At 40.8% G+C, this 66966-nt stretch overlaps 1 protein-coding gene and 1 long non-coding RNA gene across 2 annotated transcripts; one reads left to right on the top strand and one right to left on the bottom strand.

Annotated features, from left to right (window-relative positions):
* Positions 1–8990: 8990 nt before the first annotated feature.
* LOC122333046 lies at positions 8991–42151 on the top strand. The gene is made up of 3 exons (XR_006248574.1): positions 8991–9001; positions 11874–11973; positions 42046–42151. It is a non-coding gene; the product is annotated as an uncharacterized LOC122333046 (long non-coding RNA).
* Positions 42152–43091: 940 nt separating this feature from the next.
* Positions 43092–47449, bottom strand: LOC122333045 (nuclear factor 7, brain-like). The gene is given in 7 exon segments (XM_043230545.1): positions 43092–43833; positions 45741–45862; positions 45944–45966; positions 46049–46279; positions 46478–46573; positions 46792–47151; positions 47153–47449. Coding segments are annotated over 7 exon segments (1356 nt in total). The 5' UTR covers positions 47189–47449; the 3' UTR covers positions 43092–43345.
* Positions 47450–66966: the final 19517 nt, after the last annotated feature.

The raw sequence follows: 66966 nt of genomic DNA, 5'->3' as shown, positions 1-66966 counted from the left end.
TTTGTTTTCTTCTAAAAAGGGGATGAAAAATAATCAGATCTTGCTATTTTTAATGCTTTTCTGTATGACAGCATACTCTCCCGCCAGGCAATACGTAAATACTTCTAATTTGGTTTTTCTCCACCTGCGCCCATTTTCCGGCTGCTCTCTTTAGGGTGCGTGTGTTGTCATTATACCATGGAGTCAGATTGTTTTCTTTTATCTTTTTTAAGTGCAAAGGAGCAACTGTATCTAAAGTGCTAGAAAAAAGAGAGTGCATAGTTTCTGTTACATCATCAAGTTTTTGCATCGTATTGGATGAACTAAGGAATTGAGATAAGTCAGGAAGGTTATTTAGAAAGCTTTCTTTTGTGGTGGAAGTGATGGTTCTACCATACTTGTAATAAGGTGCAGAGTTTACAGGTTTAACTATACAGAGTTCACACAAGACTAGATAGTGATCTGAAATGTCATCACTTTGCTGCAGTACTTCAACCATTTTAACATCTATTCCATGTGACAGTATTAGATCTAGAGTATGATTTTGACAATGAGTAGGTCCAGAGACGTGTTGTCTAACCCCAATGGAGTTTAAAAATGTCTAAGAAAGCTGATCCTAATGAGTCTTTTCATTATCAACATGGATATTAAAATCGCCAACAATTAAGACTTTATTCGCGGCCAGTACTAACTCAGTTAGAAAATCAGCAAATTCTTTAATGAAATCTGTGCTGTGCCCTGGTGGCCTGTATACAGTAGCCAGTACAAACATGACAGAAGATTTATCACTAGCACATGATTCTGTAGATAATGTTATATGCAGCACCAAAACTTCAAATGAGTTATATTTAAAGCCTGCCCTCTGAGAAGTACTAAGAATATTGTTATAAATTGTAGCAACACCTCCCCTCTACCTTTTAAACGTGGCTCATTTTTATAGAAATAATTTTGGGGGTAGATTCATTTAGAGTAATATAATCATCTGGTTTTAGCCAGGTTTCTGTCAAACAAAGCAAATCTAGCTTCTGATCATTTATCAAATCATATACATAAAGTGCTTTTGTGGAAAGTGATCTAATATTTAGCGAGCCAAGTTTTATCGTTTGCTTATTTGAATTATAGGTAGTTTTAATTTGTTGGACATTAATTAAATTATTGCTTTTGATTAGGTTTGGACGTTCTCTGCATATTCTAATTCGGGGAACAGACACAGTCTCTATAGTGTGATATCTAGGTGAAAGAGTCTCTATGTGCTGAAAATTAACTGCCTTCTGTGACGTGAGGCAGCTAGCAGACGGTCGGTTTAGCGGTATTACTTCTTTCTCACTGGATACTTAAAACTGTCATTCACATAGAAATTAGACAAGATTGTGTTGGTCACCTCAATACTCCAAGGGAGTGAGACTCACATCACCTCCTGGCCACCAGAGAAATCGTAGGAAATCAACATGATCTTCTGCCACTTTTACTTGGTGAAACATTGCTCCAATCCACCCATAATCCCAACTGGCTCCTGATGAAATCTCATCAATACTCCTGAGAGTCTGTTCGTAAAATCAGGGCCTTGAAGTAACTCAGGCCTTGAAAGAAGTACCAATGAATGAGGCTACACAATCAAACACCACCCTTATCTTCTTTTTCTTTGGATGGTAGACACCATGATGAGGTATATACCACACTTTGCCCTTTGTACCTTTGAGCTGATCCTTTGGAACAAGTTCTGCAAACTCATCAATACAGTCTGAAAGAAAGTTGGCATATTCCTTTTGAAATACAGGATTTCTCTTGAATTTCCTTTTTAAACTTTCAAGACGCTGATCAGCTACTTGTTGATTGTTTGGCAATGATACATAATTCTTTTTGAATGGTAATTTAAGCTTGTAATATCCATTAACCAGTTTAGCAGAACCCAATTCTCATGAACTGCTTGTCTTCCACTGACATCTCTTTAACATCTTCATATGTCTTTTCACGGAAATCAGCATTATATTGTGATATCATCAAGTCATGCAGACTCACCAGTGATATTCGTTTGACTTGAACTGAAGCACTTGCATCACTTCCACTGCCTGTTTCTCTTAGTGATGGGCATTGACTACCCATCCAAGCAATGTTCTAACAGCATATGGCCCCTCATTACGACTGTTAATAATTTCCCATGGTTCCAGGAGCATGGAGGCATTGGTGCCAATTAAAAGGTCAACATCTGAATCAATTGAGGGGAGAGACACTCCTTTTAGATAGGACCATCTAGATAATTCCGTTTGAGTCGGAATGTTGTTCTTATTGACTGGCATGGTAGCTTGTGCATACACATCTGGAAGGGTAATAAAATTGTTGTCATGTAATGCACTCACTTCCCAACCCTGATATTACCTGAGTAACCACTGACTTCTCTTGATTTATTGTTCGCAGTAGAATGTTGGCTTTCCTTCCAATCATGCCAAGTTGAGTCATGAGAGCTGTGGTACAAAATGTGGCAGAGCTACCTGAATTCAGGAATGCATAGGTTTGTACTATTTTGTTTCCATTGTTTGCTTTCACCTTGACTGGCACAATTGCTAGTACTTCCTTTTTACTGGCCCCAATATGACCACAAGCATTGGAAGAAATTGCCTGACTGGCATCTGGTTGTTCTGGCTTTCCTGTTCTTTTATCAAACTTTTTTAATGTGAAGCACTGTAGGGTGCTTTTGACAGCAAACTTTACAGATTTTACTCATGTGAAATTAGATTGTTCCATAACTTCTTTATCAGTAGTCTCAAGCATATTTGAAATCCAAGAAAATCTTCAGAATTTAACATCCAAATAAATTAAACCAACATGGGAATATAACTTCTTTCAAACTTAAAGTAGTGATTTTCCCAAAGAATTCTTCTATCTTTTCTAGACCTTGACTGGCACAATTGCTAGTACTTCCTTTTTACTGGCCCCAATATGACCACAAGCATTGGAAGAAATTGCCTGACTGGCATCTGGTTGTTCTGGCTTTGTTCTTTTTATCAAACTTTTTTAATGTGAAGCACTGTTGCTTTTGACAGAAAACTTACAGATTTTACTCATGTGACCCTGGTTAAGACATCCAAAACATATTCATTTTTCTTTTATGAATTGGATTTTATCTTTATGCACTTTTCTTTTAAATTGAGAACAATTATCCAAAAGATGGCCATTTGTACAATACAGGCGAAAAGGTACTGTAAGGTTGTGATCTTTATACAATGAGATTGTGTCAGATTTTGTTGCACTGTCCACAGTGGTAGCAAACCTACTGCTAGAAGATTTAGGCTTGAATGTTTTTATTGTAGACTTTGATTTTATTATTTATTTATTAATATTTTGACTTGCTTTTCAATGAATTTGACCAAATCATGAAATTTTACTCTGTGGCTCACTCCATCTTGAAGTTCAGAGACCTTTGTTCGCCATCTTTTTCTAAGCTTGTACGGCAACTTGGCTACCAGAGATTTTAGATTGGAAGCAAGATCCAACTCTTCCATGAATGATTTCTCCTCCATCGCATTAGAGCATCCTCTGAGATACAGCTTCTGAGCCTTTGGATCTTCTGCTTTGATGGCTGGCCATGATAAAGCCTTTTCAATGTAAGCATTAGAGATCTTGAAATCATTGCCAAAATGCTGTCTAAAAAGTGCTTTGGCTCTTAGATACCCTCTTTCAGAATCAATGTGAAGACAAGTTTTTACCAGTTCCTTTGGTTCCCCCCTTCTGTATTGTTCTAAAAAATATAGTCTTGAGCATCATCCACCTTGCATTCAATTACATGTTCAAAATATCTCATAAATGCCCTAAATTCCATAAGGTCGCCATCAAAGTCTTTTACTTCCTTTGAAGGTAGAGAAGACAGAAGTGTTTGCTTGATGAGAGAGGATGTGATATTGTTTTGCTTTTGTAGAATACTGTGAATCCCCTTCTTTTAGAATGCTGACTTTAGCAGAGGCAGCCGCCAATTCAGTCTCCATTTCCAATGTTTCCTTTTTGCTTCCTTAGTCATTCCATTTGCTGGCTGAGCATTTTCTCCTTCTCTTCTAAGGCATGCTTCTCCTTTGATGCAGCATACCGTGCCTTCAGAACTGCTTGTTCTGCTTCTGCAACCTTTAAAGCCAGTGAATGTGAACTTTGAGAGCTTCTTTTCGACCTATGATACACTGAAGAAATACTGTCAACAGGAGCAACATCATCATCAATGTCCTTTGTTTCTGTGGCCCTTAAAAACCAAGAATTTACTGATGACAGAAAGTCTTGAATTACATGCATCTTTGGTTGATACCACTCATCACTATCCTTTTTACATTCTCATCACCCAACAAACACTGAAAAGACCTGTGTGCATCCTTGAATTCTTCCAATAATTCTTTATATCTCACCAAACTTTGTTTTTTTTCAACAATGTTCATCCTATTTTCCAACAACTCCTCATTGATGATGTTTGATCTGCGAGTTAGCAGTGCCAATCTTGCTTTTCCATGTTTTGTGCAGAGTCCATAGCTTTTCCAAATTAGATTGTTCCATAACGTCTTTATCAGTAGTCTCAAGCATATTTGAAATCCAAGAAAATCTTCAGAATTTAACATCCAAATAAATTAAACCAACATGGGAATATAACTTCTTTCAAACTTAAAGTAGTGATTTTCCCAAAGAATTTTTTTATACTTTTACATACTTGAACAAACTTGAAGCATGCTCTTTGCCTGCAGTTAAAATTTCATGCTTTTACAATTCAGATGAATCATGCTCTGGCCTGAGTGTAACTCAATTCAGATGAATCAATAATCCACTCCAATTGTTTCCAGAGCTGGTCTTTAGAGTGTTGTGGTGACTTTCCTTAATCAATTTGTCATATTCAATGTGCATTTGTTAACATTTATTGCAGACCTGATTACAAAAAATAAAAAGTAAAACAAACTTGGCCAAAGGTGTTACAAATCTTGGTTTCAAGGTTGGGCTGCCAACAAACAAAAGGTAAGGTCTAAAGACCATGTGCTTCCAGCAGGCCATGCTCCAGTAGGCCACACCCAGACCTTTAAGCCTTCATTCTCCTGCCAAAAACATCTCCAAAATAAAAGATAGATGCAAAAAACATTAACTATATAAACCTTTAAATAAAGTAAACAAATGGCTCCTACAGTTCCTGAAGAGGAACATCTCTAAGTTACATATGTAACCCGCTCGCTTTATGACGTCTCGTCCATCCTTTGATCTGATTACACATACTCTTCAGAGCATGATCACAGACCCATAGTCTTAATGCAGCGCCTCGTTCCTTCGAGGAACCAGGGATACAAATGTAACCAAGAGATGTTTTCAATGATTTACAGAGACTTATTTATAAATGTAATTTTTTACATTTAAATTAATAATTTCGATGGTATTTATATTTCCTTCATTTCTACGCCGATAATTATTCACAATTATTCAATTATTCATGTAGTCTTATGTTGAACAAATGAAACTGTGATAAGAATTAAATACTGGAAACCTGATGAGTGTAAAAGGTAAAAGCAGGTTGATCCAGATCTTCAGGTGTGTTCACTGATTACTGACAGGTAAGATCTTCAGAGAAGTAAGAGTACGGAAGAAAGGAAAGAGTGTGTGAGTGAAGGTGGTAGTGAATGTGTGTAGATGTGTGTTAGTTACAGGATCAGAGAATGACACTGTTCCTCTGTCATAGTCCAGATACACTCTCACACGATCAACATCCTGTTTAACACGAAAACCAAACTCATCAATCCATCCTCTCTGTACACTCCAGACATCAGTGTCAAAGAAAACACGTCCCTTTCTTTGGTTTGATTCTGTAGTTACTCCAAGACTCCACCATAGACTCTCTTTAACCTCCACATCCCAGCAGTGTGTTCCTGAGTTAAAACCCTCTGAACCCAGAACACAAGGAAAGATGTCAAATCTCTCTGGATTATCAGGAAGAGGTTGATTGTTCCCGCTGTATCTCACTCTGGTCAGATCATCAGACAGAAGAAGATCTGGATGAGCCGTGTTTGGATCCAGAATCACAGGAGCTGATGAGACACAATCAACAGCTGATTTTATGAATTATTATGAATTATGACACTCTATTCATCAAACACTGATTTTCCTGTCAGTTAGAGCTTCACTATTAATCATTAAAACATAGATTTTTCTGTGTCTATTAAACATTTGAAATAAAAGATACTGGTATATTAATACTTATTTTACCTCTGACACAGAGAGAGCAACTTCACGAACAGCCACAAAGTCTTTATTTATTTCTCTAGCAGCTGACGACAAATGACCGATATAAAAAAGTATTTTGATTGATATAAAAAATACAAATGCAATGAATAATTTTTACATTCAGTATTCTCATATTTGCATACATGTCTATTGTGGCTCTAACACATACATACATGTATGTTATTCATATAAACATACACATATTAACATACATATACTTTGGTGTGAAAAAGTGAAATGGCCCCATTCCTTATTTTTTATTTTTTTGCATGTTTGTCGAACTTTAATGTTTAAGATCATCAAACAAATTTAAATATTAATCAACGATTACACAAATAAACGTCACATGCAGTTTTTAAATGAACGTTTTTATTATGAAGGGAAAATAAAATCCAAACCCACATGGCTCGCTGTGAAAAAGTGTTTGCCCCCTAAAGCTAGTAAGTGGTTGATCCACCTTTAGCAGCAACAACTGAAGTCAAGCGTTTGTGATAACTGGCAGTGATTCTGTTACAGTGCTGTGGAGGAATTTCGACCGACTCATCTTTGCAGAATTGTTGTAATTCAGCCACATTGGAGGGTTTTCAAACATGAATCGTCCTTTTAAAGGTCATGCCTTTAACATCTCAACAGGATTCAGGTCGGGACTTTGATCAGGCCACTCATTTTGTTACCAAGTCATTTTGTTTTTCTTCAACCATTCAGAGGTGGACCTGCTGGTGTGTTTTCTATTATTGTATCATTTTGTATCATAATGGCTCTCACTGTGGTTCCTGGAGTCCCAAAGCTTTTAATGGCTTTATAACCTTTTCTAGACTGATAGATCTCAAATACTTTCTTTCTCATTTGTTCCAGAATTTCTCTGGCTCTCAACACAATGTGTAGCTTTTGGTCTACTTCACTTTTTTCAGGCAGGTCCTATTTAAGTGATTTCTTGATTGTGAACAGGTGTGGCAATAATTGGGTCTGGGTGTGTCTATAGAAATTGAACTTGAAAAAATAAAAAAACAGGTATGTGTGTGTGTGTTTATTATTAATTATTAGATGTTAATATGTTTAAGAATAATTTTAAATTAAACACTGTTAAAAACAAATAAAATATTTTGTTATTTTGTTTTGTTCAGAATCATGCTTTTTATTTGAGACTAAACAAATTGTAATTCTCAATTTATTCAGCTTTACTGTCAGTGTTGTTACAGTGAATATTTTAGATTTTCCAATCAATAAAATTAAACTCATATCTGCTGTATCACTGTAACTGTGAATAGCATGTAGAGAAGTTGTTCTTCTCTTGTTTTTGGTTTATTTTGGTGTAGTAGCTCATCTGGTTATTCACAAATAAATCTGTAAATATTTCCTCATGCATCATCTCCAGTGTGTGTGTAAGAGCACAGATCTTCTCCAGACTCACGTGATTCATTAAAAGAATGTTGATTTCTGAATTATGTTTTCTTTCATCTGTTTCATAAAATGTAAAGACACATATGCTGAATGAATTATTATTTCATTAATTATATATATATATATATATATATATATATATATATATATATATACATACATTACTTTTATATATATATATATATATATATATATACATACATTGCTCACAAAAATTAAAGGAACACTTTAAAGAAACACATTAGATACATCAGATCTCAATATGAAGTTAGATATCTATACAAATAACGACAGGGCAGTGTCTTAGGAACAAAAGGATGCCAAGTCATTCTTTGAATGGAAATAAAAGTTTTCAGCCTACTACCTGCATACTCTTGCCACGTGAGGCCGTGCATTGTTGTGCATTAGGAGGAAACGAGGACCTACTGCACCAGCGTAGGGTCTGACAATGGGTTCAAGGATTTCATCTCGATACCTTATGGCAGTCAGAGCACCATTTCCTAGGCAGTTGAGGTCTGTGCGTCCCTCCATGGATATGCCTCCCCAGACCATCACTGACCCACCACCAAACCTGTCATGTTAAACGACGTTGCAGGCAGCATAGCGTTCTCCTTGTCTTCTTCAGATTCTTTCACGTCTATCACAGGTGCTCAGGGCGAACCTGCTCTCGTCTGTGAAAAGTACAGGGCACCAGTGGCGGATTCTGGTGTTCTTGAACAAATGCCAGTCGAGCTCCACGGTGCTGGGCAGTGAGCAAAGGGCCCACTACAGGACGTCGGGCCCTCAGGCAACCTTCATGAACCTTCATTGTTTGGGTAGAGACATTCACACCAGTGGCCCTCTGGAGGTCATTCTGTAGGGCACGAGCAGTGCTCAGCCTGTTCCACCTTGCACAAAGGTGCAGGTATCGGTCCTGCTGAGGGGTTGAGGACCTTCTACGGCCCTGTCCAGCTCTCCGAGAATAACCACCAGTCTCCTGAAATCTCCTCCATGTTCTGGAGATTGAGCTGGGAGACACATTAAACCTTCTTGCTGCAGCACGTGTGGATGTGCCATCCTGGAGAAGTTGGACCACCTGTGCAACTTTTGTAGGGTTAAGGAATCGCCTCATACTGCCAGTAGAGATAATTATGCAAGCCAAAATCAGCATGAGTGTGTGTGTATGTGTGTGTTGTCTGTCTCTGTGTGTATGTGTGTTTGTGTGTCTGTCTGTGTGTGCATGTGTGTGTGTCTGTGTGTGTCTGTCTGTGTGTGTGTCAGGGTTCCAGGCGTCTCCTCAGGACCGGTTTCTGGTCATGGCAGCAGAGATGGAGAGCAATGGTGGAGCCGGCGTCTCGGAGCTCGCTCAGTTCTGGAAGGAGGTCTCTAAAGCGAATGTTATGGAGCACAGGTGACGTCTCTCACACACCCAGTGCATTCTGGGAACACTCTCACCAGTACAGCAACATCCCTTTGTTTCCACAAAACAAATCTGTCCATCAACCTTCTCAAAACAACAAAAAAAAGGATTATAAAAAGGATACCTTGATATGTATTCACTGTTGCACTCTTTAAATACTCTAAAGAGACTCATCTAATTGCAGTTTATCTGATAATGCAGTTAAAACTACATTTCAGGTTGAATGAACGTGTTTGTAAAGCTGCAGAATTTGGCAGCTTAAAAAATTATTACTAGTTGTTTCCCTCCTCGGAGGATTGCCACCTTAATGTGGTGGAGGGGTTTGAGTGCCTGAATGACCTTAGGAGCTAGGTTGTCCGGGGCTATATGCTCCTGGTAGGTCTTCCCAAGGCAAACAGGTCCTAGGTGACAAGCCAGACAAAGAGCGGTCCACAACACCCCTTATGGAGAACAATATCGCGACGTCGTTCGGTATGGCGCAGCTGGGGCCCCGCCATGGAGCCAGGCCTGGGGCCGGGGCTGGCATGCGAGCGCCTGGTGGCCGGGTCTTGCCCCACGGGACCAGGGAAGGCTCAGCCTGAAACAGCGGCGTGGAGATCTTCAACTCCCACCTCCGGCAGAACTTTGACTGGATCCCGAGGGAGGCTGGAGACATTGAGTCCAAGTGGACTATGTTCTCTACCTCTTTGGTCGATGCAGCCGTCTGGAGCTGTGGCTGTAAAGTCTCCGGTGCATGTCTTGGCGGTAACCCCCGAACCCGATGGTGGACACTGGAAGTAAGGGATACTGTCAAGCTGAAGAAGGAGTCCTATCGGGCCTGGTTGGCTCGTGGGACTCCTGAGGCAGCTGACAGTTACCGGCGGGCCAAGCGGACCGCTGCCCGGGTGGTTGTGCAGGCAAAAACTCGGGTCTGGGAGGAGTTCGGGGAGGCCATGAAAAATGGACAGCCTCAAAGAGGTTCTGGCAAACTGTCCGACGCCTCAGAAAAGGGAAGCAGTGCCCTGCCAACACCGTTTACAGTGCTGGCGGGAACCTGCTAACTTCGACTGGGGATATTGTTGGGCAGTGGAAGGAATACTTTGAGGACCTCCTCAATCCAGCCAACACGTCTTCCAATGAGGGAGCAGAGGCTGGGGACCCAGGGATGGACTCAGCCATCACCCTGGCTGAGGTCACTGAGGTTGTTGAGAAGCTCCTCGGTGGCAAGGCACCAGGGGTGGACGAGATCCGCCCGGAGTACCTCAGGTCTCTGAATATTGCAGGGCTGTCTTGGCTGACACGCCTCTGCAGCATCGTGTGGATGTGGGGGACAGTGCCTCTGGACTGGCAGACCGGGGTGGTGGTTCCTCTTTTTAAGAAGGGGGACCGGAGGGTGTGCTCCAACTATAGGGGGATCACACTCCTCAGCCTCCCTGGGAAAGTCTATGCCAGGGTACTGGAGAGGAGAATCCATCCGATAGTTGAACCTCAGCTTCAAGAGGAACAATGCGGGTTTCGTCCTGGATGTGGAACACTGGACCAGCTCTATACCCTCTTCAGGATACTGGAGGGTTCCTGGGAGTTTGCCCAACCAGTCCACATGTGTTTTGTGGATTTGGAGAAAGCATTCAACCAGGTTCCTCGTGATGTCCTGTGGGGGGTGCTCTGGGAATATGGGGTAAGGGGCCCTTTGCTAAGGGCTGTCCGATCCCTGTATGATCAGAGCAGGAGTTTGATTCGCGTTGCCGGCATTAAGTCAGACTTGTTCCCAGTGCATGTTGGACTCCGACAAGGCTGCCCTTTGTCACCGCTCCTGTTCATTATTTTTATGGACAGGATTTCTAGGCGCACCCAGGGGCCAGAGGGTGTCTGGATTGGTGACCACAGGATAGCTTCTCTGCTTTTTGCTGATGATGTTGTTCTGTTGGCTGCATCTGGCCAAGATCTACACTGTGCGCTGGGGCGGTTTGCAACTGAGTGTGAAGCAGCTGGGATAAGAATCAGCACCTCCAAGTCTGAGGCCATGGTCCTCAGTTGGACAAGGGTGGATTGCCCCCTTCAGGTTGGTGGGGAGCTCCTGCCTCAGATGGAGGAGTTTAAGTATCTTGGGGTCTTGTTCACGAGTGAGGGAAGGATGGAACGAGAGATCGACAGACGGATCGATGCAGCTTTTGCAGTAATGCGGTCGCTGTACTGGTCTGTCATGGTGAAGAAGTAGCTGAGCCGCAAGGCAAAGCTCTCGATTTACCGGTCAATCATCATTCCTACTCTCACCTATGGTCATGAGCTTTGGGTCATAACCGAAAGGATGAGATCCCGGATACAAACGGCTGAAATGAGTTTCCTCCGTAGGGTGGCTGGGCACTCCCTTAGAGATGGGGTGAGTAGAGGTGGGCCCAAGGGAGGTGTTCCGGGCATGTACCACCGGGAGGAGGCCCCGGGGAAGACCTAGGACACGCTGGAGGGACTATGTCTCTCGGCTGGTCTGGGAGCGCCTCGGTGTTCCCCCGGAAGAGCTGGAGGAAGTGTCTGGGGAGAGGGAAGTCTGGGCGTCCATGCTTAGACTGTTGCCCCTGCGACCCGGCCCCGGATAAGCGGAAGAAGAAGAGAAAGAGAAGAGAGTTGTTTCCAAAACAAAACAAAAATTGTTCTTGATTTTTATTATGACAGAAAGCCACACAAAAGATTGTTGAAAATTGCTTCTCGTTTTGATCATGCTGTGTTCACAAATGTACATTAAAGTCCCCCGAATAACTGGTGTGTGAATGAACACAGTGCCACGCTTCACTCCCAAATGATTTCATCCGTAATAAACTCTTGAACTGAAGAGAAGATGTGACCGTGAGTGAAGGTCAGGCTTTCTGATCGCTCTGTGTTTCTTCAGGCTGTGCTGTCACGTCCTCGAGATTCCCAAATCTATTCTGAGCAACTCGTTTGAGAGTCTGTCAGCGACGACTAATGACCATCAGGACCTGCAGAGCACGGTGAGACACACACACACACACACACACACACACAGACAGACAGACACACACACACACACACACACACACAAACACATATGCACACACTCAAACACACACACATCAACACACTGTGACGAGTTGGCTGCCCCTCCTAGTTATTGTCACCATCACCCCGTCCTTTATTCGCGGCCCTTCACCAGGCTCCCGACGGGAGTGGGGCTTGGTATTGTTCAGGTCTGGCGGCGTGTGACGAGGCACACCTGGAGTGAGTTTAGCCTCGTTACCGTCGCCGTTAAGTACCCGGACGCGCCCCTCCTCGAGAGACCGGTCTCTTCCCCGTGCATGCCTTGCTGGTGTCCTCGTGGGTCCAGGAAGGTGCGTGAAGGAGCTCGTCCCGCCGCTGAACAAGCGCGTCGTGGGACCCGTACAGTCCAGGCGGCGACTGCACCGGATACGGGCTGGCGGGCCAGGATGCCGAGCCGTTAAATCCCCTAAATCTCTGGCGACCGGAGGAAAGAAGCGACGAAGATGCCGCGGAAGAAGCCGCCCCCTCGCGCCCCAACAGGAGAGAGCCGTGTCGACCGCCGGACTCCGCCCCCTTACCTGGACACTTCCCCCCTGGAACACGGCCTCAACCTGCACTTTTCCCCGCAGCACGACGAGGACACCAGTTCCCCCTTTTATTTGGACACTTTTCCCCTGGACAATTTATTTTATACTTTTGTTTAATAAAAAGCCTCTCCGAGGCCTGACGTCACGCCCACTGTGTCTGTCGTTGGCTCCTCCCGTCACAGTGGTGGAGAATGCGGGCAAGGCGGAGCTTAGACGGCACAGTTGGGCGACATCTGATGACGTCATCCCCTCTCGCTCGTACCCACGCCGGGACGGAGGAACAACGGAGACTCGCTCCCAGCCACCAGGAAGGGTAAGTGACGCTTGCTTGTACTGTCATTTACTCGGTGGCTGGTTGAGCTGTTGAGACTATTTCACTCAAACGGCTCTTTACCAGGAAGGATCAACTCAAACGCGAAAATAAAACACAGGACAAGTTTTTGGATTTTTAAGCTTGCAAGGATTGCGCTGTCGATTGCAAGCGGGAGAGAAGCAGGTTTCTCCTTAACCTCCCTTTTGCCTCCGAAGCTCAGTTCGCAAGTTACTTTATTTATAGAGAAGAAAGGACAGAGCAAGATAAGTAAAAACAACTGGCAAAACAGAGACTCCAGACATGTTCGTCACATATCTTTTTGGGCGTCAGAAACTTCATTCCTTCAGATTCCCCTGGCGCCCATACCAGTCTAAGATACTATATAGAGGCCATGTCATGTCATTACCTAGAACAAAAAGTGTTATACCAGATGGAAACTGAAACTTGAAAGGTCAAAGTTGCAAAATGTCAATACACAGCTTCAACATCAATGCACAACTCCAACATCTCCCTCCTGTTTGACATTTAGCACCTTATAACATAACAAAGCATATGCATATTGAACTACACTTCTACTGATTACTTGATTAAATAGTCGATGCTTACTTTAAACAGCAAGGTTGGGAGAAAACCCCAGTATCTGAGGAAAAATTCCCAACCGACCCCCAAGATGTTACATGGGCGATCACCTGTAAGGCTTGCATCTTAATCATAATGTATACAATACAAAATTTAAAACTTGATCATAGGAGGAAAATGTGAAAATAAACTGAAAAAGAAGAATGAAATAAAACAGTGCCTCTTGTTCTTGGCACGGCTACTGTAGCTTGTCAGTGTACCTTTTGTATCATAACATCAGCACTCAGCCGTGTCACAGCTGTGGTTTTAACTGAGACTTCACACATGATACTAAAGCTCTCCATTTCTCTCTTGTTGGAGAAGCATGGTAAAACTGAGAAATGTCTGGCTAATCATTTTAGTAATCATTGCCCTTAAACATGGTACAACACAGATCATGCATACACACAGCAAACTTAAAACTGCAATTACTGGTGTGATCATTCTCAATAGCACATTCCACCATCCCCCACTGAACAGCCATGATAACAGTCCTTGAGTTGTTATGCTGTCTCTCCCCATGGCATCTCTCAATGCAGTGAGGTTGGCTATTGCTTGTTCGATTACTCCTCCGTCCGCATCGTTGTCTGGTATGAACGTGCAACATGATGTTCCAACTATTGCACACACTCCTCCGGTGGAGGCTGTGAGTTGATCTAACACCAGTCTGTCTTGAAGCTCCATCTGTCTCAGTGCTCTCAGCTCTTCCTGTATTCCCTTTATGGCGGCTATGGTGTTATTCACAAACAAACCAAAACGGTAATCCACCGTCTCCATGCGTAACATTAGTTTACCAACCCCATCCCATGGAAAAAGGGCCAGTAAAACTTTCTCTCCATCAGTCCATAGCTTGTGATCTTTGGGAACGTCCATCCCCCAGATAGAGTCATGTTTCTCAAAAGACCTTTTTTTCCGTCTTATTTTGTTAGGATGTGCACTTACAATGTAGGAATGGTCTGTCAGCAGGACAGGGGCACATCGTCCGGTCCACCTCGCGGGTAGATTGGAATAAATATTGTAGCCACATAACCACACATGTGTTGACTGCGGTGTGGTTCCCATGACGTCAGGAACTGTAAAATATGACTCACAAATTGTCAGTGTAGGATTAATTCCATTATGTTTACCTGCTACACATGCTGTAAAGGTCTGATTACAGTATGCCAAGGGGACATCTCCCATTTCTTGCTTTGGAGCGCCACCTAGTGTCTCTCGATTCTCATAACAGGTAAAAACGGACCCTGCCTCTATGTGCACCGGTCCACACAGTTTCTCTTCCCCTGTGGTGTTGAGTATTAACAAGTTCTTGAAAGTCAATGTGCTCATGTTCACAGGTGCAGGCAATTGGTTGTTCTTAGTGGAATTCAAATAAGCAGAGCTATAAGCTGATACAAGTGTTTCAGGAAACAATGTTGAGACATTTCTATATGGTCTAGGAACCATGCGTGGGTTTCTGCTTGCTGTTGGCATTTTAGTGCAGACATAACAGTTGGTTGAGTTTGTGCTATTTGCTAGGAACTTGGCATAAGCATACCACATGTTCAGATCAAATTGAGTTTTTAGTTCATGTCGTTCTGTGAACCAGTCAAATTTCACCTCTTTCCGCTCCTCTTCAGTCGTCTCCCTCTCCTCAGCATCCATCCACAGCAGGACTCCCACCAGGACTGTGTGATCTCTTTCCACGCCATGCTAAAAATGAGTAGGGCTCTGTTGGTTTCTTCACCGGGTTGAGACCAGCGAGGCCTATTGCCTTCACCACCCTTTGTAACCGGACTTCACACCCGTACTCGTCGTTTTAGGCAGGAAACTCTGTGACTTTTTTACAGTGGCTCTGATGAATCCACGTAGACCTCTCAGCGATCTTCAAGGCGGTTGGGGTAGTCAGCACCAAGGTGAAAGGTCCTTCCCACTTGGGCAAGGTCCAGTTTTTCCTCTTTACAGCTTTGATCAGGATGCTGGTCAAAGCCAGGTCTCACTCGGGTTTCCTGTGTAGACAGAGGAACGGCTGGCAGGTCATTTGCACTCACAACATCTTTAAATTTCAACATTTTGTTCATCCATTCTGCTAGTGTATGCTGCTCTTGTGGTTTCTCACACACATCATCACACAGCGGTAAGCTGAACGGTCTACCATACAGTATTTCAAACGGTGTTAGCCCTTTGTCAGTGGGCGTTATTCTCATATACATTTTTACCAGCGTCAAACATTCAAACCAATTTTTGCCTGTCTGTTCCATTGTTTTCCTCAACCTGAGTTTAACTGTGCCATTAGTTCTCTCAACCAATCCTGCACTCTGTGGGTGATAAGAACAATGGTTTTTTAGCTCTATGCCTAAATTAATGGACATCTGAGAGACTACATCATTCACAAAATGTGGTCCATTATCACTGTACAGTCTCTGAGGTACTCCATGTTCTGGGATAATTGTCTCACACAAAGCTTTAGCCACAGTTAGTGCATCAGCATGTTTGTAGCACTTCTTCCAGCCCATTTGGAAAATGGATCTACCAGCACCAAACAGTATTTGTACTGTTGGCAAGGTGTCAATTCAATAAAATCCATGTGGATAAACTGAAAAGGGTAGTCTGGCTTAGGAAATTGACCTCTCTTAGGCCTGCAGTTGCCCTGCGAGTTATGTTTACAGCAGATCGAACAAGATTTAAAAAATTTTTTTGAGTAGTTATTAAAACCTGGTGCATAAAAGTACTGTTCTACCCTATGCACCATCCCTCCTGTTGACATATGTGCTTGTCCATGTGTCAAAATTGCTGCTGTTTTGTACAAACTTCGTGGAAGGCACAGTTTGCCTTCAAGTCTGTATGTGTCATCTGACAGTTGTGCTCCTTTTGTTAACCACCTCTGCTTCTCGGATGCTGGTGCTTGCTTTTGCATGTCTGATATCACTGACATGTCTAATGGAGTTTCTAATGATGTTACTTTATGTATTTCACATATCTCTAACTTCCCTTGTGCAGCTTGCTTAGCTGCTTCATCTGCCTTTGCATTGCCAAGTGAAACTGGGTCAGTACCCTTTGTGTGCGCGGCACATTTACACACTGCAATTGTACGAGGGAGTTGAATGGCTTTTAATAAGTCTGTAAGGAGGGCGGCGTGTTTCACGCTTTGACCACTAGCAGTTTTCATGCCCCTTCGCGCCCATTGTGCTGCAAAATGGTGTAAAGTAGAAAATGCATACTGGCTATCTGTGTAGATTGTGACGTCTTTTTCTCACGATACTTAGCATGTTTTGTTAACGCTATAACTTCGGCTGCCTGGGCTGAGTAATGAGAGGGAAGTTTCCCTGCAGTCACTATCTCTTTTTCTGACACAACAGAATAACCACATTGATTTTCACCTTGGCTATTTTTAGAGCATGAACCATCTACAAACAGTGTCTCTCCCTCAGTTAATGGAACATCTCTCAAGTCAGGCCTAGGTTTGCAATTCTGTTCTGTGCTGGTCAAGCAACAGTGTGGTGTGCCGTCATTACAAGTTGGCAACAGAGAAGATGGGTTTAATGTCGTACATCTTTTGATGGTTAGATGTGGCTGTGACATTAAAATGGACATGACGGCTAAATGTCTTGCTGGTGATAGAAATGACATTGTTCTTCCGGTTATGGCGCGGTGCTGAGTGGAGGCGAGTCGGAGCTCCGCTACAAATACTGATTTAAATCTTATACTTTAACCCAACAAGCGTTGTCAAACTGTTCCCATTTAGACTTTTGTTACATCTTAACATTTTAAGATGCCACCAAAACCGATTAAACCGGCGCAGAAACAAAGCTAAATCTTACGGTACCTGAAGAGGCTGAGGCAGATGCTAAATCCAGCGAAGCTAACAGCGAGGGGCCGCCAGAAGTTAGCCAACAGTCTGCAATTCTCGAGGCCATTCATTCACTGAAATCGGACTTTGCCGAGCGATTTGAAGGATTGCTCCAGGCGATTAGTGCAGTGCAGTGCGACTTAAAGCTCTCACAACACGGGTAACAGAAGCGGAGGATCGAGTGAGTACCCAAGAGGATAACGTCGCAGAGTTGCAAACTCAAAACACAAAGTTGAAAACGGTCGCAGAATCTCTATCATCAAAAGTCGATGATCTGGAAAATCGTAGTCGTCCGGAGTAATCTCGATTAGTGGGACTTCAGAAAAAGGAGGGGAAGGACATGTGTGCTTTCTTGAAGAAATTACTCCGGAAATCCTTGGCAGGAAAGTTTTCCAGGCCCTCTTGTAATTGAAGAGCTCACGGGTGGGAGATTCTCCGAAGATCGCTCTGCATCTCCGCCGAGAGCTGTGATTATGAAATTCCTAAACTACGCTGACAAAATCCGTTACCTGAAAGCAGCCCGAGCAGCAGGCACCGTAATGTTAGGCGAAGAAAACTTATGTTTTTCTGGCGTATCAGCTGAACTGCACAAGAAAAGGAAGCGATTTGTGCGGTGAAGAAGGAGCTTGATCTCAACTTTCCAACTGCAGTGCACGGGATTTTGCATCCAGCTACTCTGTGCGTGTCATACACAAGGGAAAGCGCCACTTGTTCGGCGATCCTTCAGATACTCAGAGATTTTTGCGAGATCTCAAAGACAAAGTATAACAACACTCTAAGGAAGATGTTTCTCACTGGGATCAGTTGCATAAGCGTAAGCAAACTTATAGTTTTACCACATGTTAAATAATATATGTATATGTTTAGTAATATGGGGTTAATAATTCTGTCTGCTGCGGACTCGTCTGACTATCAGTCAGTTGTTCCTCTCCGTGAAGGGATCGCGGGTGGACCGACGTTGCTCCATAATCAGATTCTTTCGAGAAGTCTTGGGAAGTGTTTTCTGGGGAGGAGGAGTATTTCATTTGGGAAATACTTGTTTGTTAGCCAGTTTTGTTTGGCTGTATTTTGCTTTCACTATGTTGTTGCCGTTATGTTACTATGGTGTATTTTTTTTTTTTTTTTTCCTTTCAAATATAATAATAGTCTGTATATCCACTCTAGTACTCTCTGCAAGGATCAGAATAAGCTTATGCTTTATATACAATAATGGCTACCTATTTGATATCAATTTATATCCTGGAATATAAGGGGTCTGAACAAAATTGTAAAGTTAAAACAAGTGATGAATAGAATTCGGCAAATGAAAGCTAAAATAGTATTTCTCAGGAAACGCATTTAGCTACAGAGGATGTGGACATGGTGAGGAAGAGATGGCCAGGGCAAGTGTTTTCTGCCTCCTTTAATTCACAGTCTAGGGGGGTTATCACACTTATACATAAATCCATACCTTTACAAATAATTAACACTATTAAGGACAGACTTGGGAGGTATATAATTATTCAAGCTGAGATATTTTCTGTTAAACTGAATTTAGTAAATGTTTATGGGCCCAATGTGGATAATCCTACTTTTTACAGAAACCTATTTTTACTATTGGCTGAAATGTCAGGACATTTTGTCATAGGAGGAGATTTTAACTGTGCTTTATATCAGAATTAGACCGATCAACTAAATCAGACCTCTCTCATTTACAGACCAGAACAGAGTAAAACAGTTTATGCAAGAGCTCAATTTAATTGATATTTGGAGGAACAGACACCCAGAAAGTATAACTTATTCATATTACTCTAACACTCACAAAACATTTTCTAAATATTGATTATTTTCTTTTATCCGTTGATCTAATTTCCAAAGTCAAGGATTGCTGGTATAATAGCATATTAATCTCAGACCATGCAGCAGTTTCACTTATAATAAACTTTCCAAATTTTTTGAGCAGATCCCCAAGATGGCGCTTACATATAACCTGGCTGAGAGATCCCAAATTCTTGGAGTTCATTGATAAACAGATAGATTATTATTTTGAAATAAATACAAATCAAACATCAGCTTCAGTTCGGTGGGAGGCCTTTAAAGCTTTTATAAGAGGACAGATGATTAGTTACACAAACTATAAATATAAACAGTGTCAAGCTGAGATGATAGACCTGGAAAGCAAAATAAAGAACATTGAATCGGAAATATACCAAAAAATTACGCCCGATCTTCTTTTGGATCTGCACAAAATGAAAATTAAATATAATGAGCTTTCATTAGAACATGCAAAGAAAAGTTTGATGAGACTTAAACAGACTTATTATGAAGGGGGTGAGAGAGCGGGTAAGCTACTAGCCTGGCGTGTTAAGCAGTTACAAACTGAAAGAGCCATAAATTCCATTCAGATAAAGGAGGGGGAGGTAACATTTGATCAAGATGAGATAAATAAGTTTTTCAGAAACTACTATCAGGCTCTTTATAGCTCTGATTATCTAGAGAGTGCCGCAGAGAGACAAAAAGCCTTTCTGGATACTTTGGATTTTGAGTCTGCAAATCTGTGTCTCATGTAACCACTTGAGGATGATCTAAAATGTGAAGAACTAACTGAGGCCATTAACAGTATGAAGGAGGGGAAGACCCCAGGGCCAGATGGCATACCGATTGAGCTATATAAAATTTTCCATCATAAAATTAACTCGCCCCCTTTTGGACATGTACGAGAATCCCTGGAAAATGGGGCTTTGCCTCCTTCTCTAAATACAGCAATAATAACTCTGCTGTTAAAGCCTAACAAGCCACCAATGGAGTGTGGTTCGTATAGACCAATTTCTCTTCTAAATAATGACTTAAAAATCCTTTTGCAAGGTACTAGCAAAGAGACTAAAATACACTTACCTAAGCTTATTCATATGGACCAAAATGGCTTTGTGGGAGGCAAGGATTTCATAACATTCGTAGAGTATTAAACATATTACATGAAATCTAATACCAAGGATAATGCACTTTTGTCACTAGGCGCTGAAAAAGCGTTTGACAGGATTGAGTGGCATTATTTGTTCCAAACTATGGAGAGAATGGGATTTGGTAACAATTTCATGAAGTGTAGGTTAAAGTATCCTGTATGCTAACCCCTCAGCCGAAATTCTAACAAATGGAATAATATCTGCCTTTCAGACTCTTCAGAGGAACACGCCAGAGCTGCCGCTCTCTCCCTTGCTTTTCACCCTAGCGATTGAACGCTGGCTATGGCAATTCGCAAACATACACATATTTCAGGTATTAAGGTTGGACCCTTAGAGCATCGCATTTCATTGTTTATGGATGATATTATTATATTCCTTTCAAATTTAAAACAATCTATACCACCCTTGCTAAATCTGATTGAAATGTTTGGAAAATTTTCAGGTATAAAATTAATAATTCTAAATCTGAGTTGCTGTTCCTCCACAAAGCAGAGGCTTCTCCCCCAGTTCATACACCTTTAGGATCTCACAAAATGGTTTTATTTATCTTGGGATTAAAATCACACCGTCTGTTAATGAACTTGTAACATACGCTAATTATAAGCCCATAACAGATATTATATTTGGCCTGCTGAACAGATGGATAAAACTCCTATCTCGTTGATTGGCCGTGTTAATATATTAAAAATGTCAATTTTGCCTAAACTGCTATACCTCTTCCAATCCATCCCACTCCCTCCGCATTCATCTTTTTGCTCTGATGAAAAAACTTTTTACAAATTTCATCTGGAACAATAAGCGCCCTCGTCTCAGACTTTCTTTGCTCTACTTGCCTTATGACAGAGGGGCTAAACCTTCCAAACCTAAAATGGTACTACTGGGCGCTCAAATTAGAGCAGCAATGTTTTACTGATAAAGACTTTCCTCCGTCCTGGGTATCCATAGAGGCCCACTCTATTCTAATTCCTTTGAACTTATATTTATATTCAGCAGATGTTAAAAAGTTAATAAAGTTATACTAAAAATCCATATACCAGAAACACTATAGCAGTTTGGTTTGAGGCTCTTACTTATTTAGGTGAATTATCAAAACTTTCATATTTTTCACCAGTTTTTGTAACGAAAATTTCCATCCTGGCAGAGCTGATCAAGGATTTAAATTCTGGTCGAATCAAGGTATTAGTAAGGTGTCAGACTTATTTAACGGAGGAATTTTATGTCCTTTGAAGAAATTAGAACGAGGTTTGGAATTCCACTTAAAAGCATTTTTCAAATACTTGCAAGTCGTAGCTTCATTCATTCAAGACAAGGCCAAAGCCTGGTAGAACCCACTCTTTCTAGTTTGGAAAGCACTACACTTAATAGTTTAAAAGGTAGAGTCAGATTTCACTACTGTATAAAAAATTTGTAGCCCATTCTAAAGAATCTTTTAATGATAGACTTCAAGCATGGCGGAATGACCTTCAGATTGATATAACTGAGGATGAGTGGCAAATAGCATGTTCTAAAGCCCAAACTCAAACAGTGAACTCCAATTTTAGACTGCTTCAATATAAGTGGTTAGGTAGACAATATATTACTCCAGTTAAGCTACATCACTTCAACCCGAATATTCCGATGTATGCTGCAAATGTAAACAGGAGAAGGGAACTTTATTCATTGTATGTGGGAATGTACCAAAGTTAAGTGTTTTTGGGGTAAAATATTGAGTATTATAAGTCAAATTATTAGCAAAGTAATACCTCTTGATCCTGGTTTGTGTATTTTGCATATTCAACCTCTGAACTTTAAAACTACCAAACATGAAAATGTGTTGTTAACTCTTTGTTTATTGGAAGCTAAACATGTAATTGCATGTTCTTGGAAGAAAGAAAGAAAGTCCTGGCGTGGCGCAGTGGATAAAAGGGATGACTTCTTGCCTTGCATTAGAAAAGATTACGTATTTTTGAAAAACAAACTTAATGTATTCTGGTCTATCTGGAAAGTTTTCTTTGACTTTTACAGAGTCTAGATGGTGACTCTTTTGTGGAAATGATGGACATTGAGTGTATACAGACATGAAAAGATATTGTGGTATAAATATATATATATATATTTTTTTTTATTGTTTTTATTATTTTTTTATTTTTTCTTTTATTATTATTTTATTTTATTTTTTTCTCTCTCTCTTATGTTATCTCTGTGCTAAATTATTTTTATTTATTTATTATTTTCATTTTTATTTTACTTTATTATTTATTTTTAAATTATTATTTTTGTTCTCTCTTCTTGGTTCACTGTTCTTTGTTCATTTATATAACCTGGTATAACAAAATATATTGTATTGTCATCCAGATTTGTACAACAGTGTTTGAAAATAAAAATGTTGTTACAAAAAAAAAGAAATGACATTGTTTCAGTTAATAGTGCGTCGACTGAGTGTGGGACCAATAGTGTGAGTTTATGAAACAACACTACTTCAGCTGATGCCTGGACTGCTAGGGCTGCTGCACATACAGCTCTCACGCAAGGTGGGAGTGCACAAGCTACTGGATCTAGCCTCTTGGAGTAGTAAGCTACTGGTTTGTTCTTTCCCCCTGACTCCTGTGTCAGCACTGACTTTGCAGTCCACAGTCTGATTAAATGGTTTGGAATAATCAGGTAAACTCAACACTGTGGATTGAATCAATCCCTCTTTTAGCTGTGTGAAAGCTTTTTCCCCCTCCGGGGTCCAGCTAATCTTATCCTTCATGGTTGTAGGAATGCCATAAATCATGTCTAACAGGGGCTGTGTCAGTATGGCATAGTCTGCAATCCATTGTCTGCAGTAGTTACACAAACCTAAAAATTGCAACATCTGTTGCTTTGTTTCTGGTTTTGGTGCTAGCTGTACAGCCTTTTTCCTGTTATCAGTTAGGGCTTTACCTAGCGGGGTTATTTTGTGACCTAAAAATATCACTTCCTGTTTTGTCCATTGCAGTTTGGCTAAAGAAGCTTGTTCCCTGTCGCTGCTAAATGCTGAAACACTTTTACAGCAGCTTCTTTGTTGTGCTCTTGTGTGTCTGAGGCAATCAATACGTCATCAACATAAACTAAAACCTGACTGTGGGTTGGGACTGCAAGGGTTGACAGACAGCTCATTAGTTCTGATGAAAAAATTGTCGGGCTATCAACAAATCCCTGAGGAAGGCGGGTGTAAGTGTATTTTTTAAATTTGTAGGTGAACCCGAACCACCCCTGTGAGTCTTTATGTACTGGTATGGAGAAAAATGCATTGCTTAAATCCACTACCGTAAACCATTTCATTTCAGGTTTTAACTGATTCAACAATGTGTGTGGATCTGGCACACAGGGGGCCCTGCTTTCTACAGCTTGATTTACAGCTCTTAAATCTTGAATCATCCTCCAGCTCTGGGAGTCTGCTTTCTTAACAGGAAAAATCGGCGTATTACAGTGGGCCTCGGGGGCTTCAACTATTATACCTGCCTTAATCATTTCTTCAATAACTAGTTTTATGCCTTCTTGTGCATCTGGCTTAAGGGGATATTGCTTTATGCGGGGCCTATAGTTCGTTTTTGGCTTTATAACCACGGGTGACGCTGTTGTCATTAACCCTACGTCTGTCTTCCCTTTTGACCAAAATTTTTCTGGCACTGCATTGAGAAAGGGATCTATCTCAACAGCGGCTAAAGCATGTCATGCTGTTTCTTCAATCAAATGGGCTCTGGGGGTAACCTGTCTAGCTGTCCTTGCTCTATCAGTTTCGGCAACACTTCCCACTTCATTTTATCTGTTTTAGACAAAGATACATGTGGCGGTCTGCCTTGACCTTCAAAAAGTCGCTGTGCCTCGCTGTAAAGTTTCACAGAGCAAACAGCATTTCCTTTTCTGTCTGTGTATAGTGTGCTCAATGTCACATGCTGAGGGCCTAGCCTAGAAAATCTCTCTGAGTAGGCCGGGTCGGGCCCTGGGTCTCGCTTGTAATACATAGTCACATGCAGGTCACTTTCAGTTTTAACTTCTGTCTTTGGGGGTGTTGGTTCTGGTAACAAATCTAGCAGATTTTTCCCTATCCTCCCTGGATCTTGATCAGGGAAATCTAGAGACCAGTAGTAGTTAGGTTCTTTTAAACACTGCACTGGGTATGTGGGCACTTCCTCATCCTTCCCTATAGCAACCATGCCTGTTTTCAGTGGGTGTATGGAGATTTGAAGTGGGGACATGAGATCCCTACCCAGGAGGTTTACTGGACAACCTGGACATAACACTACTTCTGTGTCTGTGCTGAGACCTGTTTTTGGATCGTTAATGGTGGTTGGTTAAGAAAACTTATTCTCTGTAATCAGCCCGTTGGCTGATTTTACATATATCTTTTTAGAGCTAGGCTGCAATCCTAGAATTCTGTCATGTAATACTGTTCTGTCTGCCCCAGAGTCACAGAGAAATTTTACTCGGGTTCCATGCACTATTAGCTCTCGTTCGGGTAAGCGAGTGCTTCCTGACAGGGCTAAAAAAGCCTCGATACTGCTCTGCAAGTCTAGGTCAGTTTTGGGGTCATTATCAGTCTCGCCTAGATCGGAGTCATTTTCTGGGTCATCTAGGGGGTCATTATTGGTCTCACCTAGTCATAATTGATCATTATATGGGGCTGGTCTGTAGCTTTCCTCGGGGCTTTTACCCTGTGTTCTGGGCTTTAGCGGTTCTGGGCAGTCTCGGCTATAATGGCCTTCCTTGTGGCAATTAAAACGCCTATCATATTCTCTGTCATCGCGTGCCTGTTTCGACAACCCTCTCTCTCTACCTCGACCACGTGCTGCTTTTCTCCCCCTCCCTCTCCGATTAGCTTGGTAGTAAGTGTCTGCACCAAGTGAGGCCCCGCCTTGGGGGAGGGCAGTGAAAGTATGGGCCCTGTCTGCTTTTTCTTTTTTATCTTTCAACAATCCCTGTCCATGTCTGGCATAATTCATTATGCCAGTTACTGAGTCGGTGGACCAGTTTATATTATATTTTTTGATGTAGTTTGCTAACTGGGGATTGAATCCTGAAAGGAGTGCTTGTTTTAATTGCTGTTGGTATGGACTAGCCTCCACGACACTATACTGAACCCCACTGTTAATCCTAAAAACTTCTTCCAGACGTGCTCTGTAGTCATGTACATCTTCTCCATCTTTCTGTATACACTGGGATATATTAGTGTAATCTGGGCGTGTTCCGAGGATGTTTCTAATTCTTTCTGTCAAATGTTCTACTGCATCTCGCAATGCCGCTCCATCATGAGCTAACGGATCATTATTCTCATCTAGACCCGTGAAATCACCCCTAACTTGGCCATATTTGTATTTAAGGGCTAACCTCGCAACTCTGTCAACCTCTTGGCCATTTAAACGATATGTACGTATCAGTTGGTTAAAATTCTCTATCCATACAGCGGTATTTTCAAGTGGACCAAGTGCGTTTGCTGCCTCTTTAACTTCTTGGTCTGACCAGGGGCGATACACATCAAGGTATCTATTGCGATCATCCTCTACACCGTAATGTGGATTTGCCACTTGGATGGCTGGAAAAACAAAATCTGAATCTGATGAAAGGTGTGAGGAGTTCAAGGGGTCTTTTTGATGCTCTTTTTCTTCCTTAATTCTCTCTATCAGAGCGATTGCTTCAGCATAAGGCGTATTTCTTCTAGTACGAGGGGGACTGAATTCAGTTATCTTGGATCGGTCATGTTTTTCTGTCGCTTTCCCTTTTACTCGCACTTCGCTTTGTGCTGTCTGCTCTCTCAGCTCCTCTCGCTGAGCTGCTGCAGCTGTCTCCTGGCCTCTAGCTGCTCTTTCTACTCTTAACTTTTCTTGCCGATACAATGCCTCTGGTCTCCCGACATAATCTGCTGGGTCTTCCTCTTTTTGCACTGCAACCAATTTTTCTAGTTTCTGTCTTTTTTTCTCTTCGACTTCCGCCTGTCTTCTATCAGCCTGCTCTTGCCACTTCGTTGCTTCAATCAATTGAAGTTTCAACAGATCAACCTTTTTCCCTTTGGCTAAGACCAAGTCAACTTTTATTTTGTCTATCAAGAGAGCGCAGTCCTTCTTGACTAATTTACCACTGAAATCATATCTTTTATTCCACTCATTGAGATATCGCACACTATCTGCCGAATATGCATGCATAAACTTTGGATCTCCCGTCAATTTACTTTTTCCTGCGCCCATATTTGCTTTTTGGTAAGAGTTAACGATTAGTCACACGTCTGATCAGATCATCCACTGCACCAAGCTTCTACAGACACTAATTTGTCTGCGGATACAGCCGTCTGAACAAACCAACTTTTCAATTTTGACTCAAACCCAATATAATTTTTCTGTTTGAATAACACAACTCCCTTCCTAGTAGGGAGAAATATCAGTCGTGTTATTCCTAAACCACAACAAACACCTTATTCACCGTAAATCCTAGTGATTCACAATGACGTTCATACAACACATTCATACCATTCATACCCTGCGCGCTTAGAACAACTTGTTGTCGACAAACCAATGTCCTAGACAATTGGTCGACAGATTCTTCTGTCGAGATTACTGTGCTACCAGAGTCGATCCAGATCCTTCACCTTAACAGGTAAATCAACGGGTACACTCGAGCTAGTAATCTAGGCTTCCAGAGTCGATCCAGATCCTTCACCTTAACAGGCAAATCACCGGGTACACTCGAGCCAGTAATCTAGGCTTCCAGAGTCGATCCAGATCCTTCACCTTAACAGGCAAATCACCGGGTACACTCGAGCCGGTACCTATTATACTGCAGTCTCATCCACATACTTCACCCATAAAAAAAACAATACCGGTATATCACCTGATCAGTGCGTTGAGTTATCCTTCCAACGGCTCCCGTCAGACAGCCCGGAGAAGTTGATTTTTCCAGACGAAGAATCACCGACCCCCCTCGAATTCACGCGGGTGGATTTTAGTCAGGCAGCTACTGCCTGGCTCTGGCCAGAGACTATCTCTCAGCTCCTCTTCGTCCTCTCCTCCTCCGCTCTGTCGTGTTGGGATCCGGCTCGAAGGACCAAGTAAATGTTGAGACTATTTCACTCAAACGGCTCTTTACCAGGAAGGATCAACTCAAACGCGAAATAAAACACAAGACAAGTTTTTGGATTTTTAAGCTTGCAAGGATTGCGCTGTCGATTGCAAGCGGGAGAGAAGCAGGTTTCTCCTTAACCTCCCTTTTGCCTCCGAAGCTCAGTTCGCAAGTTTTTATAGAGAAGAAAGGACAGAGCAAGATAAGTAAAAACAACTGGCAAAACAGAGACTCCAGACATGTTCGTCACATATCTTTTTGGGCGTCAGAAACTTCATTCCTTCAGATTCCCCTGGCGCCCATACCAGTCTAAGATACTATATAGAGGCCATGTCATGTCATGACCTAGAACAAAAAGTGTTATACCAGATGGAAACTGAAACCTGAAAGGTCAAAGTTGCAAAATGTCAATACACAGCTTCAACATCAATGCACAACTCCAACATGAGCATACCGACTAATTCCCGGTTTCTCTGTCCCGGTGCGAGAGGGGAGTTGCCCGGAGAGGAATCCCTGCCCCGCCCACTCCGACCGCTGGAGCCTGGTTGAGGAAGGTAGCACTCCTGCGTGGGCGGCGACCACTGTACGGGGTTGACGCTTGGGGAGGGGAGTGTGACCCTCCTCGTTATTGTCACCATCACCCCGTCCTTTATTCGCCGCCCTTCACCAGGCTCCCGACGGGAGTGGGTGTGTTCGAGAGGAGGGGCTTGGTATTGTTCAGGTCTGGCGGCGTGTGACGAGGCACACCTGGAGTGAGTTTAGCCTCGTTACCGTCGCCTTTAAGTACCCGGACGCGCCCCTCCTCGAGAGACCGGTCTCTTCCCCCATGCATGCACGCTGGTGTCCTCGTGGGTCCAGGAAGGGTGCGTGAAGGAGCTCGTCCCGCCGCTAGACAAGCGCGTCGTGGGACCCCGTACAGTCCAGGCGACGACTGCACCTGGATACGGCTGACGGGCCAGGATGCCGAGCCGTTAAATCCCCTAAATCTCTGACGACCGGAGGAAAGAAGCGACGAAGATGCCGCGGAAGAAGCCGCCGCCCCTCGCGCCCCCGAACAGGAGAGGGGAGCGCGTGCGACCGCCGGACTCCGCCCCTTACCTGGACCCTTCCCCCCTGGAACACGGCCTTAACCTGCACTTTTCCCCGCAGCACGACGAGGACACCAGTTCCCCCTTTTATTTGGACACTTTAGCATTAAAAATTGCAAGATCTGATTATTTTTCATCCCTTTTAGAAGAAAACAAACACAACCCCCGGTATTTATTCAGTACAGTAACTAAATTAACAAAAAATAAAGCATCAACAGGTGCTAATATGCCCCAAGAGCATAGCTGCAATGAGTTCATGAATTTCTTTACTTCTAAGATTGATACCATCAGAGATAAAATTGTAACTATGCAGCCGTCAACTACAGTTTCACATCAGATAGTGAGCTTTAGATCCCCTAAGGAAAAATTACACTCTTTCTCTATTATAGGAGAAGAAGACTTGTACAAACTTGTTAAATCATCTAAACCAGCAACATGTATGTTAGACCCTATTCCATCTAAACTATTAAAAGATCTGCTTCCAGAAGTCATAGATCCTATTTTGAACATTATTAATTCATCATTGTCATTAGGATATGTTCCCAAAACCTTCAAACTGGCTGTAGTTAAACCTCTCATTAAGAAACCACATCTTGATCCCAAAGACTGAGTAAATTACAGACCAATCTCTAATCTCCCTTTTCTGTCAAAGATACTAGAAAAGGTAGTATCCTCACAACTGTATTCCTTTTTAGAAAAAAATGGTGTCTGTGAGGATTTCCAATCAGGTTTTAGACCGTACCATAGTACTGAGACTGCTCTCATTAGAGTTACTAATGACCTGCTTTTATCATCTGATCGTGGTTTTATCTCATTATTAGTGCTATTAGATCTTAGCGCAGCATTCAATACTATCGATCACAACATTCTCTTGGATAGACTAGAAAACTATGTTGGCATTAGAGGAAGCGCCTTAGCATGGTTTAAATCATATCTATCTGACCGCTATCAGTTTGTAGCATTAAATGAGGAGGTATCATATCGATCAAAAGTGAAATATGGAGTTCCTCAAGGCTCAGTGCTAGGACCGTTACTTTTCAACCTGTACATGTTACCTCTGGGAGATATTATCAGGAGTCATGGTGTTAGTTTTCATTGCTATGCTGATGATACTCAGCTCTATATTTCAGCGCAGCCTGGTGATACACACCAAATTGAGAATCTAACAGAATGCATAGTCGATATAAAAGCTGGATGATGAGTAACTTCTTAATGTTAAATTCTGAAAAAACAGAGGTGCTAATAATTGGACCTAAAAACCACACATATAATAATCTAGAACACAGCCTATCACTTGATGGCTGCTCTGTTAATTCTTCATCATCAGTTAGGAACCTAGGTGTGCTGTTTGACCGCAATCTTTCCTTTGAAAATCATGTTTCTAGCATCTGTAAAACTGCGTTTTTCCATCTTAAAAATATATCTAAATTACGACCTATGCTTTCCATCTCTAATGCAGAAATATTAATTCATGCGTTTATGACCTCAAGGTTAGATTATTGCAATGCTTTATTGGGTGGTTGTTCTGCACGCTTAATAAACAAACTTCAGCTAGTCCAAACACAGCAGCCAGAGTCCTTACTAGAACTAGGAAGTATGATCACATTAGCCCGGTTCTGTCAACACTGCACTGGCTCCCTATCAAACATCGAATAGATTTTAAAATCTTATTAATTACCTATAAAGCCCTGAATGGTTTAGCTCCTCAATACTTGAGCGAGCTCTTATCACGTTATAGTCCTGCACGTCCGCTGCGTTCTCAAAACTCTGGCCATTTGATAATACCTAGAATATCAAAATCAACTGCGGGCGGCAGATCCTTTTCCTATCTAGCACCTAAACTCTGGAACAATCTCCTAACTCTGTTCTGGGGAAGCAGACACACTCTGCCAGTTTAAATCTAGATTAAAGACACATCTTTTAACTTAGCCTACACATAACACACCAACACGCCTTTTATTATTCACATCTGTTAAAGGGATTTTAGAGCTGCATTACTTAGATTTGCTGGAACCGGGAACATTACTCCTACAATACGATGTACTTGTGACATCGTAAAAGAATGGCATCTACGCTAATATTAGTCCTGTCTCTTTCTCAATCTGTTTTCAGTTGTATCCAGACTAGATGGTGGATCAGCACCCAGAGATTATGTTCATCAGAGACCAGAACACCTAGATGCGCCCCGTGGACCGATCACCAGATCCTGATGCACACACACACACACACTAAGTCATTTACACTACCTGACACAGCAGCGTTTAAAATTGAACTGGAGGTTAAGTGCTGGGCGTCGGTCAGAGGAGAACGGCCCCCAACTGAGTCTAGTTTCTCCCAAAGGTTTTTTTTTCCATTCTGTATGCATGGGGTTTTGTTTCCCTTGCCGCTGTCGCCTCTGGCTTGCTTGGTTGGGGACACTTAACTTCTAGTGACTATCGTTGAATTGACTACAGAGAACGTCTCTGCATTTAATAAGAAATTGGTCACTCTCGTCATTATACAACCCTGTCATTATACTGTACAGTGCTTTGATGCAACCTGTGTTGTTAAAAGCGCTATATAAATAAAAATGATTGATTGATTGATTGACTTTCCCCTGGACACTTTATTTTGTATTTATTTTATTTTGTTTAATAAAAATAAAAATAAAAAAGCCTCTCCGAGGCCTGACGCCACGCCCACTGTGTCTGTCGTTGGCTCCTCCCGTCTCAACACACACAAACACACTCACACACATCAACACACACACACACACACACACACACACACAAACAGACACACACTCAGACACACACTCACACACATCAACACACACTCACACACACACACACACCTCCAGACCAGACGCTGGATGTTTGATGAATTGCTCGGTCTGGAGGTTTAAGAGAGCTGCTTTTATTTCAGACCAGCGGAAAGAAAGCATTCAATCAATCATTTTTATTTATATAGCGCTTTTAACAACACAGGTTGCATCAAAGCACTGTACAGTATAATGACAGGGATGTATAATGTCGAGAGTGACCAATTTCTTATTAAATGCAGAGACGGTCTCTGGAATCAATTCAACGATAATCACTAGAAGTTAAGTGTCCCCAACCAAGCCAGAGGCGACAGCGGCAAGGAAACAAAACCCCATGCATACAGAATGGAGAAAAAAAAACCTTGGGAGAAACCAGACTCAGTTGGGGTCAGTTCTCCTCTGACCGGACGCCCAGTACTTAACTTCCAGTTCAATTTTAAACGCTGCTGTGTCAGGTAGTGTAAATGACTTAGTGTGTGTGTGTGTGTGTGTGTGTGCATCAGAGATCTGGTGATTGGTCCGAGGGTGCATCTAGGTGTTCTGGTCTCTGATGAACATAATCTCTGTGTGCTGATCCACCATCTAGTCTGGATACAAACTGTGAAAACAGATTGAGAAAGAGACAGGACTAATATTAGCGTAGATGCCATTCTTTTTACGATGTCACAAGTACATCATATTGTAGGAGTAATGTTCCCGGTTCCAGCAAATCTAAGTAATGCAGCCTAAAAATCCTTTAGCAGTTTGAATAATAAAAGTGTGTTGAATTGTGTTATGTAGTAGGCTAAGATTAAAAAAGATGTGTCTTTAATCTAGATTTAAACTGGCAGTGAAGTGTGTCTGTTTCACTAACAGAGTTAGGGAGATTGTTCCAGAGCAAATGGTTTTCAACCTGTGGGCGCGGCCCCCAGTGAGCCTAGCGGTATTGCAGAGGGCATGAGTTATTATCAATAGAAATAATAATATTGCTAATGTACGTAAAAATGTGTAGTAATAATTAAATATCATAATTAATTAAATAACAAAAAATAATAATAAACTGTTACTATCGTTCACTATTCCAGGTCGTTGATTGGTTTAAAAACAACCAGCGATTTAGGCTATGTAACATATTTTTGCTGCATACATTTAAATTTTTTTCAATTTTTTGCAGTGGGCAGCGAAACATATGTGTTTGGTTGTGTGGGCTGTGAGTTAAAAAGGTTGGGAACCACTGTTCCAGAGTTTAGGTGCTAAATAGGAAAGGATCTGCTGCCATGCAGTTGATTTTGATATTCTAGGTATTATCAAATGGCCAGAGTTTTGAGAAGCGCAGCGTGACGTGCAGGACTATAATGTGATAAGAGCTTCGCTCAAGTATTTAGAAAACTAAACCATTCAGGGGCTTTATAGGTAATTAATAAGATTTTAAAATCTATCCGATGTTTGATGAGGGAGCCAGTGCAGTGTTGACTGAAGGCTCGGACTAATGCTGATCATGCTTCTGGTTCTAATAAGGACTCTGGCTGCTGCGTTTTCGACTAACTGAAGTTTGTTTATTAAGCATGCAGAACAACCAATTTAATAAACATTACAATAATCTAACACTCGAGTCATAAGCGCGTAGTTAATATTTCTGCATTAGAGGTTGAAAACATAGGTGGTAATTTAGATATATTTTTAAGATGGAAAAAGCGCAGTTTTGCGATGCTAAACATGATTTTCAAGTAAAGATGGCGGTCAAACAGCACACCTAGGTTCCTAACTGATGATGAAGAATTAACAGAGCAGCCATCAAGTGATAGGCTGTGTTCTAGATATTATATGTGTGGTTTTTAGGTCAATTATTAGCACCTCTGTTTTTCAGAATTTTAGCATTAAGAAGTTACTCATCATCCAGCTTTTATATCGACTATGCATTCTGTTAGATTCTCAGTTTGGTGTGTATGACCAGGCTGCGGCTGAAATATAGAGCTGAGTGTATCATCAGCATAACAGTGAAAGCTAACACCATGACTCCTGATAATATCTCCCAGGAGAGTAACATGTACAGGTTGAAAAAACGATCCTAGCACTGAGCCTTGAGGAACTCCATATTTCACTTTTAGCGATATGATACCTCCTCATTTATTGCTACTAACTGATAGCGGTCAGATAGAATGAAAGATTTAAACCATGCTAAAGCTCTTCCTCTAATGCCAACATAGTTTTCTAGTCTATCCAAGAGAAATGTTGTGATCGATAGTATTGAATGCTGCGCTAAGATCTAATAGCACTAATAACGAGATAAAACCACAATCCGATGATAGAAGCAGGTCATTAGTAACTCTAATGAGAGCAGATCTCAGTACTATGGTATGGTCTAAAACCTGATTGAAAATCCTCACAGACACCATTTTTTTTCTAAAAGGAATGCAGTTGTGAGGATACTACCTTTCTAGTATCTTTGACAGAAAAGGAGAGATTAGAAGAATGATCTGTAATTTACTAAGTCTTTGGGATCAAGATGGTTTCTTAATAAGAGGCAACTACAGCTAGTTTGAAGGTTTTTGAAAACATATCCTAATGACAATGATGAATTAATGTTCAAAAATAGGATCTATGACTTCTGGAAGCAAATCTTTAATAGTTTAGATGTAATAGGGATCTAATATACATGTTGCTGGTTTAGATGATTTAACAAGTTTGTACAAGTCTTCTTCTCCTATAATAGAGAAAGTGTAATTTTTCCTCAGGAACTAAAGCTCACTATCTGATAATGAAACTGTAGTTGACGGCTGCATAGATTACAATTTTATCTCTGATAGTATCAAATCTTAGAAGTAAAGAAATTCATGAACTCATTGCAGCTATACTCTTGGGGAATATTAGCACCTTGTTGACGTTTATTTTTTTGTTAATTTAGTTACTGTACTGAATAAATACCGGGGTTGTGTTTGTTTTCTTCTAAAAGGGATGAAAAATAATCAGATCTTGCAATTTTTAATGCTTTTCTGTATGACAGCATACTCTCCCGCCAGGCAATACGAAATACTTCTAATTGAGTTTTTCTCCACCTGCGCTCCATTTTCCGGGCTGCTCTCTTTCAAAATACATTCATAAGTTTCTTTTATTACACTTCATCTCAGCGTTGGATGAATCCAGGCTCAAAATTCTAAACTCAAATGTTTGATTTTAAAGGGCATATTTGGACCAACAGACGACAATAAAAGAAAGATTCAGAATCAAAAACTTTTGTTTTATACCACAAATAATTAGGATACGAAGACATTTCTACCAGAAATTTTGAAGCTGATGTGGCGTTGGGAATGATGGGATCAGGTGGCAGGAAATATCAGACTTCCCCAGTATGAAAGGGGACTAGCACTCCGACTATGCCACTATGGGAATTTCACCCAAGAATTGAAAAGAACCACCTAAACAGGCTAACACAGATTCGTCCCACCAATTAAGAGTCAGAGAAGTTGGTCACGAAACACTTTTTTTATTGACAAATCTTGGATGAAATAGCATTTAAAATAGTCTAGAAGGTTGTTGGATCTACACAAGACACTTCTAAAAGTCAAGGGCCCCCGGGCTGGAGCTTACCAAAACTAGGGAGGACAGACCACACCACTCGCTGGTGACTCACTGCATTCACTGTGTGTAGACACACGGGCACACTCACACACACATTCACACATGGGAAGGTGATCACGGCACGCTGTGAGGAAGATACCACCACCTAAAAGAAATTCTCTGCCCCGGTGCTCAGGCCCTGTCACAACAAAGAGATGACGAAAGCGCGTTAACGGCGCTACGATTAGTCAAGCGACACACCTCAAAAAGCGCATACGTTCCCGTTTTTATAGCACGTGGGCGCTGACGCAACAATAATGCACTATAAAAAGAGACTTGGGTCCTCCTGCCACAATCTACCCCTCCGTTTTGCATCGGCGCCCCGACGATGGATTAACAACCAGTCACCAAAACCCCCTGCCAATCCACTAATCCCAAGGCCTAAACAAAGCTACCATAGTGTTGGACACCACTTCAGAATTGCCAGTGGTTCTCCTTAACTCTACAGCCCGGGGAAGGTGATGTAAATTGGAATGCTGACCTGCTCCCATACGGGCTGACCTCCGAGGGGCAAGCACTCCCTCAGTATGAAGACCAGAAGGTACTATCCTTTCCCTCACAATGGGTTCCATACCCTGTTCTCCAGCTGCACCCAAAACCACACCCACTGGAGGCAAACCCATTGACAACATTTCTTGACCCTCAGGCTGCATTGGACGCTTAACATCCTGAGCTTCCGCTCCCTCAGGGGTGGAATTTGCGGCAACCCGAGGCATGCCTGGTACCAACATCATCAAGTCGACCTCGTCTTCCTCTTCATCCTCTTCGGGGGTTTTCTGACTCTCCACCACCCCAGCAGGCTGTTCCGGCAACACATCCTCCTGAACACAGGCTTTCAACAAGGAACGATGCACTCTCCGTACCTTAGCCTGATCCGTAACCGGTGCAATGGTATACACCACCCCTCCTTCTTTAGGGGGGTGGACCACCCGATAGATTACAGAACTCCACAAATCCTGGATCTTGTGGCGGCCTCGCACTCCAAGATCTTTTAAATAAACTAACTGACCCTCTAATAAGGGCAGATCTCGAACTAATTGGTCATGCCGTTTCTTCCGACCAGGCGGCTGCAGCCAGCAGCCGGACCTGTGCCCCTTCAAAGGCAACCTGTAATCGCCTCACGATGTTCTATAACCCTGCTATGTACACTCCCTGCGACTGGTTCAGGCACCCTACCAAGTAGAAAGTCTATCGGCAACTGCGGTTCTTGACCAAACATTAAATAATAAGGGGATTCTCCAGTCACTTGGTGAGGAATGGTATTATAACAAAATAATACCTGTGACAAACAAGACACGATCCCTTTTCCTGGAAATTCGGCAATGTTAAGCAGTAAACTATACAAAGTGCGATTAAATCTCTCACATTGCCCATTTGCCGGCCGGGTGGTAGGGAGTGGTACGAGATTTTCTTACCTGGTAAAGTTCGCAGAGTTGTCTAATAAGAGTAGATTCAAAGTTACGGCCCTGGTCAGAATGAATCCGGCCAGGGACACCAAACTTATAAAACCACTCTTGAACTAATACCTGGGCCACGGTCTCAGCCCTTTGGTCATGCGTGGGCACTGCCATAGAAAATTTACTAAATACGTCGGTCATCACCAGTATGTTCTCCTGTCCAGAGTATGATGGTTCCAGTGTCGTGAAGTCAATGGCCAAAACTTTGTTAGGCCGTGAGGCCAGTAAGTGACCCATAAACGCATGTGCCACTGGCTGATTGTCTTTAGCCAGCTGACAGCGTTCGTATTGCTGACACCATCGAGCTATATCAGCCAGCATATTTGGCCAGTAACACCGCTGCCGAATCAACTCACTAGTGCGTTCCACCCCTTGATGCCCATGTTGTTGGTGCAGCTGCATCAAAACCTCTTCCCTCAAAACATCAGGCAGCACCAACTGATAACACTCCTCCCCTCCATCCGGTCTGAATATCCCCCGATTCAAAACCCCCTCTCTTTCCTCCAATCGGTTCCATTGTTGTAGGAGGGTCAAAGCTTGTTTTTGTAGCTGCCGCCGTGCCTCCGGCCCTGGGCGTTGGCCCTGTTCCCAGAACTTTAGCACTGGTCCAATAACCGGATCATCCTCCTGCATAGAACGCAAATCAGAGAATGAATACCCCGGCAATGCACTCACCGCCCTAACATCTGCCTGTACTGCAACCCCAGCGCCAATAACCTGCTGCAATGACTCAGGGACCCTAACGCCCACAGACAACTCCTTGGCTCCACATGACAAGACAGGATTCTGGCGGGAGAGGGCATCTGCATTGCCATTACTCCTGCCGGATCTATACCTTACCTCAAAGTCGAATGCAGCCAACTCCGCAGCCCAACGTTGTTCTGTAGCACCAAGCTTTGCAGTGGCTAAATGACTCAAGGGATTATTATCAGTGAACACGATACATTTGTGCCCCAGAAGATACTCCCTGAATTTTTCAACCATGGCCCACTTAAGAGCGAGAAACTCCAATTTCATGGAGCTATAATTGGTCATATTACGCTCAGTGGGCCTTAGGCTACGACTGGCATACGCTATAGGTCGAATCTTTCCTTCAACCTCTTGGGAGAGTACCGCCCCCAAACCACCATGGCTAGCGTCTACTTCCAGGATAAAGGTTTTAGTAAAGTCTGCGTAAGCCAGTACTGGGGCAGATGTTAATTTTTCTTTTAGGGCCTCAAATGCAATCCTACACTGCTCAGTCCATGCATGGCCCAACCTCTGCCCCTTTTGTTTGCCTGACTTACCTCCCAATACCTCTGCAACCAACCTATGCAGGGGTGCGGCCAACATAGCAAACCCTTCTACAAAGCGCCTATAATAGCTCACAAACCCAAGGAAGGTTCGTAACTCGGACACGGTCTCAGGGCAACGCCATTGCGCAACAGCCTCAATTTTACCTGGGTCAGTTTTACGCGCATTGCGCCAGATATAACATGACCCAAGTACTTCACCTCAGGTCTGAAGAAAGCACATTTCTCCAGTTTCGCCTTAAGTCCTTCCTTCTCCAGACGACCCAAAACCATCTCCAGTCTCTCCACATGCTGTGCTATCGAGGATGAAAACACCACCACGTCATCAAGATACAGCAGCAAGGACTGATACTGCTGATCACCGAACAAACGCTCCATTAACCTCTGGAACGTACTTGGGGCATTACAAAGGCCGAAAGGCATACGATTCCATTCAAATAATCCAAACGGCGTACAGAATGCAGTCTTCGGCTTATCAGGCTCTGAAACGGGAACCTGCAAGTACCCGCTGGCCAAATCAAAGGTAGAGAACCAGCGAGCCCCAGCCAATGAATCCAAAGACTCCTCGATCCGAGGGCAAGGCTTAACGCATCCCTCTAGTTTTGGCATTCAGGTGGCGATAGTCACGCACATGCGCAGACTACCGTCCTTCTTTTAACCAAAACTATCGGCGATGCATAAGGGCTACAACTCTCCCGAACAATTCCAGCCTCTAACAACTGGTTAATATGGATTTTTACCACCTCATATTCAGAAGGGGGGATCCGTCGATATCGTTGATGCACTGGGACACTGTCCAATAGCGGGATGTCATGAGAGATGAGGCGAATACAGCCTAGATCGCTCTCGTGGTTCGAAAATACAGTTTGGTATTTTTTCAATAAAGCCCTAACCTGACCCTGCTCCAAACCAGATAAAACAGACAAATCAAGGGACTCAATCATTTGGGACACAGAAGAAGCCCCCGCTGCACTATGGGACTGAACAGTAGCAGCTACTAATTTCTCTTCACTAATCCCTGCTGGCAAACTGACTATATAAACCTCTTTCAAGTTACCCACCACCGTTGTAGGACGAAGTGTTATCTCCACTGTGCCAACGTTCACTATAGGCACATAAACAGTCCCTCGATTTACCCTTACCAAAGCAGGTGATGCCAAAAGACCTGCTTGAAGACCTGATTCAGGAGGTTCAAACAGGACGATATTCCCAAAATACTGGGCTGAACAACTTGCGGCCACTAACTTCATTGTGCCACCTGGAATACGGTACACTCTCCGCCCACGCACCCTTACACACCCCACATGATCGGAAAGGGTCCCAGCACTTACTTTATGACAATGCTGTAGCGCGCTTGACACACCAGGGAACTGTGTGATTACTGGAAGGTCAAAGAGGGCAGTGCAATGCTGTCCGAAAAGCTCCTGATAACACCGACCAAGGATGTTCATCCCCAGCACACCAGGGACCTCTAAACTCATATCACCAGGAGGATCTCGAACCACCAAGCGACCAACCTACCACAAAGTTCCACATCTAGCTCCAAATACCCAACATATGGTATAGTTGGCCCATTGGCAGCCAGTTGTAACCACTGACAATTCCGAGGCGATCCTGGCCCCATGGTTCAAAATGCTGACAGAAGCAGCTTTGGTGATTATCGACACCATTGAACCCGTATCCACCAAACAGAGCACCGACACACCCCCATAAGAGCAACCACATGTGGACAAGAGGAAATCAACTTAGAAACGGAGGTGGTATACGCTCGTCTTACGCCAGAGTCAATTTCTTCCCCACCCAGGCTGTGACTCTGCGGCCCGGTGGGAGCTAGTTTTCAGGCGGTCTGGAGGAGCGCGACTGTCCATTCTCAGCTGTGGAAGAGCCAGACATGGGCTGCCGAGTGTGGGGAAAATTTCTTTCCCAAGCACACTCACGAGCAAAATGCCCGGCCGTTGACACCGTCTACAGATAATAGGGCCAGACTGAGAACGATTACGTGCATGTGAAGTTTGGAACCGGGCAAATGTTTGTGTGAGTTGATCTAGCTGTTGTTGCTGCTGTCGCAACATTTCTCTCAATTCACCCAACTCTGACTGTTGTGGTGTCTTAACATCTTTAACAGATGTCCTGCCATGTACCCCATACTGAAGGCCATACGCTAAGGGGACTGACTGACTACGCCCTCTTGCCCCCCCAGGCATCCCTTCTTGTTCCCATCTAATCGCTTCACTGCGAACCTCCAACAAGGTAGTAGTGGGCTGACGCATGAACCAACTGCTTTAGTTCACGCCTCAAGGCACTATCCATAGCGTGCTCAACGAATTGATCCGCAGCAGAATTTCTGCATTAGGGATATTATGTGGCGCTCTGTTCTTAACCCTTTCCAATAGGCCCATAAGTGCAAGAGAAAACTCTAATAGTGTCTCACCCTCTTGTTGCTTTCTAGAAAAGAAGACCTCTTGTAATGCTACATATGACTGTGAACAGCCATAAAGCTCACGCAAAGCCTTAATGATTTTATCCGGGTCTCCGCGGTCTGTTTCAGGACGATACCTGATCTCTTCCCGTGCCTCTCTCTCCAAATGGTCAAATTGAAAAAAAGCTTGGTCTGCAGGAGACATATAACGTACCCTCATGCACGCCTGCGCCTCCTCTACCCATTCATCAATACTCAAACTCGTTTTACCACTAAATTTTGGACATCTGCGATCACGCGGCACGAAAGTAAATCGTTCGGGTGCAGCAACACCAACACTATAGGGTTGAGGTGTAACAGGTGGAGCCGTAGAGGTACTAGGCACGGCAGCATCAGGACCCGGAAACCCAACTGGCACCTGTGCCTGTTGCAGCCGTGCATTGTCAGCTTTTAATTGAGCTACAAGATCCCTCAATTCTTGCAATTCTTCTTCCATTTTTCTCCTTTAAAAACCACTTACCACCGGAGAGAAAGAAAAACCATCAGTTGGAATCACTAATACAGTGCACTGCCGTCCTGTTTCCCAAAAAAACAAACCCTAAGACAAAATACAAAAACACCAATATCTCTGACGCAAAATTATGGTGGAAACCCTGCCGACTGCGCCACAATGTGGCGTTGGGAATGATGGGATCAGGTGGCAGGAAATATCAGACTTCCCCAGTATGAAAGGGGACTAGCACTCCGATTACGCCACTATGGGAATTTCACCCAAAGAATTGAAAAGAACCACCTAAACAGGCTAACACAGATTCATCCCACCAATTAAGAGTCAGAGAAGTTGGTCACGAAACACTTTTTTTATTGACAAATCTTGGATGAAATAGCATTTAAAATAGTCTAGAAGGTTGTTGGATCTACACAAGACACTTCTAAAAGTCAAGGGCCCCCGGGCTGGAGCTTACCAAAACTAGGAGGACAGACCACACCACTCGCTGGTGACTCACTGCATTTCACTGTGTAGACACACGGGCACACTCACACACACATTCACACATGGGAAGGTGATCACGGCACGCTGTGAGAAGATACCACCACCTAAAAGAAATTCTCTGCCCCGGTGCTCAGGCCCTGTCACAACAAAGAAGGCAGGTCAGTAACTTGTCACTTGAATGAAATAGCATCATCAACACAACCAATCAAAAGAATTAAAGCACAAAAGAAAACAAACAAAACAACTTGACCATAAAAGTCACATAATTAGCTCCACTGAGTACTAAAGGGAGTCAGTTCGAATAAACAAATCAAAACCGAAAACAAAAAGAAATCAGTTCAACTTCAAAAGAGGAAGACATATGGAAAACCAAAAAAATAATTAAACCAAAAAAAGTCTGGAAACAGGACAGCACTGCAACCGTTAAAGCAAAAAAGGCGACTGTAGTGCAGTTTATGGACCTTCACTTAACCGAAGGGATTTGGATTTCAACCACTGATACGAGTAGTACGTGTCAATGCAGAGAACAAAAACTATTCGGTGAGCGTGTCCGGTTACCACAGCTTCTCCAGTGTTTAAGTACTTCTACGAACCCCCTCAGGTGGCCCGGCAGCAAGGAACATTGGTTCAAAACCAGTACTTGAGTCACGTCTCAGCTCGCGTGCTCCAATTTAGTTCGAGAGATGACGAAAGCGCATGAACGGCGCTACGATTAGTCAAGCGACACACCTCAAAAAGCGCATACGTTCCCGTTTTTATGGCACGTGGGCGCTGACGCAACAATAATGCACTATAAAAAGAGACTTGGCTCCTCCTGCCACACTTAATTTTAAATCAGCAGTATGCATTGCTAAAAACTTTAAAGACCATTTTTTCAACATTTAGATTTTTTTGCACCATCAAATTCTAGATTTATCCTTTTTTTTGTGCAACAAATGGAAATGGAAAGATTGTTTATTTTATTCACCACTTGTACTCTGGAGTGTGTTAGTGTATGAAAGACAGGCTCAAGTGTACTACAAGTGCTCACTAATAATGTTTTGTACTAGTTAACGCTTTTATGGATGTGTGTTTCTCAGCTGATGCGTTTGATGGCCACTAACTCTCGTCTGGAGCAGAAGCTGGACTCGTGTATGTGGACTCAGAAGGTTCTTCTGGGTCTGGTGTCGTTTCTGTTGGCCCTCCTGAACGTCCTGAATCTTCAAACACAGAGACTCTTATCACTCAGAGCCGTCCAAGCAGACAAGACACAAGCTAATCAAGGCTTTTTATCACGCTTTAATCTATAAAGATCACTGTGTAGAGGTCTTATAAGATCATGCAGGTGTAATTAACTAAGTCTGATTTTAATATTATATATATATATATATATATATATATATATATATATATATATAGTGTTTTATAAAAGTATGAATGTGTGAATAATAAAAAAAAAAAACACTTTTGTTATGTATCGCTGTGTGCTTTTTTTTTATTTCAAATGTGAGTTGGACGCACTGCAGTGAATGGGTGCCGTCAGGATGAGAGTTTGATAAAAACATCCACAGTCCATCAGTTAACATCTGAAGATCAAAAATACGATAAAATATGCAATTTAAAAATGATTTAAAATTATACATATTTAAAAATTAAGATTGTTTAAAAACATTTACATAAGTAAAAATGTTTTGATGAAACAATTATTTGATTCATGATTTTTTAAAAACTTTTCCCCAAATGACTCTTTATTGAAATACACGTTTTTTGACTTAAAATATAATAATTTTGACTTAAATATAATAGAATAGCATAGGAGTTTAAAAGAATAATAGAATTATTTCCAAAATTTTTTTTATAGCAAAAAAATTAATTTTAAAATAACATGATTTACACTTTAAACAAAAAGAAATTTAGATTTAAAATACGATTTACAATGAAACATACTTGAATGTGCTTTGCACCAGGATTATTGTAAATAAAAGTAAAATTAAAATATAGAGAAAAATGATTACTTGGCATAAAATTACTCAGAATACTTACATTTAGCTTGATGTACTAAACAGAAACTGAACAGAATATCAAAAATAATTGAATAATATGATAATTCATGTTTGTTTACATTAAAAGTGAGTACAATAAATCATATAATCACTGTTTTTAACGTAATAAAGATAAATTATTCCTCTAATTCTGAAACTGAGACAAACTTTTTAAAGAGATTTCATATTTAATCACATTGTTATAGTATTTCTATTTCATTGAATTCTACACTGAAAACTATTCACAATTATTCACGTAGTCTCATGTCGAACAAATGAAACTGTGATAAGAATTAAATATTAGTATCATGATGAGTGTAAAAGTTAAAAGCAGGTTGATCCAGATCTTCAGGTGTGTTCACTGATTACTGACAGGTAAGATATTCAGAGAGAAATCAGTACTGAAGAAAGGAAAGAGTGTGTGAGTGAAGGTGGTAGTGAATGTGTGTAGATGTGTGTTAGTTACAGGATCAGAGAATGACACTGTTCCTCTGTCATAGTCCAGATACACTCTCACACGATCAACATCCTGTTCAACAGGAAAACCAGCCTGTTCAGGATATCTGTACTGTACACTCCAGACATCAGTGTTAAAGAAAACACATCCCTTTCTTTGGTTTGATTCTGTAGTTACTCCAAGACTCCACCATAGACTCTCTTTAACCTCCACATCCCAGCAGTGTGTTCCTGAGTTAAAACCCTCTGAACCCAGAACACACCAATAAGAGTCAAATCTCTCTGGATTATCAGGAAGAGGTTGATAGTTCTCGCTGAATATCACTCTGGTCAGATCATCAGACAGAAGAAGACGGGGATGAGAAGTGTTTGGATCCAGAATCACAGGAGCTGATGAGACACAATCAACAGCTGATTTTATTCTGATGTTCATATAATGATCAAGAGTGAACCATACACAGATTATTATGAATTATGACACTCGTTCTATTCATCAAACATACAGTAATACATTTTCCTATCAGTCAGAGCTTCAATGTTAATAATTGTTTAATTATTTAAATTCATAATATACACTTTATAGTTGAAAGACTAATAAATAGTTAAAACTTTCATAAGTAGTAGTAATAAGTATATTTTGTTTAGTATATGTCAATTCTTTTATATTATTTATAGAAAGAAAGTTAAGAAGATATAATTTTTTGTTTGCTTGTTTAAGAAACTGTAATCATGGGTTTATTCCTCTTGAGTGAGAGAGATCAGTGAGGTGTGTGTTTATCTTGTTAATTGCTTTGCCCAATATTTATTCCTTTTGTATGTATTTTTGGTTTATTATTATGTTTAAGCTCCACTTTTTAGAGGGTTAATATAAGTTTTATGTATTGTTTTTCCAGTTCTGACGGCATTGTCGGGATATAAAGTAGACAAGACTATAATGTACAAGACATACTACAGACTCGTGTCCAAATAAATGTCTGTTGAAACCAAGAACGACCTGAGCCTTTGATTCAACTAACAATAATTAAAATATTGATTCTTCTGTGTCTATTAAACCTTTGAAAAAATGACACTGGAAGCTTAAAATCTGTTTGACAGGGCTGACACAGAGACAGCAGTTACCAGGTTTAGAAAAAACCACAAAATATTATTTATGTCTTACAATCATTCGTATTATCACAGAAATACTGTGATACATCTTTTGTATAGTTTGGATATAAATCACTGATGTCTATAGTGGAGATCAAAATGAGAGAAAATCACCTTGTTAAATTAAAAAGTAACTTCCTGCTTCATGTATAATGTTTTTTATTGATTAGTGTTTCTCCAGCAGCTGAGGATAAATGTTCTAGGTTTAAAAATGTAGCATTTGTTTAAAGCAACCCATCTGATACGGCAAACCTATCTAAGTCATTATATTCATGTTTTAATTCCCATTTATTTGTAATTTCTTGCTACACTGACTCAGTTATGACGTCTTATCACAGCATCAGTTAAAAAATGCATAATAAAAGCACATATAATTACAAGAAAACATTCTAAAAGATGAAAAAAATACAAATGCAGCAAAAAACTTTCACAACACTTCAATATTGTCATATTTGCATATTTTTATTATGGCTACAATATGTGTGTATGTTTACATATATATATATATATGTGTGTGTGTGTATTTATTAATTATTAGATATTAAAATGTTTAAGAATACTTTCAAACGCTGTTAAATTGATCAAAAGATTGCAGCAATTAATATTCTGTCATGAATTATTTTGTTTTGCATTTGAGACTAAACTAATTGTGATACTCAGTTTATCCAGAATCATGCAGTTTTACTCTCAGTGTTGTTTCAGTAAATATTTTAGATCAATCAATCAAACTTAAATGATATCTATGGAAAATAAAAAAGGTTATTGCTACTTTTTATCTCTCCAATTATCTTTTATTTAGGAATATAATATATAATATAATATATATAAACTCGCAATTCTAAGAACATATAGATCTTTTTTTCTCTCAAAATTGGATTTTATATCTCAAAATCTCTGAGAAAAATCGTCATAATTGTAAGGAAAAAATGCAATAACCTTTTTTAGTTTTTTCAGAAACAGGTTTCTCAGATATCTGCTGTATGACTCTAACTGTAAACATAACGTGGAGATAAGTTGTTCTTCTCTTAATTTTGTATATTTTGGCGTAGTAGCTCATCTGGTTATTCACACATAATGCTGAAATCTGTAAATATTCCCTCATGCATCATCTCCAGTGTATGTGTAAGAGCACAGATCTTCTCCAGACTCACTGTTTTGGACAATGTCCTGCATCTTCTTCCAGACTCTGAAGGCCAGGTTGCCCAAGTATCGTGGAACATGAATCAAAGCTCCAGAAGGCGTCTGTGGATCCGGCTGTGATGAGATCTGGACTCTGGAAGAACATTCAGGATCAGAACTGCAGTGGCTTTGGTTTCAGAAGCAGAGAGACCAGAGACACCAGCAGATCACTCACCTTTCCATCGTGACCGGAAACTCCTGCAGAACAAACACACCATTGATCATCAAGAACTCAATCAATCAATCAATCAATCAATCAATGGATGATCTGAAATCAGACCTTTAGAAAGCAGACGTCATTGGTTTTCATCATCTCCTCCGTGTCTTTGATTGTGTGTGAAAGAGCTGAGATGTGTCTGTTGATCTCCTCCAGCTTCTTCTTCATCACGTGCTTCTTCTGCTCCTCTTCCTCTCTCAGTGCAGTGATTGTAGCTTCTTCTTCATCTCTGAGAAACTGATGAAGTTTCTCAAACTGCTGTTTAATCTGACTCTCTGTGTGCTCAGCTTGAGACTGAAATCAAATCACATTCACTTCAATCATCTCCATCAACATCACATCAACATCACATCATTCAGATCCAAGAGAAACTCAGATACCAGACATATAACAGATCCACGAGCAGACTGAAGCTTGTCTTTTACAAAAAAAATAATATATATAGTGATCCTACAGCTTTGCTGAAAATGACTCTTGATTCAGTTTCTTCACCTTGATGTGTTGAACTGTTTTCTCAAACTCTTCTTTTATGTCTTCTCTCTTTCTAAGTTTCTCCTGTAAGGACTTCAGTGCTGTATTGAGATCCTCCTAGAATTGAACAAAATATATATAAAACACCAGATTACAGTGAAGTGAAGAGAATACAGTAATATTAAACTGAAAATAGTAAACTTTAAAAGGTCTTATCCAGTAACTACACTAATTAGTATACATAAAAAGCTGAAGAAATCATTATGGGAGCAAATACCTTTTCCACAGAAGACTACATGTCACATGAAGTTGAGCAAAATGAGAGAAATACCAACCTTATATGAAGGAACAACTTCACTGATTGGTCTGAATGTGTGGTTGACATGCTTTAGTGAATCTCTACACACTAAACACGCAGGCTGTTTGTCCTCCAGACAGAAGAGTTTGAGTTTCTCTCTGTGTAAACTGCAGATCTCCTCAGATCCTGATGAACGACTCTCATTTCTCTCCTTCAGGAACGACTCACACAAGTTTTTTAACACCAGATTAATTGGTGGAGTAGAGTTTGAGGATCTTCTCCTGCAGACAGGACACTCCTGAGTTTTCTTGGTTCTCCAGAACTGTTGAAGACACTCTTTACAGACACTGTGACTACATGATAAAAGAACAGGAGTCTTGAAGATTTCACAGCACACACGGACAAGAAAGCTCTTCTACAGAAAGGGAAGCCATTTTCACAGTTTGAGCTAAAATCGAAATTTTACTTTCACTTTCTGATCGTCTGTTTCAAAAATTAATAACCACACGAATCAAGAAACAACAATCTTCTCTGTTGAGAAACAAACCCAAAAGTGCTTCTCCAGAGTCTTTTTATAGTTGTCCTCTGATGGCTGATTCTTCTTTGTTTTTATCACAGAAAATAAAGTCAGAATGACAGAAAGAACGAATAACAAGTCATTCTCTTCCTGGTAAGTGTTTTAAGAGGGAGGAGTTTCTGTGTTTAACCCTTTAACATCCAACTCTAACAGGAGCCAGTTATTAATGTATGTATATATTTATTGGTTTATTTATTTATCTATCTGCTATTAGAATTAAAGCCAATGAAGAAACATCATAATTTCTTTCTTAATTATTATTATTATTATTATTATTATTATTATTTTGTTATGTTACTGCCCATTTTAAAAAGTGAGACGCAAATAAGATGTTTGATTCCAGCCACAGTCAACAGATGAACAAACGAACATAAGAATTTTAAGTTATTTATTGGTTAACAAGTAAAATTAATATATAGAAGGAGCATTGACTTCAGAGAGACCCAAGGCCAAAATAATAAACCAAAAGAGTTTAATAAAATAAAATATATAAATTACCTAAGGATAAGGAAAAGAAAATACAAATCATCTTCCTTAACTTCCTAGGCAAAAACACATCACAAAATGATATCAAAAATAAAGGCCAGATCTCTCCTATGCTCCAGAGTGGTTACTTAAACATTAATCTTTTTGTTGTTAACTGAAACCGACACAAACAATAATGACGAGGGATGTGGATGATCTGTTGGCTGCGGTGGAATCCGGAGCTCTTCACGCCATAGCCGCAAACGCCGAAGTGAGGTCGCCATGTGCCCATCAGGATTTGCCCAATCACGTCCCTCGAAGAACAGCCAATCCCTGAACACATACATTCAAAATACACAAAAGCCCCGATGCCAGGTACCATAACAATTATTATTATTATTATTATTATTATTATTATTACTATTATTATTATTGGACACAACCACAAAAAGCAAAAATGTATTAAATATAATGATATATAATTCAAATATAAAACCACTAGAGTTGAGATGTTTGCTGAAACTTGCTTTACATGTGCAGTACTGTTTCATAACTGTGACATTGTTAGTAGATCTTAGATTCCTTCCATAATTATCAGGGTACACAAATAATTAAAATTTCTTCATAAAGGGTGTTTAGAAATAAATAATATATTGGTGTATTGTGGTGAACATAATATCGGAGACATCTTATTATTTTAATAATACATTTTTGATGAATTCTGCTAATTTTAGTAAATTCAACAATTAAAAACACTGAACATTTTTAAGAACAATATTGCAAACTTTGTCAAATGTCATTTTTTTGATACACCAGATGTTCAAACCAAAATATTTGTACTTTTAGATTTGATTTGAGTCAATGTAGTTAACTTTAAGAATAGATTAGTTCACAACCAATAAAAAGCTTGCTGTTTCTGCCATGTTGGTATTTTCATGTGACCTACAATGTTTCATATAGTTTAATTAGTCCTGAGGCCCAAGACTGGTCACCCGTAGAAGATAAGCAGGGCTGATCTACTGAGAGGTTTGTGTGTTTGTAGATTAGCTTCCAGAAGTCATAGATCCTATTCTGACCATTATTACTTCATCATTGTCATTAGGATATGTCCCCAAAACCTTTAAACTGGTTGTAGTTAAACCTCTCATTAAGAAACCACATCTTGACCCTAAAGACTGTAAATTACAGACCAGTCTCTAATCTCCCTTTTCTGTCAAAGATACTAGAAAAGGTAGTATCCTCACAACTATATTGATTCTTATCTGTATCTGTGAGGATTTCCAATCAGGATTTCGATTGCACCAGCTATTAGATTGTAAGGAGGTGAATCAAAACCTGTAAATGCAATAAGACAAATCTGAGAAGGGATATACAAATAACAAAAGGACTTCAAAAAGAGAGTAAACAACACCACTCCGTCCCTGTTGTGTTTATGACAACCTCATCACCTTTGCTCTTCCTGCTTCCCCTCCTTCTGCCCAAAGGACTTGGTTTAAAGTTCATTAGGAATAAGGCATTATGTAACATGTGTCTTGTGATAGCACTAATCTACTGTTGCTTCATGTTTGGTCTTATTTGAAAGGTCTCAGTGCGATTGGTAAATTGGTCTCAATTTCAAAGTAATCACTTATATTATGGAGAAGATTAAAAACTTGGTAGAACTGTGTTCTGTTGAGAAGGAGGTGTGTCCTCCTTTTGGGTCTCTGAACGTGTTCCAGCCAGGTGTGACACTGGAGCACAGGAACCTAAACACCAAAAGGTTTTTATAACTACATTTGGGATCTCTTTGTCTGGTCTGAGTATATAAGGAAAGTGACAAAACACAACAAGGAGTGATTCTGTAGTCAGATCGGCCCGTAGTGTGATGTCTGTCCTCATACACCACACTATGTACTTTTTAAAGACCAGGTATAATGACCTTTTAAGTTTGTTTTATTTTGTTTTATGTTATTTTTGTACTTCTGATCAGTTGTGCAAATGTCTATGAATTATACCAATTTGGTACCTATTCTTGTCTGGCAAAATAAACGTCAATCTTGGTTAACTTATAACATTGTCTGAAATAACTTTTCTAGTAGGTTAGTGACTTCTGAGGTTTTCTGCATTGTTGGTGTGCTAGTGTGAGTGGATGGAGCTGGGGGCACGATTTTGAGATCTTGACTTCTGGCCACCAAACTGGCTTAGCATGCTATTACTTAGGGAACGCATAAAAAAATTACTCTTTTTGAGTCTATCGAGGAGATGGCTGCATTAAGGTAAGCGATCTACGGGGTAGTCTCCGACTAAGACCTGGACTAGACCAGATGTGTCGTGAGTCTGTTCTGACCAAACAAGGTCTCTAAGCAACCCAGACTCCTAACGAACGATAAGTCGAAACTAGGAAATATTATAGATAATTAATGATCCAAATTTAATCACAACTAGAGGGATCAGCAGTTACATTTAAATAAATATAACTAAAATCACGAAAGATTGGAGTCAGATAAAATTATGTATAAGGTCAGTACTATAATTGGAAACCCAAAAGATTAATAAATATTAGTGATTTTTTGAGGAGACGCAAAGGAAAGACCGAACATGCATTGACCTTCGACCAGGGCCTCTGGATTCCGTTCTGCAGGAAAAGGGGGGCCCTTACACAGTCACAGCACAACAGCAGCCCTTTAGTCCTCCTCCCTGCTGGAAGCCTGGCCAGTAGTTATTCTAGATACCACCAATACTACTTATGAGTCCTCTGGTCTTTCTCTGCCAGGAGTCCAAGGCTTTTTAAGGGGTCTCCATCCAGGAGGTTTGTAACGCTGCGAAATGGTCCACTCCCCTTACATTTGTCTTTTTTTTTTTTTGCATATTGGACTTGCGAGCCACTCAAGGCTCCTCTATTCTCTTGCCTTAGCCTTGCAGTTGTACAAACTAGGCAGGGACTTGCAAGTCCGGTAGTGTAGGCATCTCATTCTCATAGCGTATTGACGAGGCTCAAAGTTGCTGTGGTGACTATCCTTAATCAATTTGTCAAATTAGTCACCTCTTGGGTCTGCTGAGGATTTAGATGCTTACTGAGCTTTTGTAAGTCCAAGGAAACCAACTTCAATGTGCATTTCTTGACATTTAGACTTGATTACAAAAAAATTAAAAAAAAGTAAAACAACATCTGCTTACACATCTGCTTACTTGGAAATTGGTTGTTTTTTCAAGGTCATATTTCCACTTAATTCACTTATCATTTAAGCTCTTTGGTATCTCTTCATCCCAGCCAATATTTATTCTGCAAAGTTCTTGTAACAGCAGCTTAGCAGGAAGAGTTAAAGTAGTAAGAAACCCAAGAGGGTCATAAATGGAACTTACAGTGGACAGTATTCAGTATGTAAAATTATCACCTTCCATACACCAGTATACTCCCAGTGCTCGCTCTAATGGAAGCTTATCTTTGTCCACGTCTAAGTTTCTTACTTATTTGGTTCGATCAGTTTCTGGAATGCAGGATAGCACTAATCTACTGTTGCTTACCCATTTGGAAAGGTGAAATCCTCCTCTTTCACAAGCAGCTGTTAAGTCTGGGATAAGCAAGATTGCTTCTTTCTCACTGGATACTTAAAACTGTCATTCACATAGAAATTAGACAAGATTGTGTTGGTCACCTCAATACTCCAAGGGAGTGAGACTCACATCACCTCCTGGCCACCAGAGAAATCGTAGGAAATCAACATGATCTTCTGCCACTTTTACTTGGTGAAACATTGCTCCAATCCACCCATAATCCCAACTGGCTCCTGATGAAATCTCATCAATACTCCTGAGAGTCTGTTCGTAAGATCAGGGCCTTGAAGTAACTCAGGCCTTGAAAGAAGTACCAATGAATGAGGCTACACAATCAAACACCACCCTTATCTTCTTTTTCTTTGGATGGTAGACACCATGATGAGGTATATACCACACTTTGCCCTTTGTACCTTTGAGCTGATCCTTTGGAACAAGTTCTGCAAACTCATCAATACAGTCTGAAAGAAAGTTGGCATATTCCTTTTGAAATACAGGATTTCTCTTGAATTTCCTTTTTAAACTTTCAAGACGCTGCTCAGCTACTTGTTGATTGTTTGGCAATGATACATAATTCTTTTTGAATGGTAATTTAAGCTTGTAATATCCATTAACCAGTTTAGCAGAACCCAATTTTCATGAACTGCTTGTCTTCCACTGACATCTCTTTAACATCTTCATATGTCTTTTCACGGAAATCAGCATTATATTGTGATATCATCAAGTCATGCAGACTCACCAGTGATATTCGTTTGACTTGAACTGAAGCACTTGCATCACTTCCACTGCCTGTTTCTCTTAGTGATGGGCATTGACTACCCATCCAAGCAATGTTCTAACAGCATATGGCCCCTCATTACGACTGTTAATAATTTCCCATGGTTCCAGGAGCATGGAGGCATTGGTGCCAATTAAAAGGTCAACATCTGAATCAATTGAGGGGAGAGACACTCCTTTTAGATAGGACCATCTAGATAATTCCGTTTGAGTCGGAATGTTGTTCTTATTGACTGGCATGGTAGCTTGTGCATACACATCTGGAAGGGTAATAAAATTGTTGTCATGTAATGCACTCACTTCCAACCCTGATATTACCTGAGTAACCACTGACTTCTCTTGATTTATTGTTCGCAGTAGAATGTTGGCTTTCCTTCCAATCATGCCAAGTTGAGTCATGAGAGCTGTGGTACAAAATGTGGCAGAGCTACCTGAATTCAGGAATGCATAGGTTTGTACTATTTTGTTTCCATTGTTTGCTTTCACCTTGACTGGCACAATTGCTAGTACTTCCTTTTTACTGGCCCCAATATGACCACAAGCATTGGAAGAAATTGCCTGACTGGCATCTGGTTGTTCTGGCTTTCCTGTTCTTTTATCAAACTTTTTTAATGTGAAGCACTGTGGGGTGCTTTTGACGGCAAACTTTACAGATTTTACTCATGTGACCCTGGTTAAGACATCCAAAACATATTCCTTTTTCTTTTATGAATTGGATTTTATCTTTATGCACTTTTCTTTTAAATTGAGAACAATTATCCAAAAGATGGCCATTTGTACAATACAGGCGAAAAGGTACTGTAAGGTTGTGATCTTTATACAATGAGATTGTGTCAGATTTTGTTGCACTGTCCACAGTGGTAGCAAACCTACTGCTAGAAGATTTAGGCTTGAATGTTTTTATTGTAGACTTTGATTTTATTATTTATTTATTAATATTTTGACTTGCTTTTCAATGAATTTGACCAAATCATGAAATTTTACTCTGTGGCTCACTCCATCTTGAAGTTCAGAGACCTTTGTTCGCCATCTTTCTCTAAGCTTGTACGGCAACTTGGCTACCAGAGATTTTAGATTGGAAGCAAGATCCAACTCTTCCATGAATGCTTTCTCCTCCATTGCTTTACAGCATCCTCTGAGATACAACCTCTGAGCCTTTGGATCTTCTGCTTTGATGGCTGGCCATGATAAAGCCTTTTCAATGTAAGCATTAGAGATCTTGAAATCATTGCCAAAATGCTCTCTAAAAAGTGCTTTGGCTCTTAGATACCCTCTTTCAGAATCAATGTGAAGACAAGTTTTTACCAGTTCCTTTGGTTCCCCCCTTCTGTATTGTTCTAAAAAATATAGTCTTGAGCATCATCCACCTTGCATTCAATTACATGTTCAAAATATCTCATAAATGCCCTAAATTCCATAAGGTCGCCATCAAAGTCTTTTACTTCCTTTGAAGGTAGAGAAGACAGAAGTGTTTGCTTGATGAGAGAGGATGTGATATTGTTTTGCTTTTGTAGAATACTGTGAATCCCCTTCTTTTAGAATGCTGACTTTAGCAGAGGCAGCCGCCAATTCAGTCTCCATTTCCAATGTTTCCTTTTGCTTCCTTAGTCATTCCATTTGCTGGCTGAGCATTTTCTCCTTCTCTTCTAAGGCATGCTTCTCCTTTGATGCAGCATACCGTGCCTTCAGAACTGCTTGTTCTGCTTCTGCAACCTTTAAAGCCAGTGAATGTGAACTTTGAGAGCTTCTTTTCGACCTATGATACACTGAAGAAATACTGTCAACAGGAGCAACATCATCATCAATGTCCTTTGTTTCTGTGGCCCTTGATAACCAAGAATTTACTGATGACAGAAAGTCTTGAATTACATGCATCTTTGGTTGATACCACTCATCACTATCCTTTTTACATTCTCATCACCCAACAAACACTGAAAAGACCTGTGTGCATCCTTGAATTCTTCCAATAATTTTTTATATCTCACCAAACTTTGTCTTTTTTCATCAGTGTTCATCCTATTTTCCAACAACTCATTGATGATGTTTGATCTGCGAGTTAGCAGTGCCAATCTTGCTTTTCCATGTTTTGTGCAGAGTCCATAGCACCCAAATTAGATTGTTCCATAACGTCTTTATCAGTAGTCTCAAGCATATTTGAAATCCAAGAAAATCTTCAGAATTTAACATCCAAATAAATTAAACCAACATGGGAATATAACTTCTTTCAAACTTAAAGTAGTGCATTTCCTTTGTTTGCAGATTTTCCCAAAGAATTCTTCTATCCTTTCTAGACCTTCCAAGGTTAACAAGCATCCTTTTCAAATCCTTCCAATCAATAGGATATTTGCTTGCAGTTAAAATTTCAGACTTTTACATACTTGAACAGACTTGAAGCATGCTCTGGCCTGATCTTCCATGCTCAATTCAGATGAATCCAATGTAATCCAAACAATAATCCACTCCAATTGTTTCCAGAGCTGGTCTTTAGAGTGTTGTGGTGACTTTCCTTAATCAATTTGTCATATTCAATGTGCATTTGTTAACATTTATTGCAGACCTGATTACAAAAAAAATAAAAAGTAAAACAAACTTGGCCAAAGGTGTTACAAAACTTGGTTTCAAGGTTGGACTGCCAACAAACAAAAGGTAAGCTCTAAAGACCATGTGCTCCCAGCAGGCCATGCTCCAGTAGGCCACCCCCAGACCTTTAAGCCTTCATTCTCCTGCCGAGGGGGCACATCTCCAAAATAAAAGATAGATGCAAAACAAAAAAAATTAACTATATAAACCTTTAAATAAAGTAAACAAATGGCTCCTACAGTTCCTGAAGAGGAACATCTCTAAGTTACATATGTAACCCGCTCGCTTTATGACGTCTCGTCCATCCTTTGATCTGATTACACATACTCTTCAGAACATGATCACAGACCCATAGTCTTAATGCAGCGTCTCGTTCCTTCGAGGAACCAGGGATACAAAACGTAACCAAGAGATGTTTTCAGTGATTTACAGAGTCTTATTTATAAATTTACATTTTTAAATTTAAATTAATAATTTCAATGGTATTTATATTTCCTTCATTTCTACGCCGATAATTATTCACAATTACTTAATTATTCATGTAGTCTTATGTTGAACAAATGAAATTGTGATAAGATGATCAAGAGTAAACCGTACACAGATTATGAATTATGACACTCGTTCTATTCATCAAACACTGATTTTCCTGTCAGTTAGAGCTTCACTATTAATCATTAAAACATTGATTTTTCTGTGTCTATTAAACATTTGAAATAAAAGATACTGGTATATTAATATTTATTTTACCTCTGACACAGAGAGAGCAACTTCACAAACAGCTTGATATAAAAAATACAAATGCAATGAATAATTTTTACATTCAGTATTCTCATATTTGCATATATGTCTATTGTGGCTCTAACACATACATACATACATACATGTATGTTATTTATATAAACATACACATATTAACATACATATACTTTGGTGTGAAAAAGTGAAATGGCCCCTTTCCTTATTTTTTATTTTTTTAGCATGTTCAAACAAATGTAAATATTAAATCAACGATTACACAAGTAAACGTGACATGCAGTTTTTAAATGAGCGTTTTTATTATGAAGGGAAAATAAAATCCAAACCCACATGGCTCGCTGTGAAAAAGTGTTTGCCCCCTAAAGCTAGTATCTGGTTGATTCACCTTTAGCAGCAACAACTGCAGTCAATCGTTTGTGATAACTTGCAGTGAGTCTGTTACAGTGCTGTGGAGGAATTTCGACCAACTCATCTTTGCAGAATTATTGTAATTCAGCCACATTGGAGGGTTTTCAAACATGAATCGTCCTTTTAAAGGTCATGCCTTTAACATCTCAACAGGATTCAGGTCGGGACTTTGATCAGGCCACTCATTTTGTTACCAAGTCATTTTGTTTTTCTTCAACCATTCAGAGGTGGACCTGCTGGTGTGTTTTCTATTATTGTATCATTTTGTATCATAATGGCTCTCACTGTGGTTCGCTGGAGTCCCAAAGCTTTACAAATGGCTTTATAACCTTTTCTAGACTGATAGATCTCAAATACTTTCTTTCTCTTTTGTTCAAGAATTTCTCTGGATTTCAACACAATGTGTAGCTTTTGGTCTACTTCACTTTTTCAGGCAGGTCCTATTTATTTAAGTGAACAGGTGTGGCAATAATCGGGTCTGGGTGTGGCTATAGAAATTGAACTCAGGTGTGACAAACAAAAAAATAAAAAAACAGGTATGTGTGTGTGTTTATTATTAGTTATTAGATATTAATATGTAAGAATACTTTCAAATTATACACTGTTAAAAAGAAGTAAATATGTTGTTATGAATTATTTTGTTTTGTTCCGAATCGTGCTTTTTATTTGAGACTAAACTAATTATAATTCTCAATTTATTCAGCTTTACTGTCAGTGTTGTTACAGTGAATATTTTAGATTTGCCAATCAATCAAAGTAAACTCACATCTGCTGTATGACTCTAACTGTAAACATCATGTGGAGCAAAGTTGTTGTTCTTTTATTTTTTGTTTATTTTGGTGTAGTAGCTCATCTGGTTATTCACACATAATGCTGAAATCTGTAAATATTCCCTCATGCATCATCTCCAGTGTATGTGTAAGAGCACAGATCTTCTCCAGACTCACTGTTTTGGACAATGTCCTGCATCTTCTTCCAGACTCTGAAGGCCAGGTTGCCCAAGTATCGTGGAACATGAATCAAAGCTCCAGAAGGCGTCTGTGGATCCGGCTGTGATGAGATCTGGACTCTGGAAGAACATTCAGGATCAGAACTGCAGTGGCTTTGGTTTCAGAAGCAGAGAGACCAGATACACCAGCAGATCACTCACCTTTCCATCGTGACCGGAAACTCCTGCAGAACAAACACACCATTGATCATCAAGAACTCAATCAATCAATCAATGGATGATCTGAAATCAGACCTTTAGAAAGCAGACATCACTGGTTTTCATCATCTCCTCCGTGTCTTTGATTGTGTGTGAAAGAGCTGAGATGTGTCTGTTGATCTGCTCCAGCTTCTCCTTCATCACCTGCTTCTTCTGCTCCTCTTCCTCTCTCAGTGCAGTGATTGTAGCTTCTTCTTCATCTCTGAGAAACTGATGAAGTTTCTCAAACTGCTGTTTAATCTGACTCTCTGTGTGCTCAGCTTGAGACTGAAATCAAATCACATTCACTTCAATCATCTCCATCAACACACATCAACATCACATCATTCAGATCCAAGAGAAACTCAGACACCAGACATATAACAGATCCACGAGCAGACTGAAGCTTGTCATTTACAAAAAATAGATATGATCCTACAGCTGTAATGAAAATGATTCTTGATTCAGTTTCTTCACTTTGATGTGAACGTTTTTTTAAAATTCTCTTTTTATTTTTTTTCTCTTTCTAAGTTTCTCCTGTAAGGACTTCTGTGCTGTATTGAGCTGCTTCTAGAATTGAACAAAATAAAAATACAGATAACACTAGACTGCAATAAAGCAATGAATCATAAGACAGTGCTGTGAAAAAGCTTTACCCCCTTTATGATTTTTCTGTGTATGTGTGTACAGGTATATTAAAACTAACATAAAGCAAAGCTAATCTTTGTAAATACTACATAAACTGAAACAGAACCTTTTAAAAATGTGAAGTTGATTAAAAGACTGTTCAGTAACTACACTTTAGTATGACACTATTTCAACAGAAGAAACTAGTTATCAAAACAGATGTATGTGATTGAGAAATACCAACCTTATATGAAGAAACAACTTCACTGATTGGTCTGAATGTGTGGTTGACATGCTTTAGTGAATCTCTACACACTAAACACGCAGGCTGTTTGTCCTCCAGACAGAAGAGTTTGAGTTTCTCTCTGTGTAAACTGCAGATCACCTCAGATCCTGATGAACGACTCTCATTTCTCTCCTTCAGGAATGACTCAGACAAGTTTTTTAACACCAGATTAATTGGTGGATGGTCATTTGAGGATCTTGTCCTGCAGACAGGACACTCCTGAGTTTTCTTGGTTCTCCAGAACTGTTGAAGACACTCTTTACAGACACTGTGACTACATGACAGAAAAACTGGAACCTTATAGATTTCACAGCACACGGGACAAGAAAGCTCTTCTACAGAAAGTGAAGCCATTTTCACTGTTTGAGATGACATCTAAACTTTACATTCACTTTCTGATCAAAAGTTATTCAAAATTGAATTACTATGAGAACCAAAAAGATTCAATCACAAACCCAAAAATGCTTCTCCAGAATCTTCGTTTAATTGTCCACTGATGGCTGAGTCTTGTTTGCTTTTATTAAATTGAATTAAATCACTAAGTCAGAAAGGAGAAATAACAAATCAGTCTCTTCCTGGTTACGTGATGTAAGAGGGTGGAGCTTCTGATCTCCTTTAGGTGTCCAGTCCTTTAACATTCAACTATTAAAGGAGACTTTTATGAATGTATTTATTTATTTATCTACTATTCTTAGTATTAGAGCCAATAAAAATATATCATATGGTCCAATTTTTTGTGAAAATGTAACTAAAGTTAATACAATATAAAACTAACTAAAAATACAGTTCAGACGTTTGTTCATGGTAAAACATGCTTTTAAAGGGCAGTAGTACAGTTTCATACCTTTGTTCTATTGTATGTTGTTGTGTAGCAATGGTAGCGTCCCAATATAAACATGGTGTAAATCTGCACATCTACTGTAAGAACTCATAATCATAATGTTTCATAATTATAGTAAAACATAATTCATGTTTGGTGTCATTTTAAAGGTCGCAGTGTGATAGGTACATTGGACTTAATTTCACATTACTCACTTGTATTATGAGAAAGATGAAAAACTTTTAAAGAGCTGTGTTCTGCTGAGAGGAGTGTGTCACTCTTTAGGGGTCTGTGAGAATATTTATCTATTTCCGGCCAGATTTGTTCCAGAGTACGAGAACCTAAAAAAAACAAATTTTCTTTTATGTTTAAATAATCTCAAGATTTTTTTCGTCTGGTATTTAAGGCAAAGTGGTCAATCAGTTATAGTCATTCTTTAACTAGAATAAGCACGTAGTGTGGTGTTTTTACACTCTGCACTATTTTTAAAAGTCAGGTAACATGTTATGCATTCTTTAATTAAATCTGTGAGCAATCTACACTCACCGGCCACTTTATCAGGTACACCTGTCCAACTGCTCGTTAACGCAAATTTCTAATCAGTCAATCACATGGCAGCACCTCAATGCATTTAATAATGTAGACATGGTGAATACGATCTGCTGATGTTCAAACCGAGCATCACAATGGGGAAGAAAGGTCATTTAAGTGACTTTGAACGTGGCACGGTTGCTGGTGCCAGACGGGCTGGTCTGTTTATTTCAGAAACTGCTAATCTACTGGGATTTTCACGCTCAACCATCTCCAGGGTTTACAGAGAACGGTCCAAAAAAGAGAAAATATCCAGTGAGCGGCAGTTCTGTGACACAAATGCCTTGTTGATACCAGAGGTCAGAAGAGAATAGCCAGACCGGTTCGAGCTGATAGAAAGGAAACATTAACTCGTTACCTGGTCTGATGAGTCTCGATTTCTGCTGAGACATTCGGATGGTAGGGTCAGAATTTGCCGTCAACAACATGAAAGCATGGATCCATCCTGCCTTGTATCAACTGGTGGTGGTGGTGGTGTAATGGTGTGGGGGATATTTTTTTGGCACACTTTGGACCCAATAGTACCAGTTGAGCATTGTATGAACGCCACAGTCTACCTGAGTATTGTTGCTGATCATGTCCATTCCTTTATGACCACAGTGTACCCATGTTCTGATGTCTAATTCCAGCAGGATAACGTGCCATGTCATAAAGCGCAAATCTTCTCAGACTAGTTTCTTGAACATGACAATGAGTTCACTGTACTCAAATAGCCTCTACAGTCACCAGATCTCAATCTTTGGGATGTGGTAGACTGGGAGGTTCCCATCATGGATGTGCAGCCGACAAATCTGCAGCAACTGCATGATTCTATCATGTCAATATGGACCAAAATCTCTGAGGAATATTTCCAGTACCTTGTTGAATCTATACCATGAAGGATTAAGGCAGTTCTGAAGGCAAAAGGTACTAGTAAGGTGTACCTAATAAAGTGGCCGGTGAGTGTATGTTATGTATTTATTCTGTAATTGGAACTGAATTAAATGTTGACTGTGTGTGTGTGTGTGTGTGTGTGTCCATAACATTTAACAGGCTGGACATTGAGAGTTTTTGTATCCTATGAGTTGAGTAGCATCTGAAATATTTATGTCCTTGTAGAATATTTATTTTAAGTGGACTTAAATAAATTGGTAAAATGAGAGTGTGAGAGAGAGAGAAGACAGAAACAGACTAATATTAACAGACAAGTAATATGAGGTATGTGTAATTAATTATGTGTGGAAAGTGAATGTGCTTCCCCAGTTTTCTTCTCCAATCCTACTCAGGTTGATGCTATTACTGGTTGCAAAACTAAAGAAGGACTTATGTTTACTGAGTTTGGAGTAAGCAACTTGAGTTTGTTCAAGAACAACTGGGAAAAGCCACTGTAATATCAACCATGTTAGAATGATACCATCCATTCCAAGTCATCACAGATCACAAGAACCTAGAGTATATTAAGAATGCTAAATGTCTGAACGCCAAACTCGCTGGTCCTTATTCTTCACTCCAGTTCACTGTCACCTCTAGACCATGCAGCAAAAATAGTAAAGCTGATGCCCTCTCCAGGCATTATGACCATCACACTGAACATCTTAACTCTGAACCCATACTTCCACCATCTGTCATCCTAGCTCCAGTCTCCTGGGACATCATGAAGGAATTACAGCGGGCTAAACAACGTGATCCACTGCCAGCTCAATGCCTCAGGATCTGCTGATCTGTCCACGGGGCGCATCTAGGTGTTCTGGTCTCTGATGAACATAATCTCTGGGTGCTGATCCACCATCTAGTCTGGATACAAACTGTGAAAACAGACTGAGAAAGAGACAGGACTAATATTAGTGTGGATGCCATTCTTTTTACGATGTCACAAGTACATCGTATTTTAGGAGTAGTATTCAACGGATTTGAATAATAAAAAGTGTGTTGGTGTGTTATGTGTAGGCTAAATTAAAAAGATGTGTCTGTTAATCTGTTATTTAAACTGGCAGAGTGTGTCTGCTTCCCGAACTAGAGTTAGGTGTGTTGTTCCAGAGTTAGGGAGATTTAGGTGCTAGATAGGAAAAGGATCTGCAGTTGATTTTGATATTCTAGGTATTATCAAATGGCCATAGTTTTGAGTACGCAGCGGAAGAGCAGGACTATAATGTGATAAGAGCTCGCTCAAGTATTGAGGAGCTAAACCATTCAGGGCTTTATAGGTAATTAATAAGATTTTAAAATCTATCCGATGTTTGATAGGAGCCAGTGCAGTGTTGACAGAACCTGGCTAATATGATCATACTTCCTAACTAGTAAGGACTCTGGCTGCTGCGTTTTTGGACTAGCTGAACTTTGTTTATCAAGCAAACAACCACCCAATAAAGCATTACAATAATCTAACCTTGAGGTCATAAACGCATGAATTAATATTTCTGCATTAGACGTTGAAAGCATAGGTCGTAATTTAAATATATTTTTAAGATGGAAAAACGCAGTTTTACAGATGCTAGTAACATGGTTGTCGAAGGAAAGATTGCGGTCAAACAGCACACCTAGGTTCCTAACTGATGATGAAGAATTAACAGAGCAGCCATCAAGTGATAGGCTGTGTTCTAGATTATTATATGTGGGGTTTTTAAGTCCAATTATTAACAAGTGCTGTAGCATTGTAAAAAAGTAGATGCAAACAACAGAATTTACATGGTGGCTATAGACCACACCTCATTAGCTATACTGCCCTCTGTTGGCGCATTTGCATAAGTTAGAAAACTTTGTACAGCCGCCCAACAGATATACTTTATTAAGTGTTCATAGTCATTATAAACTGTTATCGTCAGTCAGTTCAGGTGGCACAACCAGTTTGGCTACAGGGCGAGTATATGTTCGGTCTTTGATATTTACTTCTGCAGTATGTACAATACCATCATCACTTGTAATAATTCTTGTAACATGCTCAACTGACCATAAGGCTCTGGGTAGGTGGGGGCCAACAAACATAACCAGAATTGAGATTTATGACGACGATGCAGACTAGGTAAATATTTCAGAATAAACTGACTCCAAAAGTAATCAGCTGTCACCTGACTGCGTCCCAGTAGATCACTTCCATACACGGCTTGTGGAAGGGAGGCATCCTGCTGCCCCATGAGCAGCAATTTGGGTGTGATTGGATTAGGATCTGAGATGTTGGAAGACACATACCCTAAATGGTTTTGAGTTCATTATGCCTTTGACTTCAATTAATACATTTCTCAGTACCTCCTCAAGAAGGATCTGGTCCTTTAGGACTACTTGTAAGGAGGCCTTGAAAGATTTGATTACTCTCTCCAATGCTCTCCAATTTGTGCCTTGATCACAGAGGAGTTCATAAGGCTTGCCTCTTCTTGCTACATATCTTTAGAGTGCTAGTAAAAAGGAATTGTTGTCCATATTAAAGAGGAGTTTTTAATTAGTAAATTTGTCACTAGATGACTGGGATCAATAACAATGGGGTGAATTTCTTCCTCTTTCTTCCTCGGCTTTGTACAGTCGACCACCAACACAAATCACGCCCATAGATTCATAAACTGGAGAAAAGTTTCTTAGGCGACTGCTGGTTGGCACTGGTTTCTGCTTTTGCAAGGCATTAAATTCTTTAGGAAATCTGTCTGTCTGTGTTCTAAACAGAAGTGCAATTTTTAATTTGAATGCGTGCTTCAGCAGACATAGATGATGCAGCCTCCCCATGAGTAGTTTGGTATGCTGCATCTACTAGCTTTTCCCAAGAATTGTAATCTGGTAGATTAAGCATTAGATTATCAATTACGGAGATGGTGCCACAGAAGGTAGTTTTACACAATTAATCCTGTTCTACGAAAGTTAGTATTGGTCATATAGGCCACTGATTTGAAGGTTAAGGCAAGAAAGAGGGGCCACCTTTCCATCTGCATGGAACAGACAATTCCAACAACTTTCTTGCTCTCGTTATGCCATCTGCTGGATTGTTGTTGGAAACAACATATCTGCAGTTGTCTGCTTCTACAGGATCTTGAATCTCAGAGATTCTGGTCCCTACATGGCAGGACTCTGATTTTATCCAACTCAGTACTATTGTGGACCACAATGTTGTTTGTCTGAGATTGTGGCTTAGTTCTGTCTGTAGTACTTGAGCTAGTTAAACTCCTGTTAATGCTGCACAAAGTTCTAAATGAAGCATTGAGAGCTGCTTCTTTGGTGGACCTGGCCATGACAAAAGACACATGGTGTGGCTCTCTTCATCTTCCACTCGAAGGTGGGCCACTGACCCCTAAGCTTTCTCTGACACATCACAAAATATGTGAAGATCGACAGTTGCAGAAAGGGAGTTGGCACATTTGGCCAGGTGGTAAAGGGAACAATAAAACCTAGAGTTCTGTACACATTTCTCATGGCGAGTACTTTGTCAGACAAGGCTCGTTGTTTATACCTGAGAGTATCAGAGACACAATATGCCACTTTAGCCCAAGAGTAGATTTTTGAGGGTCCACTTTGTTTTCCATTGGCCAAAGTTCACAATGCTGTGATCTTGCTTCAGTTGAAAGGTAAGATATATCATTATGTTGCTTGCCAATTAGTCATATTTCGCAGCCCTCAGCAGCAAGAAATTTGTTGAAGACCATAGACTGCGCAGTACTGTCTGCATGTTGTTCCAAACCACCCGCAGGGGCTGATCCTCAGGATAAAGGCTCACCTGATGAAACATGGCCTTAATGTCCCCACTGATTGCTGCTGCATGTTCTCTAAACCGTAGGAGTACCCCAAGTAGGGATGGACCAAGAGTAGGTCCGGGCAATAGATTGTCATTCAGACAGGCTTGCTGATAACATTTGAATACTACTCTAGCCTTTCCGTGTTGATATACCATATGATGTGGTATATACCAAGACTCAGGTGATCTGTTAGCTTCATCAACTGTGATTTTCACTGAATAACCAGAATTCTCCAATTAGTTTGCAGCATTATACGCTGCAACTTGTTCATGATTATGGCTCAGTATGCACTCTGTAGATCTGAGGAGAGTGATTACAGCAGTAGGAGGAGCCTGGAGGTGAGCAGCATTCTTTTGACGGACATGAGAAGTTGCATAATGGCTTATTCCGTCCACCGGGACACACAGTTTTCTCTTTGAGCATTTCCATAGCCCTTTGTCAATATTTAGAATGGATCACATCCCTGGCACTCTAAAATGGCAAAGCATCTAGCTGCTAAAGCCTTACTGTCCAGAAGAACTTGATACTTATAATACTCAGTCAAATGGAGGTAAGGGCTAAGTATTCTGTCAAGTCTCTTTTTGCGTATGAGAAAGCAGTGATAGACATTTCCATCAGACCTGGCATTGTAGGCTGGTTTGGGTGGTCACTCAGGGCAGATGTTGGCACTGGAGCTTGACAGCCAAAGGCTAATGATGAAACATACTGAGGCACGAAGGAAGACAACTGAGGTTGCTAAACTTGTGGAAATTATCTCTGAAGTGGTGGCGAATAGTAAGTGGTTTAAGGACCTGGTTGACTCTCACAATATTGCACTCCGACTGGTGGCTGTATGGTGTACAGTGTCTGTGGCTGCAATGGCGACTGTGCTGCATGTAATTGTGGTTGAAGCTTGATCTGAGGAGACATTTGTGGCATTGAGCATGATCTGGGAATTTGCCTTGGCTGTACAACTGGTGGTGGCCCTGGCACAGATGCTGAGCAGGTCAGCTGTACTGACGGTTAGGCAGAGAACGTCCCTGGATTCTGCTGATTGCCTATGCATTGAGATAAATGTGGAGCAAACTGAATCAGTTCACCAGGATTAACAGTATTTGGATGATGTAGAACTGAAATGGGAGAATGAGTTATTTCACTTTCTAGGTGATGATCAGGATTGAAAGCTAAGTGAGAGGGATGTTCATAATGCAGAGAACGACTCTTTCCATATGAGACACGTCTCACACTGTCCATTTCTACCTGTAAATTTGTAATAATTTCACCAACCAGTCTCTTAAACCGTGTCTCTAAATGTTGCCATCCTGACTCATTGCCTCTGCTGACACTGATAGCTGGTGTCGAGGTCATAGATGTCAAGACATCTGTTCCTGCTTGGTTCAATTCCATCAACACTGGAGGCATATTCTGATGTGGTGTACACAAAGTCCTCCAGATAGGCTGGAGCCATCCGGGGCTACACAAAGACTTAGTGGCTGATCAATGAAGTTGTCATGGCATAGTCAGCGCAGCAATCACACATGCTTCCCACGTAAAACAAGTACTGTAGAAAAGTAGGTGCAAACAACTTACTAGAATTTACATTAACATTTGTTCAAATTAAGTTACATAGATCATTCACATAGTATTAGGAACATAACAATAACACTTTGCAGCTAAATAATTTAATAAATTATTCATTCAAGTATTAATCTATACAATACGTTTATGGCTAACAAGTTAGGGTGACTATGGACCACACCCCATCCCGGTGGGAAAAGGTGGCCGGTCAAAGCAGTCACTGAGAAGCCTCCTGCTGTAGCCACGTCCAGCATCTGCCTGCTAGAGGACCGAGACGGGTACTGGCACCCGAAGGTCGGTGAGAGGAGAGTACTGAGCTGGGTAAAAGGTGAACTGGAGAGATGGGAGCAGAAGATGGGGAAAATGAGAAACTAACAAAACAAAAAAGGCAAAAAGGCAAAAAACAGCACTAACTAGACTGGAAACAGTACTAAGACTGGACAAACAAAAAACTGATCAAACTGGGGTTCAGAGTCAGAATGAACTAACAAACGACGGACTGACAAAAGGACAGAAAACACAAGGAGATTAAGTAGGGATAATTGACAGAAATGGGGTGCAGGAGTGTGAAACAATTAGGGTTAACAAGAGGGGAGGAGTTAACAGCAAAGCACATGGCGAGCTGTCAAAACAAAGGCCATGTGCTCCAGGACAACAAAACACAAGACAAACACAATAGGCCACTGCCAACCCCTGACAGTACCTCCCCTCTCAGGAACGCCCCCAGGCGTATCAAGGAGGAGGATAATCCCTGCGCCAGCGGAAATACTCTGAACGACGGATGCAGGGCGTCCTGAGCCGGAATCCATGACCTCTCCTCAGGACCTTAACCCTCCCAGTCCACCAGATATTGAAAACCTCTTCCCCTATGACGAACGTCTAACAATCTCCAGACGGTGTAGACTGGAGAACCATCCAGTAGACGAGGGGGTGGTTGGGAGAAGAGGCATTAGTGTTAAGATGGGAGCGAATGACAGGCTTAACCCTGGATACATGAAAAACAGGGTGTACCCGACCAAGGGAGGAAGGTAACTTGAGCCTAACAACCACCGGACTGAGAACCTTGGTGATCTGGTATGGACCTATGAACCTGGGCGCCAGCTTGCGAGAAGTTGCCCTGAGAGGCAGGTCCTTGGTGGACAGCCATACCTTCTAACCACAAATGTAGTGAGGAGCTGGAGTCCGATGACAGTTGGCTGCTGCCTTGAATGCGCCTATAGGTCTGGGCCAAGACCCTCCTGGCCTTATTCCAGGTCTTACGACACCTCGGACAAAGGCTGAAGCAGACGGCACCGCAGCGTCAGGTTCCTGAAACAAGGGGGTTGATAACCAACAGAACATTCAAAGGGTGACATAC

This window comes from Puntigrus tetrazona, unplaced genomic scaffold (assembly GCF_018831695.1).
Source record: "Puntigrus tetrazona isolate hp1 unplaced genomic scaffold, ASM1883169v1 S000000174, whole genome shotgun sequence".
NCBI lineage: Eukaryota > Metazoa > Chordata > Actinopteri > Cypriniformes > Cyprinidae > Puntigrus > Puntigrus tetrazona.
This window is presented reverse-complemented; position numbering and strand designations above follow the sequence as displayed.